The sequence below is a fragment of the Anser anser genome, assembly GCF_964211835.1.
Source record: "Anser anser genome assembly, chromosome: 3".
In the NCBI taxonomy this organism is placed as follows: domain Eukaryota; kingdom Metazoa; phylum Chordata; class Aves; order Anseriformes; family Anatidae; genus Anser; species Anser anser.
Genome location: NC_139722.1, coordinates 5,027,050 through 5,089,332, shown reverse-complemented (window position 1 = coordinate 5,089,332; position 62,283 = coordinate 5,027,050). Strand labels below are relative to the sequence as shown.

At 37.7% G+C, this 62,283-nt stretch overlaps 1 long non-coding RNA gene across 1 annotated transcript; it reads left to right on the top strand.

Moving 5' to 3' along the window:
• The first annotated feature begins 9,403 nt into the window (after positions 1-9,403).
• Positions 9,404-21,873, top strand: LOC310897036. Its single transcript, XR_014582007.1, has 4 exons — positions 9,404-9,571; positions 19,253-19,332; positions 19,469-19,514; positions 21,012-21,873. It is a non-coding gene; the product is annotated as an uncharacterized lncRNA (long non-coding RNA).
• Positions 21,874-62,283: the final 40,410 nt, after the last annotated feature.

Genomic DNA, 62,283 nt, shown 5'->3' with positions numbered 1-62,283 from the left:
ATAGAGATCTATATTAGCTTTTGCTAAGCTACTAAATCCCAGAGTTTTCTGTTTTGCTCTTCTTTTGCTGAGGCCCATTTCTTTGAGCCATTTCATATCTTCATTATTACACTAGACTTTATCTCAAATGTAGTACTGATTTGCTTATGTCTTCAACTCTTGTGCTTCTGTCACAAGAGCCCTTTAGGTGGCACAGAGGTAGAAAAAAATAACGTTCAGTTTATTTTAGTTAAATAATTGTCACCATTAAACTCCAGGCTCCATCTAATTTACAGGCAACAAACAAAAGCTATTTATCCGTACTCTGTTTTGAGCAGCCTTTCCCTCCAACTTTCTCTCTGTAACAGACCTTATATTTCTTCACAAAATGTTAGTTCATTAAAGGCCAAATATTCCACCCCAAACCTTTTGATTTGGGGTTAGCAAGAAGCAGAACATAGTCAGGTTCCCGTTCATCTGGGATCCACAGCAATGATTTTTTGAAATATCAGAATGTCCCACTACATTTAAAATCCTGTCTTTAGCCAAACACAGTACTGCTGATGAAATACATTTTGTTCTGTCTCCAGGCTGATAAAAAATCAGCATGTTTGTTGATATTTTTTTGGTTGTGGGCCAAAAGTAAGCATTTCAAATCTGTTTGAGAAATAGCTCAAACAGATTTTGGTAAACAACCAATGTCAAGGAGCTTCTTGAGGTTTGTTCTGGTACCCTAAAAAATTCCAGGAACAGAATATTACCTGAGTTAGAATATACATATTTTTAAATAATTACCTTAAATTAGAAATTATTTTATCTAAATTAAAGTGTAAATAATTTTCTTGGACAGGAGACCTTTATAAGATGGACAGCACCTCTATTTTGTCATTTTTTAATCATGATCATCCATCTACAGAGATCTGAAACTGTGCCTGGACATATTTTTATTTATTTATTTATTGTCATATTTTCCTTAGGACATAAAGTTCAGGGAGCTTGGTAAGTCCCTGCAGTGCCATTCAGGTGAGTGGTTTAAAGTTTGTGATTTATATTCGCCCAGTTCAGGAGATGGCATCTATGGCAGGTGCTATTAGTTAAATGTTTGCAGGTTTAGGTGCTACATAGCACTTCATGGGTTTCTTCCCATGCGGATTTACCAATTAAAATGGTAAGGTATTTGTGCTACAAGTTTTTGGTACATTGATGAATACAGCAGGGCTTGAGCTTGTGCCCTCTGGATGCTTTCAGAGCATGAATAAGTGATAGTTGGCTAACAATGAACAGGGCTTACCCTGGCCTTCTGTAAAGGAGGAATTTCACCTGGTCAGAAAAAACCCTGTTCATGCCAAAGGGTCACTGGAAGTGTCCATGACCTAAGGCTGTTATCATACTTCCAGCTCATGCTATATTATCTTTTCCACCCCCTATATAACAATTTCCCAGATGAGATTTCAGAGACCATTGTCTTTGCCAGATATTTAATTTTTTGAATGGTTCTTCTTTTACATCCATCTTAACTCAGCTCACAGGAGAGCAGAGAAAAGAGAGGGAGAAAGAAGTTTAAAAAAAAAAAAAGAAAAAAGACAAACAAACCCATCAAAATGATAATTGCTAAGTTATCATTTGCTTGCTCTTTTCCAGTCTAGCTGCTGCGGCAGCTCTTCTCTCGTCTTCCACACTGCCTTAGCTCCCAAATGATATCAATTATCCACAAATCTCACAGGGCCTGCACCATCTGAATAACAATTCATTAACCTTCACTTTCCTCCTGCTGATTAACTCGCCCCCACCACCTCCCCGGTGTAGGAGACAGCGTGTCGGAAATTCAGCCAAACTTTTTAATTATGCAAATAATACAATACCCGGAGATAATTATTTAGCCCAGGACTTGGGCTGCATAGTCTATGCTCTGCTCTGCTCTCATAGGCTTTTTGACTTCCTTACATCATTTTAGTTATGTCAAGGAGAATGAAGGATTTTCAGTTTCCGTCAGTGCAGGTGATCACTCAGAGAAGCTGTGTGCAGCTGGGCCATGCTTTGTGGATGAATAGGTTGCAGCAAGGCTGGTTGGGGAGCAAGAAGAGCCAGTTTAAGTTTTTAACATCTATCTTTCAGTCTGCTGGTTTCCAAATGGCCTCCAGATAAACCCTGTGTGGATCCAGAATTCTGCATCTTACATCTCAAGATGGCCAATCATCATGGGTTTTTATTTATTTATTTATTTATTTATTTTTTTCCCCTCTCATCGCTCGTATCTGGTATAGAATTGCTGAGCACTGCCTACTTTATCTCAAAACCAATTCTTATTCCAGCCAAAATTAATTTTTCATAAGTGAATAATTGTAAACCAAGTTTCAGCCTTAGATTTTTCCTTTTTGACAGAGAAAATTTAAGAAACAACCACATTTATGATAGAAGTCTTCATTTATTTATTCAGATACATGCATCTTTCACCCGGAGCTACCTCTGAAATGGCAGGATGGATTTGGTTCAAGCTCTAGCTTGCTTTTTGACAGACAATTGTTGGACTGTTTCCACTATGAAAAGTGTAAGATTTTGGTACATGAGATTTTGAACCCATGTCTGCAATCAATTCTCCTTATGGCTACAACCAGGTCACATAAATATATTTAGGTATCAGTGCAAGTGGACTTTGTAGCTCCGTTTGGTCTGTTGAGTTTCTTTATTTGTAAAACAGGGATGACAGTGCTTTATAGACATTTTTCAAATCTTTGAACTGAAACTTTCATAGAATTACAGATCACATTGACAATATTAATTCTCTGCTTCAAAACTCTGCTTTAGTCATCTGACGTCAGCCTGGAATGGATAATTGATTGTTCTTGATAATCTGTTTCCAATATAGAAGAATAATCAAATCTTTGTGAGGTTAAAATACGCAAAATTCATGAAAGATGATGTTTTTCTGAGAATATATTTATGTCCTAATTTTACAGTGTTTAAATTTCATTCTTAGATGCTGGTTGCTGTTATGAATTCAATATCTCAAGTATGTGCCCTCAAATAAATAAATCTTTCAAATTCAGAAAATTTGAAATTTTAAACACATTCAGACTGAATTGGGAGAAAGTAAAAGATAGAAAAGCAATGTTTTTATAATATTTTACATAAAAAAATTAAAATCACTTCAGGAAAAGAAATAACATGATGTCATTCATTCTATTATCTTGTAATTTGCAGTTTCTTGGATTTTTCAGAATAATATATTCAGTGATATTTTATCTCAGTTTGGGTAATATTAATAATATATTCGGATAGTTATAATAAGTGGGAAAGTGAAGATACAGACAAAAACCATTTCTGTTCTTAAATCATTTTTTAATGTTAAGTAGGAGCTGCTAAATCTGTAGACTGTGGAATCTGATTGATATTAATAATAATGAATATAAATTGTAGATTATCAGAATGTTTTCTCAGCTGCTTCCTAAGAGGAGATGAGTCCACTTTTCCTTGGCACCTCAGTTATCATCCAGGAACAACTCCTTTTCAGCTACTGTTAAGGTACTGTTCAGGTACTGATAAGTTACCTGAATTGTGGCACAAGAGAGCTTAGCACCTAAAATCCCAGCATTTCACAACTCTTGTCTGTCAGACCCAATCTACTAGAAAGCTGAAATGGGTCTGAACGACATAAAATATGTAAATGTTCTTATAAGTAAGGACTGGGGCCACAGATTCATTCTTCCTCTCAATTTCATACAGTCTGTTTAGACAGCCCCTGGCTCCAGCTACTAACTTCTGTGGGTCTTGTCCTCAGGTGCCTCCCTGTTCTCACACCTGGCATAGGGACCTAAACTAAGAGTGTCCACCCAGCAATAGGAATAAAATAATACCAAGACAAACATTGTATGGATCAAATGATGTAAATTTATTAACAACTTAATACATAAGAACCTGTTTCAAAGAGATGCTGAGCACCTGTCTGCAATGGGAGAGTCAGATGGCCATCTCTAGAAATCAAGTCACATTTAATTGCTTATGTACGGTGCTTCATAACTAATTTTAGGGACATAAGTTTTAATAGTTTGTCCCATTGAACTCGAAAAAAAATCACGCTGAAAAGCAGAGGCAGAACTGAAGATAAAACCAACCTTAACTCTCCAGCCTGTCTTCGGTGTCTTGGACTATATTACTTTTTCATATCAGTGTTACATATGAGTAACTCTTTGTCTGCCTAGGGATTGTTTCTTTCCTTTTCAGTGGACAAAAAATGACACTTAAAGATACATGGACATCAGGCTAAGAAGTTAAATAAAGAATAACGATTGTTATGGATGGAACAGTAAGTAAACAACTTCAGGCCTGTGCAAATATTAACAATGGAATGGATTACTTCTCCCAGGAGTTAGAGAACTGTATACCGAAAATTTTCTGTGAAATGAATAAGTGGGAGAAGGTGTAAATAAACATATAGCTTTGAAACATATCCAGGGTATCACTCTTTCTAAATCTGCAATCACTGTGAATAGCCAAGCTTTGGTTTTGTCACTGGCTGAGAGATCCTATTATTTATTGTATGTGTAATGTCATCAGGAGATGTGTTTGGCATAGGGATTCACAGGCAAAAACTATTCTTAATGGATCCTCAAGACCATTCCCTGCATCATTCTGAAGTTCTCCACGCTTATGAGTGCACATCTCTCCTTCAGGTTTACCTGCTTAAGCAGAGAAGTACACAGAAATCTTCCATGCTAGTACCTCATTGTTATCCCCAATGGTAATTAGTTTGGGTCTAGTTAGGTTCAACTGCATTCAGTCATATCAATTAAAATGATACATGATATTCCCATGTCATTCTTTTGGAAGATACACAGCGTTATGTGTTTTGCCTTTTTGCTTGAACAAACCATTGCTCATCCTAGGAATTTTCAGGTTTGGAGCTAGAATAAGGTTTCCAAGTAAGACTTGCTGACCCTTGTTCTCTACCCAGCTGAGCTGACCTTCAAAACTAAAGTTGGAGAAGGACTCAGTTAATATATGTCTACAAAGTTGTAACTTGATTTTTATATAAGTGCTAAGCTAACTCTGTTTAATTGATTTTCCACATTGTACACTGAGAAATAGGAGTTTTATGGCTCTTGAATAATTCAGAACTTTGATTCCTAAGGCAAAAAAAATGGGCAAGGAATAAAAGCATAATTGTCATTGTAGCAGAGGTCAAAAGGACAAGCTAGCCATAAGTTCACAATGTGCTTGTGCTTTTGGAATCATTGTGGACTGTGGAATATTACCTTGTTGAAATCTTATTACTTAAGGAAAAAAAAAGGAAAAAAAAAAGCACACAGGCAGTTAGCTGCAAAAGAAATGGAGGAAGTGTTAATTTTTAAGCAAGTTTGACAAAGATTGAGTTTCATATGACAAATACTGTCAGCAAGACAGGATTCTGTCAGTGGAAGAAGTTTAAACATTAACAATTTCTGTCAGGCTGTTGACACAACCACGGCAGACATTTCCCAAGATGCTGAGATGACTGCTGGCATTTGTCAACAATCCTGTCACAGTGACAGCAATAAGACCATGTCTGGAAGTGTGACAGTTTTGGCTTTGTGTTCCCCTGAGCATTGGCCCAGGTGTTCAGAGAAAGTGTGGGAAAAACCCGTATTTCTGCATTGTCATTCGAACGGGGAAAAACACAGGAGGAAAATGAGCTGTCACTCCAATTCCCGTGATGCCTTGCTGCTTAGCATAACTCTACTCCGCAGCCCAGGGTCCACTGGTCCATACTCTGACAGATAATTAAGAAAGCAGCAGCTTTTTCTAGACGGCTCTTCCTCATGATTTGCATTTTAGCCAGAGGCGACCAGTTATAAAAAAAACATGATGGAAAGATGGTAAGAAGCCAATTAGATGGATGGATGACTGACTGACAGCTCTCTGGTATTACTACTCCAGATTTCATTGTATGTAGCCTGGCAGTTTTCAACAGGAACCAACTTTGCAGGTTTGTAGAGCCGTTAAATGAAGGACTATATATAGAATGCAATGGTCTTGCACAAATCTTTTACATTTTCCTGAAATAAACATTTATTATTTCCATTTTAGTTTAACTGCAATGATCTTTCTTAATTAATCACAACTTATGTAGCTGCTTGCAGAAATTATGGAAGACTCTGTATTAAAATAACTCTGTCAATACAGAAATGATTAAAAAGTGAGTTGTAAGTTAAACTGTGACATGTTACAACATAGCAGAGGTGAAGCAAATTAGTAATTAATGTTTCTAAGAAACAAGCCTGATTTTTAACATAATTAAACGACACTAATTCCTTTGAAAGAATAAAGGATAGTCTAAAATTTCTTATTTCCTGGGAGAATCTGTTCTCAATGGATGTTTCTTTTCTTCTGGGGATCTTTTTTTTTTTTTTTTTTCCCTTTTTTTTCCTTGTTTTTCCCACAGAGAAAAGATTGTTTTGCACAGGACCTAACAGTTTTTAAATATGAAATAGCTTGTAAATTGCTACTTTCCAGCTCATCTGTTCAGCTCCAACAGCTGGTAGCCAATCAGAAATATTCTTCTGTGCTAGTGCCTTGTGGCTGTATCTCACTATAAAATTTAAACATTAGCAAGGCTTTTGTTTGACTTTTGTGTTGTTTGTGATTTTTTTTTTTTATGAATACCAAATTTAACAAAGCGCAGTAACAATTGCATTTCCGAAGCTGCAACTGCCATCCGATGAGTAATACTCTTTGCCAACATAAAAAGTCCCTCAGCTTTCTTTGGGTTTTGCAGGTTTATCCAATCCTGGCAATTATCTCTTGATGAATGGTTGGTTGTTTTAGCAAAGCTTCCCATAAACCAGTGCTTCAAGGAATATAACTTTGTGGATGTGAATCATCCAAACTGTTGGTAGCATGGATAAATGAAAATATTACACCTTATTTTTTCCTGCTGCAATATAACAAAACAAACCCTTTGAAATCCCCTTGTTCAAAGCTGGAAAGCATTTTCTTTCCCAGATTAAAAAAAAAAAAAAAGGACAGAAATCGAAAGCAAAGCCATAACATGATAAAGGCCAAGTTATTTTAATTCATGTTAAACAGCAGTCTGTGGGTTTCACACTGGAACAAAATGGACCATATTAATACAGTGCAGTAAGTGAATTTATTGTATGGTGAATTGTTCATCACTTAATAAAAAAAAAGCATATAATACAAAAAATTCTTCTTCCAGTCTTGGCCTTCTGTTTCATCTTAGGAATTCAAATTGAAATTCATACCCATTTTCCAGAGTCTGGAAACAATGTGTCATGGATCTAGGGAGAAGTTTGGATGTCTAACACCACAGACTGTATAGCTCCCTAAAGGTTAAGTGTCCACTAAAAGGTCCTTCATCTGCTTTTTATCACCTAGGTACAAATCTCTCTCCCACATAACCTACTATTACATCTACACACAACAGAAGACCGACCCTTAAGACTCTTCATTACTTGTCCATTGGATCTGAAATTTTGTACTGATTGTCTTTTTTTTTTTTTCCTGAAAACTCTGTCTGTGTAAGATGATTTTTTTTTACTCGTGATACCCAGCCACTGCTACATTAGTGATACTTCTTGTACCGTCAAGCTAGCATAAAAGTGCTGAAGACTGACTCAAAACCAAGCCATGGTACTGAGTAAATTTTCTCACCTAGACTCCTTGAAAGGAAATGTGCTGGGTGATAGGACTTAGAAAACTAGTATGATTCTGAAAAAGAAGACGTTTGTAGAGGATTTTTGTGCCCTGCAATAGGATGAGAGGCAACGGGCACAAACTGAAGCACAGGAGGTTCCAGCTCAATATGAGGGGGCACTTTACTGTGAGGGTTACAGAGAACTGGAGTAGTTTCCCCAGAGAGGTTGTGGAGTCTCCTCTGGAGATATTCAAAACCTGCCTGTATGCCATCCTGCACGATGTGCTCTAGGTGATCCTGCTCGGCAGGGGAGTTGGACTAGATGATCTTCAGAGGTCCCTTCCAACCTCAGCCATTCTGTGATTCTGTGAATTGTTATATAGGGCTTAGGATGAAGTACAGATGAAGAAAATCTCATGCTACTTTTTCTGATCTGAATTTCAAACCTTGGAAGAACTCTCTATGAGAGAATTCATAATGTAAGCTTAAATTTATGTTCATAACCTTTGACAAGAACTTGCCAAGTTTGCTCCACATAGGAGCACAGATACAAAAATGTTCTTCATGACCATCTCTTAAGTGAAATTACCATCTGTCACTGGGATGGCAAGAAGAACTTAGGTCAAAGTATTTCTAAATAAGCTGAAAAGTCTGTTAATCCTGTATCTTCCAGATGGTTTAAATATACTTTAATATACTTTTTTTTTTTCTTCCCATTAAACTTCCTCATAGATCTTTTGAAAGTTCCTCAGAGATCTTTTGTCTAATAGTCAATTCTGTCCAGCCCACAACATGAACATATTATAAGCCTGGCAGTGTTTTAAGCCTAGCTTCCTTCATTCCTTCAAGACAGGTGGCTAGATACGAATGGCTGTTTTATTATTATATAGTGAAGATAAACCTTCTTGGCTGTTTGATGTCCTATTCTCCCCATTCCAGTGATGCAAAAACTGAAGTAAATGTGGAATATACCGAAGGTAAGAGCTACTTTATTATTCATCATAGTTTATTATTTCTAGTGTAATAAAACACTAAGGTAAAATAACACAGACTTCAAATGTATCCAGAATCTTTTAGAAGAAAAATTTTTGCCCATTAGCTTGAAGCCAACACAAGCATAATTTAATGTTAGATAATATGATGGATATAATGAACATTAAAAATACACCAAGCTTTTCAGTCCAAACCACCACAAACATAACAGATGAAAACAACTCTTAAAGTGAAACTTAAAGCAAAGCAATCTCCGCATAGAAATATTGTAACAGGTCTTAAGGTTTGACTGAAGACCAAGAAAAAAAAATCCTTTCCTTTCCCTACTGGTCTGGAGAGCAGGTTCAAAAAGCAAGGGGCACAACAGCAAAAAAGTCTTATCACACAGGGGTTTAAAACAGAAAAAGAGAATCACAGGTATTCCCTAATTGGAAGACCAGAGAGAACAAGGCTGAGTATAGCTTTCCAAAATTCAGAAGAAGGAAGAATGAGGAAGATGAGGCGTTCACTGAAATGTCAAGATAAAATCAATACAGCATTTTCTGGGAAATCAAAGCAGAGAGTGGAAGATATTCAAGATAACAGAAAAGCAAATATTTTCCCTGGAACGGACGAAAACTCCAACAGTGGCACTGAAAACAGGTGTTGTTTTCATAATTAAAACTCAAGGGAAACCTGCCTAAAGGGAGATGTAATAATGAAACAGAAAAAAAATACCCATGGAGAGCAACATCTCATTAGGAGAGATAAATTTCATATGTGAACAATGTTGAGTTAAATGATAAATTGTTTTTCTTAATGCTACTCTGGTGTGAGACAGGTTCAGAGGTTCTGCTTATTTTGCTGCAAGCTGATGATTAATGGCTGCAAAGGTTTTCTCATAAATGTGAAAGACAGGACTGGAAAATGAAGATGCCAGTTGTCTCTCCAAAGGGGAACTCTGTAAAACCAGTGTCTGGACAGAAATAGGTAAGCCTTTGAGAGTTAAAAAGTCCTTATAATAACTGGCTGTGGAATGACCCAGTTTAGTTATTTTCTGTTTGGTTTCTAGTTAATACTGTTTTCCCCTCGTAACCAATGCACACTCAAACTTCAAGAATAAGACCCTCAGGCAATCCTGAAATCATCTACAGTGTATTTTCTCAGAGATAAAAAAACATCAACGACTTAAGTCCCTCTGACTCAGCTTGGTGTTCAGATACCATGGAGTCAAATGTGGTACAGACAATCTGACTGTTGCCGGAAACCCCCCAGGAAATCCGAAATGTCTGGGTGATTCCATGCTTGATTTTTCATAACCTTATCAATACCATTTCTCAAATGGGGATGTTTAAAGGCAGAGAGAAATTGCTTATGTCAAGGAGTGGCTTGTAGTGCAGAGCAAAACTAGTTTGCTCTGAATAAAACCCTTCTGTTATGAACAGAGTTTTCAAAAGAATAGTGTAGAACAGGGATTTCTGATAAGGGATTTCTGAGATGAACTTCGGCAGATCCAATGTTCTCCATTTTCTGTATGTTTATTAGTCACATCTGGGATTTAGGAACTGTTACAGTTGACTAACTACCTGCTTCATGACCAAATGTACTAAACAGACCATGAAGACTAATTTTGTTAACAAACTATTCCAGCAAGTTCCTGGGTAGAAAGCAAAGACATACCATGAAAAAAAAAAAAAAATTATTGGAAGTAAAAACTTTGTTGTAAATTGTCGAGTGACTTGGATTATTTAGTCAAATATCTCTGTTCAATGACAAGATGTTTGAAATGGACAATTGTAAAGCCATCCTTATAAAGACAAAAAGTACTGGCTCCATATGAAAAGTGGGTTTATCATCTGCCAGGAAAAAAAAAAAAGGAGAAAAAAAAGAATTGATGAGAATTAATAATGTTATGTGTATAACATAGGGGAGTAATGAATAGTAGTGTCTCCAAGCATATGCAGTCTCCAAGCATATCACTGAGAAGATCAATACTTTTTATTGAGTTCAGATCTCTAGACATTAAAAAAGATGTTGGAAAACTGAAAAACATGTGGAAGGCACTGAAAATCTTACACTGAAAAACTTAAGCGTTCCATCTCTTCTAATACATCTCTAAGACTAAACAGTGACAACTCTGACTTTACACTTCACAAGCACAGAATATCAGGAATAGTAAGACCCTTCTATCTTATAGAGAAAGGCTTGTGATCTTCTGCCTGGAATTAAAAATTAGAGAAATTAGTACTAGAAATATTATATATGTGTATGTGTATACATATATCACTCAGGATGATGAGTAGAAAAAAATAGTGTGTATATAAATATATATTGTTCAGGATGATCAGTAAAAAGCCAAACCAAATCAAACAACAACAACAAAAACGATACAATTATAGGTCATCTTTATGGAATTTTACCAAGATCCATTTTAGGCATCATAGTAATAGGGTAATGCTCTAAAAATTACATCTCTACTTGGTATGATTAAGCTATTATAAATATCCAGAAGAGATAAGGCCTTCTTGTGATCTCAAATCATCTCTGTACCAAAGATCTCTTTTAAAGGTGGCATATCACAACATAGTAGTTTTGTTGTGTGTGGAATTACAGAGGTAAGAATCCTATTACATATTCCTCTGCTCTGCCTGGTAGGATAAAAGTCACTTTATTTTAGGGAGAAATGTAGCAAATATGCAACAGGACTGAGCCATGCCCTTTGAATTCAAGGGGGACACATGTACACTCTTTTGCTATTAAAATTGCAGAGAATATATGTAGGTGGAATAGTAATCATCAAATTGGAGCATTGCCAGAAAAATGGTACAACATTGTTGTCTTTGATTGGTATCTCAGACTTTCGTATTTCTGGAAAAACAAATAAGAAAATAAGATGTCCCTAGATGCTTTCATATGCACCGGTCTCATTTCAGGAACTGCTTAGTGAATTTGTGTATTTAAGATTGCCTTGTCCCAGGGACTGCTTTGTGGATTTGTACATTTAGGACTGTCTCCTTAAACAGTTACAGCCAGAAAAGAAACCTAAACAATTTCAGACAGAAAGGAACCTAAATTCTGTTATTCCCAGCAGTGCAGTAGTTACTGCCCAACCAGAACTGAGAGCCCACGTTTCTTGTCTGGAGAACAACAGAAGTAAGGTATCTTTCACAGGATTTTTTGAGCCAAAGGATTTTAGTCAGTGAACCTGAAATGCCAACAAGACCAATGTGTCCTACTTATCCCAGGACTGAATTAATTAAAATATATATATATATAATAGTTAACTATCTGTATGAAACTGGAATTCACTGCTAGAAACTTTTTCAAGATTTCCATTATGTAAAACTGAGCCCTTGGGTGGCAGCTTTTGTACACAGAAGTCTAGCATTGACGAGAGGCAGAGGAAGATTTTCTCTTTCTAGCCTGTGGCTGGAAGATCTGTTAATCTCACTCTTTCTCCTTGCTAAGGGGAGTGCAGAACCCAGATTTCAGCTTTCCTGCAGGAGCTGTCCAACCTCTAGGTGACATTTAAAAATGAACCTATACCAACATTGCTCTTGTCTGCTTTTGAATGGAATAGGACTGCTGTACTTTTTGGACAAGTCAAAGCTGTCTATCAGGGCATCCCTGTGGGACCACTTTTCCACAATTCTAGATATGCCAGCCTTGTGGATCCTAAACAACTGACAGAAGTGGCATCAATAGCAAAAGTACCTGCAGGCAAAATGTTTTGGGAGTTTGCACACCTCTCTTTGACAGTATTAAGAACTTACATTCTGCCATAAAGGAAGTGCCTGTATTTAGTACCAGCTGTCCTTCTAAAGCACAGCAAGGTTCAAACATTGTCATACATTCAACTAGACTGTTGCATGCTAGAAGAGTACCCGGACTCACAGCTCTGTTTTGGCCCAGGCCAAACAGCAGCAACCAGGTAGCCTCTGGGGATTTGCACATTGGGATCATGCCTGATAGGAAATCCATGTGCAGTCATGGATGAAGAGAAAGCTGATCTGTGTAAATGTGAATTCCATTGTCTTGGATTAAAGAAGTATCACAGACTTGCTTTATTACTGACATAGTAATAAATTATTAAATTGAGAGTATATTAGTAAATGGATAGATTTCTTATATTGCTACTGTAGGCATGCCAAATGTCCCTATAGTCTGGAAGCCTGTCTCTGACTGTTGGCCAGTAGAAGAGCCATGAGAAAGAGAACAAGAAAATGGCTGGTACAGGCAGGTATCTCTCCAGCATTTGCAGCAGATCCCACCAGCTGACAGCCCGGGGCATTCTTGAGCCACTGGCAGCACTAATGTGTTTAAAATCCTTCCTGGCTTCTGGGGTCAGAGCAGTGCAGAGTCATTCAGCTTCTGGAAAATTGCCTGTCCATAAAATAGCATTTACATTGGCTGAATTAGCAGCCAAGTATTATTTGATAGCCAAGCAGCACTTAAGCCGTGAAGAAAGCGAAGAAAAGTGTGCTGTAGTCCAACAGAAATGATGAGGATATTGCTTAACTTGCAAGAGCAGCTAATATACACAATCAGCATCAGAAATCTTGTATAGTCTATGTACACACAATCAAATAATTTTTTTATTTTTTTATTTTATTTTTTGTCTGACAAAGCATAAAATATGTAATAATAATGAGAAGAGAAAGAACACAAACAATCCAAGTTGTTCCCCCCTCCCTCCCTCCCATTTTACAGGCATGGATCAGAGTCACAGAAATATTAAACAATTCACCCCAGTTTGAACAGTGTTTGTGTCCTGACCAGGATTTTCACTCTTGTGCTTTCATCTTAAGATTAGCCTTCATCAGATTTGTAAGATTCACCACTTTCCATATTAATCTTTGACACTTGGATATTTCTTAAGGAGTTCAGCTAGTAAAGCCCATCTCCTAATGTCTGAAGAGGCAGAGGGACCGAAGGTCTGGAGGAACATGGAGGAAGAATTTGAAAAATCAGGAGAGCTGCTTGGACTAGACCCCTGAATGTATTTAAAGCTTAGAAGCACAAGATATATTTGCAAATGCATATCAGCAACAAAATGTAATGATAACAAGCCCCTTGAATCAGTCATCATATACTCATTTAAACAGACCTGCCAGAACTCCTAATTAGGGTACCCCTAAGGACTCATGTTTTCTCTCTCATTATCCTGATAAAGTGGACACCAATGAGCCTCTTAATGAGGATTAAACTGTGGGCTTTAGTTGAATTTGCATGTCACATTTGTTATTGACAAGAATCTCCTGAAATATGCCACATGCACTTGCTAATTTCTAACTCAGTATTCAAAATACTGTATGAAAAATCTGGTAGTAGAATTTTTTTGTCCTACCTAGCAGCTCTCTAAGAGAAGAAATAAAAATTGTCTGTTCTCAGAAATAGAACATTTTCCCATCCACAGGCCAACAGTGTATATTGTATTGCTATGTATCTGGCTTAAAAGGCACAGCTGCTCCAGAGACCTGGAAATACTCTCTAGTTTTTAACAGAAGGAAAAACTGAAACGGAAGCAGATGTTTGTGACTGTACTGTGCGTGAGGTAAGGCCTTTGGAGACTTTTTTTTTTCAGACAGGGAGTGTTTACAGTCTCAGCTTCCTTAAAGGAATTTTGATTTCATGCCTGACCCAAGAAATATGTTTGGTGTAAATTCACATGACAGAGTTTCTTGCTGATGGTTTTAGTCAGAGTGGGGCTAAGTCATGTGACTGTTCTGAAATCTGTTTACTGCCTGTGCCTACCAGAGAGATGATCCATTGCCAGGTGGGAGTTTGCTCTGCTGTACCTCCTGCATCGGCGTGCAGTTGTAAGGTAGCACCACTAAAGTCTGCATCTATTCAAAGTGGACATTTAATTAGGAGCCTTCTGGGTCCTAGGAGACAGAAGGATTTCTTTTTAGAAATAGGCCAAAAAAAGAGATTGTTCAGCATTCCTAAAACCTGCAAGTCCTGAATTCATGTCTCAATCAATTTATCCAGAGTGTTCAACAGACCCTAATTAGTACATTCTGAATGAAATTCATGTCTGCCTTGTGGAGATCTGTGAACCACGAAGCTAATTTCTTTCTGAGGACTCCCTTGCTCTTCAGCATAGATGAGGATCAACGCTGACACTCTTAGCAGCTTCTCTACTGCGCTTGTGGATGTAGCTCAGCTCTCATTTCTCATATTCTTGCCTTAATCTATTCACTGACATCTGATGGAAGATTGGTGAGACAATTTAGCTTTCAGAAGAGATGCAAAATGTTTCCCCTCATATATAATGGAAAAGGCATACATATAAGTACATATCTGTGTTAATATGCACATTTGGAAACATTATTGCATAAATGTTTAAATTCAGAAAGACTCAATACTTGGTTGAATTTTGATGCCTAAGTTATCCAAATACTTTAATGCATGTAGTAGATTTTGTGTTTGCAGATTTTTTTTTTAATAAAAACTATGCAAATTTTAGACTTTGTGATATCAGGGGAAAAACTTGGAAATACTATAAACACACCTCAGGGGTCAGAAAATAAAAAGAAAACAAATCCAGTATTTACTGTTGATTTAAAAAAAAAAAAATTAAGACATTCTTAGAGTGTGTGTGTGCATCCATGTGGCCTGATACATATTCTTTATAATAGTCCTGAGATACAACTTGTTCTGCAAAGACTTCAGTTTCTAACTGTGCAAAAGAGCAGAGATTTATAGCTGGAGATTGCATAGCAAGATAAGGAAAAAATCTCCTGAAGTTCACACTGTTGTGTTCAAATCACATGGCTCCCCATCAGTAGCTTAAAAACTGCAACCTGCTTACAAAAATGTGTGTGGAAATACTGTTGAGAAAGCTCCCATGGAGGAAGAATTTATATATATATATATTTAAATGGTTATTAGTTCTATTTTGAGCTCACTTTGATCTATCAGGTATATTCATGCAGCCAGTGCACTATTAAAAGAGTATCTATAAATGTTCATAACACTACACAGAAATAAAAATAATAGCAAAACAGAAATATACAGGCAAATTTATTCCTTTCAATGACTTTTATGACAGAGCAGTCTAATTTCCTGAGCTTTGTCTTGTCTGTCTACTGCAAGTGAAATAGCATGCTTCAGGTCCCATATCTGCCTTCTAGTGGAAAACAACAATTAAATTTATTAGTAAGTAATTTCCATCATTTGCATGCCCTTGTTTACCAAATTTGAGCCATGAAACACATCTATGTATGCCCTTGTTATGGAAATAAGATAATTTTTCCTAGTTAGGTTCAGAGAGAATATATAACCCACATTGTAACCACAATAAAAACAGCAAGCCATCTGAAAGCAAATCACAGATGTTAGGCAAAGCCACAGGAAATACGTGGGGAGATTGGAGGCTATATTTCCCGCTTTTGGCACCATTGCCTATAAAATAATGTCAGTGCCTCTTAAAAAAACAAACAAACAAACAAAACTTCTTTTGCCCATCCAACAACAGCAGCTATGATTGTGCCAAGAATTTTGTTCTTTACCTGCTGTGATGCCAAATCAATTTTCACCTCCCAGCAGGGTTTTCTGTGCAAGAGGATTCTACCATACACAGGAAAGCAATCGGGGCCACAGGTAATGCTTAGCTTTAGCTATGTTCCAGACAGCTCTTTGAGGCATTTTCAAAGTTCATTGAGAACCATTAGATACAGAGAGATATCTGGGACTCAAGAAATCCCTGAGCTGTAAGTTTTTGCAGGCTGGGAGAGCATTCTGAAGAAATATTGGTTTATGCTTTTCCATAGACATTTATTTTTTCTCTCCTACTGAAGACAAAATATTGGTCTGATCTAGTATTATTCTTTTCTGGTCTTAAATATCAGAAAGTTTCACTCTGCATTTCAAAATGCAAGATTTTGTCTTCCCAGTCTTAACCTCCCAAATTAGATTTCAAAACAGGAAGGAAAAAAATCCCATACAATTTCTTTCTTCCTTATTGATTCCAGTTGACTTTTTTTTTTTAATTCACAATCAAATTGAAAAAATCTGTTGTTTGTAGTCAAAGCCAAGATTTACTTTACTTAGTTTAGTCAGTAAATCACTTGGACTTGAATTTAGGCAAGTTTGCATAATGACAGTCTGTTGTGTTTCTTAATTTGGGAATTAGGGATCTTGGAGGAACCCTACTGTTTACCAGTTTCGGGGGGGAAAAAAAAAGTCAATTTTAAATGTATTTCAATGAGTTCTGTTTCTTTTCTTCCCTGTGGACAAGTACACCTCATATTGTGTGGCATATTAGCTATACTGTACACCCTAATTGATGGAGAGCAACAGATTAGTTTTTGATAGATATAGCTGGGATGCAGATTTTCAGGTAGGAGCTGATTTTCTTGTTTGACTTCAGGAACTGGTCAGAATTTAACATTGGTTGAAAGTTCTCAAAACTAAATCATCTCTGGTTTGATATCTGCTGTAACCTGGAGACCATATTTCTGCATGAGACATTACAGATGACAGAAAATGTATTTGTTTGGGGACAGTGATAAATAAATTACTTTGAGCGAAGGATTTGACAGCTTGAAATTTGCTTCTACCTTTAGCATGATGTAAGCCGAGCTTGTTAATAATCAGGACATTTTTGCCAACTTGTGTCTACATGAAAATATTCCCTGTGAATTTATTAGAAGCATGGCATTTTGAAGTTTAAGAATTAGTGCCTTAAGCATTTTAATTTCACTAAGTTAGGATTTTCATCTTTTTCTTTCTTGGTTAGGCAAGATCTACATATACGTGGTATTCCAGCCCTTCCACGTTAACTTTAACTGCAGCACTTTAATTCAGGTGTGATCTTCCTCTCCACTGGGAATCTCCAGAATCACCATCCAGATGTTCTCACTTACCTAAGTGCCTGTGGATGTGCACAGGCACCTGATGAGATTCATGGTAGTGCTACGATGCTTGAATTCAACAAAATCCATGAGAGTTATGAAGAGAGGTGTTGTAAAAAAATTTCCTAATCTTACTTTAATCAATCTGCTAAGTGAGAGGTGTAGCAACCTTGACTGTCGCCTCTGCTTGAGGGCTTCTGTGCAAATAGGACCAAGCTGTCAATAGTTGATGTCATTTTGTCTGACAACTTTCCTCTAAATGGCTTTGCACCAACAGTTCTGAGGTGTCTGATGTTAATGGGTAATCAGCCTACTGACGACAAAGAATTTGTAGGCACAATGCTGTGGTCAGAAAAAAAAAAAAAAAGCTTTTGAGTCACGGGATGACACAGCGAAATGGAGCTTTAGGTGAGCTGAGTGGGATTTATGTAGCTACACTGCCATCATTTCTGCATTGTAGACATCTAAATTTGGGCTAGAGCTTTCCAACTCCATTCAAAACCATCTCAGAAAAATCATCACAAACAAGAGTGAATTCTCTTTCCTAAAAGAGGTAAGAAAATGTGTGGTCCTCAACAGCATATTTCTTCCTGTTTAAAGAGAGTTTGTCTCAGAAATAGGCTCCTTAAATTAGCAGTGATGAATCTCACCTGAATATCTTTGCCTGTATTACTTACCACTCATATCTAAAATTCAAAGATCAGTCAAGAGGAGGTTGGGTCCTGCTCTGTACTGCTTGATTGCAAGAATGAGTGCAATGTACCTGTAAACTCCTGTTTCGTTTTAAACAGAGGTTTTCAAGTGTTGACCTGAAAAGTTGAAAGCTTTGTTTACTTGTTCTTTGCACAAGTGGAGATTATGGAAGGCTTCATATGACAAGAGAACTGAAATCAGATAAGAATCATGCCTGCAACAATAAATTTTAGAGCACCATGTGTATATCCAAACAAGTCAAATTTTCTGGGGGTTAGTCTCTGTGCAGTTACATCTATTAAAGAAAGGGAAAAGACTTTGTAAAGCAATTAAAAGGAGCAAAGGCTGCTGTCTCCTTCTGCAGGTATCTAGTAAGTCGTGTAAAGCCAGGAGCTCCCAGTCGCCCACTTAGAGGTTTTACAAGGCACATGATGCTTGCTAAAGAGACCAAGCTACTACTGTATATTTTATTATGGGAGGAAAATCTGTCTCCGATGATTTTGGACACCTTGTTACATCCCATTCCAAAATCTGTCAAGCATAAAATGACAGCTAGGACACAAAGGAATACTTCTCCAGTTCAAGAACAAGATGGCCCACAAGGAAAATTTGCTGATTTGCTAAACCCTTTACTTTTCCAGATACAGCTGTAGGATACTCAGCATATTACTGTAAACTATCACAAATATCAGGACTTTTGCCTCTCTGGGTTATTGAGCCAGGCAGTTCATATCTGAATAGTTCCCCTGTAACTTGGTCACTGCCGATAGAGTAATCCTGAAGTGCTGTATTGACAGCTGCAGCTGCATTTGGATTCATCCAAATGCAAGTTGCCTAGAGGTTTCAGTGGAACATCTTTTACAGGAGACATCCACCCAAAGTGGTAACTGCTTGCATTTTGTATCTCTGTACTGACATATCTTAACTCAGAGAAGCAAGTAATGTGTACTTTTATGTGTATTTTTACTAAAATAAATGGTAGCAGTAAAGATAACCAGTCCTAGTGAGATATCCATGCTGGTGTTGTAATTATCAGAATAATGAGTTAAGTGAAAACACACATAATGGGAAGGCAATTTTATATATATATATATATATATATAAATTATTTTTTTTTTAGGTGGATTGATTTATCACCTAAAGGGAGACTTCAGGGAGACTCCTTCTTCCATTCACAAGCACCAAGACACGCATATCCAGGTAAGCTGTCAAAATTTATTTATGTATAACATAAGAGGACAAATGATTCTGTTTATCAGGCCCTCATCATGTCACCTGTATTTTTCCTGATTGGTATCCATAAATGGTTTTTTGATATGCAGTTTGTACTTTTTAGGAATGGTCAGTGGTGATAAATTTCTTCTTCGTCTTCACATGCCTTGGTGAGTCATTAACTAATTTGCTCATTTACTCATGGTCCTTCCATCTCCTTCTCTGTGTGTAATTTGTTCCTTCTTTTATCTGTCCTTTGTTTTCTTATTCTAAGCGTATTAAGAAACTACACACGAATGTGCCTTGACCTTGATGGTCTGCTGATTCTAGTGGCATCAACAACTAATTCTTTTTGCCTTCTTTGCCATTTCTTCTCTGTCTTTCAGGACATGTATTTTTCTTTCTTTGTATTCCAGGTCCTACAGTAAAGTGGTGTGTCCCTGTGGCACCATGTGGTGACATGCTAGGCCGGACGCCATGTAATTGCATTGTATGGTGTTCTCTGACAAAAATGTTTTGTCTTTTAGTGGTGTTAACCAGTTCTGGTGATGTAGCCCTACAGTCCCCAGGCTAGTACCAGAGAGACAATAATAGTAGAGAAGATGTGATGACAAAAACTTCAGTACCAGATACCTATGTACTCCCAGAGCCTTTGATAGAGTTATAGGATGCATGCTGAAGCCAGAAGTACTGTCTTAAGTCTAAGCCCCTAAAGACAGATAAACAGTACTATGATGTTGCTTGAAATTAGATCTCATATGAAAATGTATAGGTTACCTAAATGACTTCCAAAACCATGTTGGGTAGGAACAGTGCAAGAATACGATCTGCATCCAGATCAATTTAATCTCATCTGTACACCTATCTTGCCAGAAACATCCCTCCTGCAGCATATCTGGAAAAATACAGAACGAGCAGGTAATTCACATCACAAAACATAAATCAAGACAGTTATGGTGAGCAAAACTTTGATTCTTCTCCCCAAGACAGTGTAGAATACATGTTCTTAGACTGTTCTCTTCTGTGAATAAAATCCCACCTGTACTTTACATGCATCCTTTCTCTCTTTGTAATAATCCAGCCAGTGGGATTCAATTTAAAATGTCCAAAACAGCAAGTTCCTCAAAATGTAGTGTCAAACTACACCTTATTTATCATTGTGAAAGCAAGTGAACAAGCTTTGAATTATTTTGGAAGTGGCATATTCCCTCATGGTCACTAAAAGTTACTTGTACAGGAGAGATGATAACATGGCTAAAATACAGGGTTTATGAAGATCCTGGATTGTTACCTAATTTTGTCATAGAATTACACAGAGACTGGCCCCGAATTACCCACCATTAAGTAAGGCATCCATTCTGATTCCATATGGCTCTATAGATAGTGAGCCAAGAAAATAAACACACAGAGAGGATGTTCATTAATATGTTTGTTATTATGCTTATTATAATAAAAAAACTTATTAATAAAGACATTCTTTGGTAAAATAAAGGAAAATAAAAACTTATTAATAAAGACATTCTTTGGTAGGTGGGATGTATTATTGCCTGTGTGTGCTGCCAAACTCTTTGTGCAACAGAAACAGCCTAAGAAGATCAATTCATGCTTTATTCCTAGCTTAGAGCAGTCAGATTTTAATGTGAATCCCACTTGTCTTTTCCTTTTAGATGCGTGCAGTGATTGCAATGTCAGTGTTTCACCTTGTAGTAGTACTTTGACTGAAGTGGATCACCCAGAAAGAACAAAAAGCCACTGCATCTCTTGCAGCCTGTCCACTCCTCTAAGATACTAAAAAACAAAACAAAACAGAAAACTGTTTTACAAACTTGTTCTTGTTTCGATTGCTAAAACACCTAATTTCTCAGGCTCTGTCTGAACTGTACCACGGGAGCACTAGGTGGCAATGTTGTTACAACGAAAACCTACCAGCTCCGTAAGCCACGGCTACTTCGAGCCACCAGGGATCCCAGCCATGCTTTGAAGGCAATGCAGAATCTCAGAGAGCTGTCACCATTCTTCAGAGGTTTCATGACATTATTTTCGTTGCCCAGAACGGCTCCAAGCGAAAAGGTTTCGGATGGTTTATTTGAGTTTTCATTAAAAAGCAAGTGGAAATACTAGCCTTATGTTTAGTACAGATTTGGTCTTCCCCACAAAATTTCCAGTGGTTCTTGAATAAGACATGAAGGAATGAGTTGCTGACAGTTCTACCAGGATCGGGTTCCACCATTTGACACAGAGAGGTGAGGATTCAAGCCTGATCATACTAATACATGTGAGATCATAGAAAGACTTAACTTGTACTTTCCCCCTTCCTTATGTACTAATTCCAGTGAAATCAAAGACAAAATTGCATGGTATAAAGTTTAGGGTGTGGGCAGCTTTTTTCAAGATCAGTGTATCTGGATAGAAATGAGCCAATATAAGTGTGGAACAGCTAGCAGTTCAATCTGTGTTTAGTCAACTACAGAACAATCAGTATTATCAGGTCATGATTCTAAGGGGGCTCTGCGTGCTCTGAGTATTTATTTTAATCCACTTTAATACCCACCGTTTACAGTTATCATAAACTGTGAATGGTAACTATGGGTACCAATAGGATAAGCAAAACTTCTGGTCTGAGTTTACACTGCAGGAATCATAATGAAGATTCAGGTTTTAATTCCATTTAAAGAAAGTGCTGCATCCTGCTGACACTAGTTGTGATGAGAGCAAAAACAGCCAAAATCCAGAAAAATTTTCCACCCTTCCCCAGCCCGGTGAAGTGTACTGAACTGTCCCCCAGGGTCCCTTCCAGCTCTGCATTTCTTCTAGTCTATGAACAGTTGGATCCCCACAGTGGGTAATGATTTTTTCCAGGATGTGAACACCTTGGGCTGAACCAGAGTTACATGGAGGCCAGTGTAGCTTCCCAGTGATGCACTGTGATGGTCTAACACAGTGGTCATGAGGATCCAAAGAGGCATCAGTGGTAGAACTACCTAGTCTAAACTACCTAGTGGCCCAATCTGGAGTCTTCCCTGGCAATTGTGAGCAATATTATGTCAGACTTATTCTATCAGCTTTAGTTATCAGTTAAGCAGCTATTTTATTGGTCCACATCTGACATGGAGGTCATCTGCCAGGTCAGTTTCTAGAAGAGATTCTCACAGTGTGCGTTTCCTCAGAGTATTAATTATACTGCAAAAACCAGAGCAATATTGCAAAGGAGTGAGATGCAATTTTATCTGACTGGAAGAACAGGAGAAATCACGGGTCTTATTCACAGTGTGTTCTAAGGAGATATTAGAATTACTGTCTGGATTTGTTTTGGGTGTTGAGGAAGAAATTCATCTTTGTTATTTTGATCCTAAAATTACTTTGAAGTCTCATAGATTTTATATAGAAGTTTAAGTAAAAAATAATAAAATGAATAGATGTCCGTCCATGGACTTATCAGAGTTTGGATGAGTATGGGCATCCAAATACTTGAGGTTGTTTTATGGACTTACACTTCAAATAGTAAGTGCAGAATTTCTTGAAGTTTTTCGGTGGGGGGGCGGAAGGGATAGTAAGGCTTTTAATTTGTTTTCGTATAGACTATTTTAAAATAAAAATGCTCTTAAAATTTTTCTACAAGTATGGGCTTTTATTTTCTTATTTTGAAGTAGTTTATAGGTCCTGTTCCTGAACAGAATTCTGAATCTTTCCTTATATTAAAGAAAGAAAGAAAGAAAGAGAGGAAATAAAAAAGAGAAGAGAGAAAGAAAGGAAAACAAAATAAGAGGAAAAAGGAAAAAAAAAAAGAAGAAAAAAGAAGAGAGAGAAAGAAAAAGAAAAAAAAAGAGAAAGAAAAAAAAAAAGAAAAAACTGCTAATGAGTAGTTACCAGCTCTGAGGAATTGGTTGCTGTTTGTTTGTTTTGTGGTGTGTTTTTTTTTTCTTTTTTTCTTTTTGATATGTCATTACAGGGAGGGCAGGGAGAAAAGGTTTTATTAATACCATGAAAACAGACAATTCTGTTTCTCACCCAGAGCCATCCATTTAGATTGGAAGGGGAAAAAAAGAAAGGATGAAATGAGGGATTTTTTGCTGTTTGTTAGCCATGTGATCACACACAGACTTTGACAGCACAGTGAAGATGTGCTGATATCTGAGGAAAAATCAGAAGCAGCTAAAAGACAAAAAGTTTAAAGAAGTGAAAAGATGTGCATTTCTGGCCTTATTCATATCTCATTAGCTTCTGGCACAGTAAATTGCCTAGACCAGCAAAACCAGTTATTCTTTCTCCTTTTACATGCAAATCTGAGGGGGGAAAAAAGTATTGAAAAAATATCATCGTTACAATTGTGGTACCCAAAGAAGAATCTGGACTTAACATTTTCATGAACATGATATATGACAAGTAAGAGTATGTGTCCACCAAACCCTGACCCAAACAGGTTTCTCTCTTCATAATTCCTATGAAGACAGCTTTTTGGCAAGTTTTCAAAAGCACAATCTCAACTTCCAGAATCCCAGATGAAAAGCAAAGATGAATGGCCCCTCTCTTTACTGGTGGAAGATGCTCTGACTTAAGAAAGGCATTTAAAAACTCAGAGAGATTTCTTTAACTAGCCCATTTGTGAATCATGTTAGGAAACATGAAGTAGTTCTTACATTCTTAACTGAATTCCCTAAAAACTATTCTGGTGGAGAAATTTAAGGTCAAAAACTGTCACTTGAGCCCTGTCAGAAACCCTGGAGGTGGCTAGGCCAAGCAGATCATTAGGGCAGATGGAACAAACCTGAAAAATGCTAGCCTCTCTGGAGAGCCTCTAGCTGGAATGTGAATGAGTTTTTTTACTTTTTCTTTGACTTTTTTTTTTTGTAAAGAAAATTTTTCTCTCTCCTGCTTTTCAACTCCTTCCCATTAATAATTTTCTCCCTAAATATTCAATGGAAAGCTTTGTTAGACAGTGGTATTTACTGCAAGTTGTGATCAAAAATATTTTCACTTCTATAAATATTTTAAACTAAACCCCACCATTAGGAATAGCTTTATCACTATTTCAATCACCATTTCAACACAAATGCTTAAAAATACATACTGAAGTTGAAAAAAAAATCTATTTCAAAATCTATTTCTTCTCTCTTTAATGTTTTCTTTTTTGTTGGATTACCAGTTCATTAATGCTTTTAGACTCACTTGTTTCTGAACTGGAACAGTGACACTGGGGACCTTTAGATTCTACCCAGAACTGCCTGATAGGAAGAACACGTGCAGAACTGAACTTTGGTGCTCTGATATGTGACATGATGTCTAAATGAAATGTGTAAATGTGTAAATGTGAAATAAGAAGGAGAAAAGGAAGGGTGATCTAAATATGGCTTTTTACAGAAAAAATACATACGCACCCCCAGTCACAGATAAATGAAATTAGCCGGGGAGGGAGGGTGGGAGTGCAAAACCAGCAATGCAGATTCAGGTGCTTGCAATCTTCCATGGAAATTGGATGTTAGAAGATATTGAAGTGTCCTAAGCATATCTTCATCTGAGGTCGGGGAATGGATGCTTTCATGACTTCTCCACACATGCATTTTTTTTCTCATATGTCTGCTCTGAAAGCTGTTTCACCATGGCCTTGTACCTTATGTAGCCAATTACGTTAGTGCTAATTGAGGGCCAACACCCCCCAAATTGGAAATGCTTAATGCCTCTACAAACTGTAGGTACTCAGTGCAAAAATTTGGAGGCAAAGGAAACTACTTAATATATAGCATTGACTATCTGGTTCACTAATGTATAGTTTCAACGTGTATTTCCACTTATCTTTGTAACTTCACACATTTCCATGAAAGGAAACATTCTTGCTGCTTCTTGTATCCAAGACGATCTTTTCTCTTTGTTATAACTGTTAATGTAAAATTTGGCTGTAAGAAAGACATTAATTCTGGCACAATCACTTGCAAAATTTCATGCCACAGTGCAACATAAAACAGTAATTAGACAAAGAAAAAATGACTTTTTCTTTTAAATGGTGACATACAGTCTTTCAAATAAGCAGCTACTTAGTCCATGACTCTTCCCAGACTCATTAAAACAAAAACCTTAGCCTTCTTGCCCCTTTCAAAACTATAAATTCTGTTTAGGATTACATGCCAAGTTGATTTAAAGTAGTTGCTCAATCAAAAGAAACTGTTGACTCTGAATTTCAGTGCTTTGTAATGTTCTGAAGCAAAATATAATCTGCTTTCATGGACAAAAAGAGACTTTCCACCCTTCTGATTTAGACTGTCATTTTTTTTTTTATTATTATTATTTTTTTTATTGGTATTATGGCAAAATCATTCTTTGTTTCATTGATTGGCCTGTTTTTTATTTTATTTTATCCCTCCCATTTTTTAAAGGAATCATTGATTGCTTCAAATGTAACTCACTTGATGTCCTTTGGAGCTTCTGTCCAATCTGTGCACCACTCTAGGTCATCACCATATATAATTCAGTAATAATGTTTACCCAAACCCTAGCAAGGCATAGAGGCTGAGCCCCACATTCTTTAGGCACTGAGGATTCCCACTGAAGCTCTGAATGTCAGATTCAGCCCTCTATAGCAAACATATGTCAATACACAGATGGTCATAACAGCAGCATTTTCCCACATATTCACTTGATATTTGGAAGCTAACCCTCTTCCATTTGTACTCAGCCCTTTTTTTTGTTCACCCAAGTATTCCAGGCAATTTAACCCACAGGCAGAAAATTTTCCCCAAGGATGATGCACAGATATGATAGCAAAAGGATCCCAAAAAATAAGCTAGGAAAGAGATTAGTGAGCCAGATGGACAGATGGACTGATAGCTTGATATGCAGAAATAGTTTGCGTGGAGCAAATTCAGGAGGATGTTCAGAGAACACAGATTATAGCTTATAAATGGGAAGAGTTCGAAGTGGAAACCTGTTATTCCAAGACAGGCATGTGTAGGCTGGAAAATAAAAGGTATGTGTGATACTTAGCTTTTTTTTTTTTTTTCTCCCCAAATTCCCTCCTCCTCTCCATTTCTTCCCCTCCCCCCCAAAGAAAAAGCATAGATTTTAGCAGAAAGATAGAGATGCAGATAGCAGATAGATGAAATTAAGACAAACTGAATAAAAAGAACATCAGTTCCACAAACCTACATTAGCCTTTCAAATTCAGAAATGAGGAAGAAGGAATTAACATTTTGTCTTTAACAATTTTAGGCCACAAGTACAGGCGACTAACGCAGGAGGATGGTTTTCTCTGTCTCCCTATATTGGCCTTCCTTTGCTCCAAACTGAGTTTGGTAGAATCTGATCTCTCTCAGTCAGCCTCACGAGGGGCTTCCTTATTACCCTTCTCCCTTTCCACTTCTTCCTTCCTCCTATCCTGCAAGTCCATGTTGGCGTGTTCTATATTCACAGGTACTGAATTCCTGTCTTAGGTGCTTCCATCAGCTCATAAGTTCTGCAAATCTTCTTTCTGGAGCTGAACAAGCCATGACACGTCATTTTGAGTTATAAGGGTCCAGTTCACTTAGCTTTACAAAGAGAGGCATCTCCAGAGGGGAATTTCGTTTATCCCAGGAAGATGAAGAAACACCCTAGAGGTATCTGTCTTCACAAATTGTGGAAGACAGCTCAGATGACTACTGGGAGGAGGGACTTTTAGAGTTCTTTTTTAGATGACTGAAGTAAAAAAACACCAAATCAACCAGTAGCTGGAGGATAGCTTTGGCATTCCTGGGATCCTGCAGTTCACTGAAGAAGGTACATCTCCACCTTGAAAGAAAAGCACTTGTGCTACTGAAGTCTCACGGCAGTGTGGAGGAAAGCATAGGTCTAAAGATGTGAGCTAGAGTTTTAAATTAGGCTGACACTCCTGGGAATGGTACCAAGTGGGTCATTTGGTCTGAAGAACCAAATTTAGACAGGCATGATGCTGTTGTACAAAAACTAGAGCACTTCATCAACACCTGGCTGCATACAAGCCTTCGTCATTTACTGCTGCAATAATGTGGAGAGAATTTAAACCTAGGACCACGATTCATTCATTCAACGTCACTGAGTTCCAGTGCTCAGGCCAGTCCAATGGCCCTTCTTCATACTCTGGTATGTAAATATGTGTGTTTCACCACCCAAAATATTCTCCAGGTACAATGTAGTCAAACACTATCCTTTGCCCAAAGATCTCAACATCTCAGTAATATTCCTCCCCGGTTGTATTTGTGAAATTCATAGAGGAACAAGTGGACATTTTTGTTCGACTCAATGTTATGGCAATAAATCAGAACTACCACAAAATACTGCAGCAAGATATATAAAGGGGATAATTTAGCCATTGTTTTTTGATAGCTTATTCCAATACTTAATCCAGTAATAGAACATTACATTGTCAAAAATTGAAGACTTATTATAATTATTCTCTCCCCAATACTTCATTAAACCTCTATCATTAACTTACGAACAGTTTCACAGCTGAGACCTCCCCTTTCAATAACCTGCCAACTCTCCTAGCCTTTCATAGAGCTCCCTGCCAGCCTTTTGTGACCATCAGACTTCCTGGTTCTTTACTTCACATCTTCTCTGTTCCCTTCTGCTCTTCCACAGGCCTGATTTCTCTAAGACCCCACACATTTGCACCCTACTTTGCTCTCCCTTTACATCTCTTCTTTTATTCACATCTCCTCCTCAAACATGCTAATGTCTGAATTAATATAGGCTCATCAGTCTTTGCTGCTACTTCAGACTTGTCTCCTTCAGGCAGTAGCAATGATATCTGTGGTGTCAATCAGCATAACCCCAGTGCCTTCAGTACAGCTACCTCCATTTTACACCAGTTGAGGATCCAGCCTTTAGCTGCCAAAACTACTAATGATTTTGCAGAAATATGGGTGTCTCTCTCCCTCTCTTTCTCTCTCTCTCTCTCTTTTTTTTTTTTTTTCTGCCAGCATGAAAGATCTAATTACAAATTGCTGAAGGCTTGCTACAAAAAAAACCACCACCACCACCAACAAAAAAAACCCTTTTGACTCTACATTGTCTGGTACTAATTTACTGAAAGGAACTAGATCTGTATTTTCACCAAAATCAATATTTCTTCTCATGAATATTGAGAACAACTTTTCAGTGAAATAGTTCTGCGGAGAGATTTTAAACTTATTTTCATGACCTTGAATTTGTTCGGGCTGGTACTACCAGATATCAGTACTATGAATGATACCAATATTACCTTGGCATAGTGTTAACAGAACTATGTAGCCTAGCTTTCTACTCTCTGAGTATACCAATTATCTTACCTTGCAATAGCTTCAATCCAGTGGATGGGATGTGTGCCATATTTTTATTTGTTATGATTATATCAAGGATGACAACACAGCAAAGGCTAAAGGCTACACGAATATTGGCAGGCTGAACAGTGTGAGGCCATTTTGTCTGCCCATGGGGTTATTCAAAGCAGAGGTTATTTCTGCTCTTCCCTTGGAATCCACATTGAGGTGTGTACAGAGAAAGTCAGCTGGGTCATGGCAGATGGTGTCTACTTTGTGGTGTTTGGTGGACCCAAAACATCTGGCAACCAGAGAAGACAAAGGTTCAACTGGGTGTGGGGAATTGCTTGTTGAGGTGCAGATGTCCTGAGTAAGGGACTGAAGGAGAGCAGTATGAGATTTGTGTCCTAGCCCCCACTACAGTTTAACTTCAGAAAAGTCACTTTGTGGATCTAGACCTCAACAAATTGTCCAAGGTATGAAAGTTTTAGGCAGACCTAGGAATGGAGCCAGTGCTGTCTGATTCAAGGCATGTCCAATGGCTTTCCATCTGGTAGACCACTGTCACTCTGTCTTAAGCATTATGTTTACTACAGTCAGTAGCAGCAGCTAAGTGTTATTAAGGTAGGTACTTTCCCAAGGAAAATTCAGCTTTAACTATTCCCATAGTACCAGTTTCCCAAGCCCAGGGAAAAAATCATCTCTGTGGGAATGGGGATGAGCTGAGGTGAGGCTAGAATGTCAGCTCCTTAAATGAATATAAAGGCAAAAAAGAATTATTATCTTTCCTTTTATGAATTAACTCATAGGCTTTAATTTTCTACCCCTTCTGCAAGAATGAAGCCATTACATGCTCATGTACTGAAGAAGGTACAAGAGCCATACAACTGAGATTCTGCTAGAGGCATCCAAAATAGCAGTGGCTCCTTCATGGAAACACAGAATGGTGAAGGTAGGAAGGGACCTCTGGAGGTCTTGTACAACTTCCCACAGAAAGGGCCAGAGTATGTCGTCCAGGACTCCATCCACATGGATTTTTAATATCTCCAAGAACGGAGACTCCACAAACTCTCTGGGCAACCTCTTCCAGTCTTTGACCGTGCTCACAGGTGTGTGCATGTTCAGTAAGAATGTTTTAATTCATGCCTATTGCCTCTGTCTGCTAAGAGTCTTGGTCCCTTTTCAGCAGCTCTGGATCTGGAAGCAATACAGATGTACCATAGGGAGTGAAGGGCAGTGTGGATGATTTGAAAGTAATACTGTGCTAATGTGGTTATGGCTGAATAGAATAGCTTTTGCTGTTACCCAAAAGTAATGTTACCCATCCTTTGCTGTTACCCGAAAGTAATGTTTCCACCACTGTAATTCCTTTTTGTAGCTAAACTCTAATTAAACCAGTGGTCCAGAGGTTACAGACTCAGTAACCTGCACTGGAGCATCTTCCTCCCGTTGTGAGCATCCTCCATTATACTACTTGGCTCTGACTTCCGTGCCTTTACACTTTTTGTAACTGGGAACAAAATTAGAAACCTGATGACACTAGATGACACTAGAAATATTTCCACCCTATTCCTGTACATATGAAGTGGCCATTTTTCTATCTTCAAAAGGGCCAGTTTCCCTTTAACTTATATAGTCACCCCTTTAGATTGGAACAAAGCAAAGCTGTGGAACTGCAAATCCACTTTGCAGGAGTACAAATGGTAGAATGCACTATAGGGATTGGAAAAGTGCCCTCAAATAATGCAGGGGAAACAGTATGAGATTCTACTGCCTAAGTATATGGGCTGTGAGAAATACAGTATCCCTGAGCCCTGCTGGAGATATGACTCAAGGCAAGAAGGGATATTCTAAGGTATTTCTGATAGTCATAAGTACTCTTGTTTGCACAGCTTCATTGCACACTTGTTTCCTTAATCTGGAACTGACCTTAACTCAAATGTCATCAGAAACCAATATCAGCCACCAATATCATGATGAAAAAGTTCCATCTTCTGAAAAGAGGATTTTTGAGATTTATGCATTTCACCACCACTGTGGACCTCAGTACAGTTCTCTGAAGTTTGGCTAAAACACTACCAGTCACAAATATTAACAAATTTGGTCATATGTTTAGTTCTTATGGCAGGTTTCATTCGGCTATTCACTGGCATGCAGCGGCATTTGAGATGTCCTGAGACATGCATACGATTGGTTAACCTGACATAAGGCTTATAGGAGATCTTCATGCTTATCAAGCAGCAGAGTCCTCCCAAATGATACTAAGTTAAAGAAACAGAATACACCTTTCAGTGCCCACTGCTTTAAATAGCTGTGCAAACAGCAAAGATACAGAGAATCATGTCTTTACATTTATATAGTCTTAGAAAACTCACTGATATCTGTGGAACAAACACTTGGAGATGGTTCATCTCTTTCTATGCAGAGCTTGTCTATGGTTAATCAAACCCAGATTATCCATAGAGAAACTAATAGATTTCCGTAATCCTGCTGGCAGTAAGCCTACTTTTTCCAGCCCCTGAACATGTTCTGGTTTAGCAGATCATTGCTCATCCTCTTATGGTTTACAATGCAGGTCATGAACTTGGAGTATAATATTTCAGCACTTACGTTTTTAAAGTGCAACCCATGTAGCGTTTTAAGCAGAGTAAATACTCAATTAGAAGGCAGCACGATACTACCACTACAATGTTATGTGACAGGGAAAACAGCACAAGTAATTGCATTTGTTTAAGAAATCAAGTGGACAAGGGTATCCAGACCTTTCTCTTACCCTTATTACTTGTTTCAATTTTGTTGCTGGTATTTTTCCCCCTGTTTAATAGGCAAGGCAGCTGACAACTGAATTAGTACTCTTTCCTTAGTATGCCACTGGCTCATGACAATAGCCTTAGGGGTAAGATATAGATAACTGAGAAGTTTTCTCACTGTTGTGATATATTTTTTCATATGGTTAATAAGGCAATTGAAATGACATTCTGTCACAGTGGTACAATCCAGTGAATTTGTGATTTCCCTTGTGTTGCCACTAGGAGGAGATACACTGTGTTAATAACCCCCACTCTTTTTCTCAGAGAACACATATAAAGGATATGACAGTCTGCAAACTAAAGCATCCTTTAGTGTTGCTAAGGATTAGCTATTGTTTATTATCACCAATGGGAAAAAGCTCAGGGCTGAACTGTTCTTTCTCCACCGTGGATTTTGTTTCAAAAGCCTCAAAATAGAGCCCTTGTATTCCAATCAGCATGTTCAGCTAAAATAACATGAATAAGAGAATCATCAGCAATTAATATAAAGCAATGATAATAGCTAAATCTGTGTAAAAGGATACTTAGTAAATCTCTTATAAGCAATTACGTACTTCTCCTTACAATAAAGTCTATCAAAGCATGTTGGGCCCAGTTCTTTTCTGAAATAATTCTGTCAAGGTGCTTATGCCAAATCCTGCTATTACTGCGATAAAACAGCATACTTGTTCTCAAGGCCAGATCAGCTGAAGACTCTGCCTGGTCTATTCACATCAATATGCCCTGTCCTGAAAGGTGTGAAAAGCAATGGGAGGTACCAGTGCTGAACACCTTCCGAGAGCAGGGCTTGTGTCAGCAAAGATCTCAATCAATGCCATATGGTATTCAAATATGGTAATTGATTATTTCCCAAAAGCCTCTGTAGCAGCAACTACAGATTCATATCATAAATATTGCCTTAGTTCAAGTGTCTATCACAATGGTAGTGACTACATTACTAGAAGGTAATTGGAGTGGCAAAGACTTTCCTGTTCTCAATGGGCAGGCAATTGCCCCATGGCAAGACAGAAGTGGATGGTGTATTTATGCACAGGCACATAATGTTCAAATGGTACATGCCTCTAGACAGACTGTCTGTACTCAAAGGGCTCCAGCTTGCGTCTTGCAGGTTATTAATCTGATCAGTGTCTAAGCCTTGTGGTTTCAGCTGGAGCATTGCTTACTATAGGTCACTGGAAAGCACATTAAGCTAACAGCTAGCAAAGTGTTTATTGGAAAACTACCAGGACATGCATAAAGGTGTAGAATTTTCTTTTCATTGTTAAGACTGAATTTCAACATATACATAAATGTCTATTTCTTTTTCCCCTTTACTGATTTGAAGGTTATCATAGGTCTGGAGTCTCACCATATCTCCCCAACTTTGAGCACTACCGTATTCTCATACCTATCAAGTTCCATGCTTTAGAATTCTCTGTATTTATTTAGTCCAACATAATTTCATCTCAGCTTGCATCCCTTACACAGACTCACACTCATTTTAGCTACTTTCTTCTCCCACTGTGACCTTCCTTGCTTGTTACCGGCACTTGGCACATTTTTTAGCCAACCACCAGTGGTATCTGATTTATGGGATGGAAAGAAACCATAGTGTCAAGCAGTCAGAGAGTACAACGTAATAGAAACCTTCACCTTCAACAAATGACATATCACTGCCTCTTCCCAGATGGTGACCTGATGTCCCCATTTTACGGCCAGATCCTGCTTGGCAAGCTGAGGATTGTGAGTTAGTTACCTAATATGGATAAGGTCATGTAGATATTCTGGGCATAATTCATGGGTGTTTAAAGCTTCTTGAAAAGTCTACATCTGACTTGTTTCCAGGAGGAAATGGGTCACCTACGACCCTGTGTCATAGCAGGTCATTCAGAAGGATGACCTGGATATCCTGTGGGGTCTCATGCAACACTGGTCCCCACTGTATTGTGCCCTGCACACTCAGTCTGTTTACACCTTCTCTTGTGCTTATTTAAGTATTATAAACCACTGGGTTTCATGTAGGCTTGTAGCCTTGTTTCTGCCTCAGTTTAGAGGCAGAAACTGACCAACTCTATATTCCTGGAAGGAACAAAACTACATCCAAATTCAACCATGGTCTTTTAATAGTTTCATTGAAATAAAGTATTGGAAAAGAGGAAACATTAAATGATTGGCATAGACTTTTCTTTTTTAAGTTAAATGTTTGAACTTTCCATTTCAGAGGGATGTTTTATTTCAAAATCAACTTACAATTTTAAAGGGAATAATAAAGAAGCAATAAATTAGCTTGAGATACATTGCTATTTCAGCTCTTAATGATAGGAGCCATGGTCCTACAAGCAGCTCTGTACAATTTTAAGACTAAGGTCTCTCTTTACTTTTGTCACTCAGCTTAGGTGCTGATATCAACATGATTTTTGCAGGATTGGGGCCCATCTGAGCAATGTCTGATTTTATGTATTTGGAAGCAATGAGCATATGAATAATACATCTGTAGGCCTGAAGATTTAATAGTATGTAGGAAACATGACAGGGTGAATGCACAGTGCTGCAGAGCAAACAGCAAATTTCCAGTAACTGAAAAGGAATTTTGAGTTAAATAATGACACACAAGGGTCAGTGATTGTTGCTTTTTAAGCAGAACCAGATTCAATGAGCCCACATCAATGACAATTCAAAAAGATAGTGCTTTGTTCTTGTAACTAATGCTGTGGACCTCAGCATCAGACACGAATAAAAAAATATGCTGGCTGGAAGGAAAACCTTCCCAAACTGGACTTTGTTTTATGCTGCAAAAAGCAGCACATGTAATGAGATTTTCGATGTTGGTATTTTTCCTGCAGCACTCTGCACTATTTTTTTGGCCTCAGAGTACTGGAAAGAGTTTTTCCCTTTCCTCCTAGACACCAAAACTGGTTTCTAAACATCTTTTTAATTTGTCACTTTTAATATGTTTCAGTTCCACTTTTAGAAATGTAACTGTAACCAGAAGGAGTAGGGTGGTGGGAGGTGGTTTAGTTTTTCTGCATAGTGCGGAGGATTTTACCCTTCACTGAAGAGAATAAAACTTCCCTGCTACCGTCATGGTGTTTGCAATCCCCAGAACCTAGGAACACCTCCACAGAGAGATGGAACTGGATGGGCTCCTTTACATAGGGAGTATTCAATAACATATTTTTTTTTTCCACAGAAAATATTAAAGCCTGAGAGTTTAAATGCTTGTTCCAAGAATCCTCCCTATCTTTTGCCAGTTGTGATTCAATTTTGAAAGAGAATTTAGCATTTATGGAAGGTTTATCATGACAACTGTGAACACAGGGAACCAGTATAGATTAAGTGATTTTCCTAGACCTTGGCAGATAAGCTGTACCTATGGAACATGTATGCCTACACTGGAGGTTAAGTCAAAACTTGCTATCATCCACAATGACTGTCTACATGCACTAAGGACTTGAACAAAATAAGCTCAAGATCTTTCTTGACATGGTAACAAGCACCACACATTTGCTTCTAGATTTTTATGTCTTATTGTACTTTAACCCAGCAGAGAAGGCAGGAGGTATTCTAGCATTAAAAATCTGATTCCTCTCAGCCTCTTTCTATCTCCACAGGAAACTGTTGACAAGTCATTTAAAATATAGACAAGAACAAATGTATCCAAAGCATTTCAAAACACAAGGGCCTTATTAAGAAGAAAAAAAAAAGAAAAAAGGAAGAGAAGAGAAGAGAAGAGAAGAGAAGAGAAGAGAAGAGAAGAGAAGAGAAGAGAAGAGAAGAGAAGAGAAGAGAAGAGAAGAGAAGAGAAGAGAAGAGAAGAGAAGAGAAGAGAAGAGAAGAGAAGAGAAGAGAAGAGAAGAGAAGAGAAGAGAAGAGAAGAGAAGAGAAGAGAAGAGAAGAGAAGAGAAGAGAAGAGAAGAAGGGAAGGGAAGGGAAGGGAAGGGAAGGGAAGGGAAGGGAAGGGAAGGGAAGGGAAGGGAAGGGAAGGGAAGGGAAGGGAAGGGAAGGGAAGGGAAGGGAAGGGAAGGGAAGGGAAGGGAAGGGAAGGGAAGGGAAGGGAAGGGAAGGGAAGGGAAGGGAAGGGAAGGGAAGGGAAGGGAAGGGGAAAGGGAAAAAAGGAAAGAAAAGAAAAGAGAAAAAAGAAAAGAAAAAGAAGACAGTCTGCAACACTGCTACAGAACACAAATTCAAAATTCTGGCTGTGGAATATTAGCTACCATAGACTTAGACTCCAGGGATTAAATAAGTGGATATTTGGAGGCTGTCATGTCAGACAAACTACAAGCATAACCACTCTTGGATAAGACCAAGATGATCTTGGTCTTTCCTTTGCAGTGTAACCTTATTTCCTCCTGATTTCTCAAAAAGAAGCAACTAGTTACAAATTTTGAGAAGAAAACACACATCAAACTCAAAGGCAATGTTGCTGGAAAAAAAATACTGAGTCCTCCTTAACTTCAGGATGAGTTTGACATGTGGAAGTATGGCAAGTCTAAAGGTACCTTGAGCAATCACAAAGAAACCATCATCATGTGAAGCCCTGCAGCTGACTTTTCAATACAGTCCCTCTTTAAAAGGTATGAAGATTTAAAATGTCTGTTTTCCTTGTGATTCTTGAACCAGTCCTTAACCAGTCCAGGCTTAGTAGGAGACAAAATTAATCGAATAATCAGAAAATTTCCTGGGCAGTATTATATCAGATAAACCATCTACATGCCAGCTTCGTGAATAAGAATTCTCTGGAAAGCCAAAATGCTTCCATTTTGAAAACGTGTTTAGTAATAGCTGGGACAAAAATCGAGCTCAAGCTACACTGAGGATGCATTTAAACATAAAGAAAAATGATTTGCCGATCTTTTCCTCCCAGTCAGGACCAGCGGGGCCTCAGCCACACCTGAAATCCTAACCTTGCATTCATTAACTTTAGTCCTGCATCTGCACTGAGGCACTTACACAACGGGTAGATCCAGCAGAAAATGTGAACATCTCACCTTAAATTTTTACATATACACCCACCTCAGTTATATGGCTGTGTGGGGCCAAAACCGCTTGCTCTTTGGCTCTTGAGGCTAAGCAATATAAATATGGTTTGAGATACTGTGTAAATACCTTGTCTGCTTATGGGACACATGAGGGTGCTGAGGTTGAACAAGCTGATGAGAAGTCACAAAATGGAAAGGACACATGATATTATAGGCTATGTTATTGTTTATATCAATGATGTTGCCCTATCTCATTTTCCTACAGTGGCTCGGGAACCCAAATTCCCTAGGATACTGCAGCATTAGGCAACATATGAACCCAGAACCAAAAATGCAAGAAAGCTTGTGGTCCAAGAAGGTCTTAGATTCATGCAAGCATTATTTAGCCCAGCTATATCAAATGTCATGGTTTTGGCAAGAACTCATTTTGAAGAGTTTGCAGCTACTGACTTGTTCTGCATTGCACAATATTTTTTTTCCACATCATGATTTCAGTGGAAAGGCTCATGAAAAAAAAGCATTACTGAATAAGGGCAAATAGATCAAACCTGAATCCTTTGAAAGCTTCTAGGGCTTGTGCTATTGACAGTTTCTTCCCTGAATTTGCTTTGTTTTTGTGCCTTGTGAGTATCTGACTGCTGTTTTAGAAACTACTAGCATATTCTACAGAACACTAAATTTTACAGTACCCCTACAGTAACCTTAATACCTTTTATCTTGAATACTGTAGTGCCTGTACCTTTATTTATAATGTATTGTACAGTCTGTGATGCTCACTAGTGCTGTACTTTTACCATTAGCACTCCAGGAAATGAAAGAACTGTAGATTACATTATTAGAGGGGCAATTCAAGGCAGTTTTATTTGGCAGGGCAGCTTTCATTTAAATTGGAGCCTGAAGTTGTCTACAGGATTAGAGTGAGTAAACAATTACTAGCACAAAATGCTAGAAAAATCAGACGAAGAAATATAGGTCAGGAAAAATATATAATTTTGGTTTTCAGCTCATTTTTGAGTTGGATTGGAGGTGGAAGGATATGAAGAGGCTGTGACTAGTAACTGAAAGACAAAAGGGACCTCTGTGTCACCCGATGATGTTAAGAAGGGGGAGAACAAATATAGGAAAGGGTAGAAAAAAAATCTGAAAAGGAAAGGCTTGAAGGATGGACAAACATAAACTTATTCATAGTACCTAACTTAGGAGCATGACTGTTGCTTAATGAAGGATCTTAGAGAGCTTCAAGAGCTATCTGGATGTGGTCCTTGACAACCTGGTCTAGGTGGTCCTGCTTGAACAGGGAGGTTGGACCAAATGACCTTCAGAGGTCCTTTACAACCTTAACTATTTTGTGATTCTGTAATTTGGTTGTGTATCACCATTTCAAGTCACCTACTCCCTGCTTTGGGCTCAACAGGATGATGGGATCTCTGCTATAGGCAGCCAAGCTACATTTCATTTCCAAATAGTGCAAAAGCCTCTAAAAATGAAACTGTGCTCTTGTCTTGTAGTGGGGTTGAAGTGAAAAGACCAAAATGAGCCATACAAAATGCTTTAAGGACAAGAGAAAGAATCTATTGGGACCATTACAGACGTGAGAGGTAGGAAAGGAACAAATGTTAAATGCAAGTACTACAAGGAGGATGGAAGCAACTCCATTATATGCCATGACATCCATGACATGAACACAAGGTTTGCTGTATAGCTGTGTCTGAGTGTGAGGAGTATGGTGAGACCTGTGGGTCACCCAGCTGGGAAGTGCTGGTACAGGCAATTCAGCCAGAGATTTTCACTTAGGGCTCAGTACTCTGGAGCTGGTTGACTCCACCTAGAGAATTGCACCTGCCATTGCTAAGACAACTTCTGTCATCTAAGGAAAGTTCCCATATGCAGTATATATATGTATATATATAAATTTTATTTTTATGATCCATGCTGTTGTAAGGGAACATTTTTTATTACTTATGAAACAGAATATGAAGAATACAGAGGTCCTGATCCTACCGACAAAGCTCATGCTGCTGATCAATGACAAATTTATATTCACTGAAACAGTATCAAGCCCTAGAGATGAAAGCAAACTGGGAAAGTACTGAACTTTTTCACGTTAGCTGGCAGTGAACTATGCTACAGCAGTAGGGAAAAAAAAAAAAAAAAAAAAAAAGGAAAAGGGCTTGATTCTGCTTTCTATTACCAATGTATAGATGAAGAGTAATGCAACTGAGTTCAATGGAGTCTCTGTGAGTAAGTAGAAAATCAGATTCTGGAGCTCTATTGAACGCAACCCCACTTCTTGTAGGAGGCTGCATTTCCACTTCTTTCTCACAGGGGCTCTTTGTTTGTATTTTTCCCCTCTGTGTCTGTCTTTATTTTCCTTTCTTTTGAAGTCTTAAATCCTATAGGTGACCAATCTTTCATCCATAATCTGCAGCATTCAAATTAAAAGGAACGGTCTATAGATTCTAGGATTTTCTGCACACTATGGCTAAATCCTAGCAGAGTCCCCTATGAGCAAAGAAAGCCAAGAGCAAAGTGTGAAGTTAAATTGATCCAATCAATGTGCCACATGCAGTCATGTTGTGTTCATTGCTAGTCAACAAACAAGCTAAAGCCCTAGATATATTTTACCTTCTTAATAAATTGTCACTTCTTCAGGTGATGGTTACCCAAATATGTTTAGCAATCTCAGTAGTTCCTGTTCTTATTAATTATTGTGTAGCTTTGAAATTTTCAAATAATAGGATTCCATAAATCTCCCTTCAGCTGCATTCTTCTAAAATCCACTTTCCTAGGCTTCTGTTATATGAGGAAGAAATATGATCATTTTTCATAGAGAACCTGTATACTGCTTTAAAGAAAATAGAGAGAATGGAAATATGTGCGCTTTCCTCCAGTAACATTAAACAAAAAGGTTAAGCTCCTACTGACAGGAAAGATGTATTTGCAAGTGATTAGTTATATTTCTATCATAGTGCTTGTCTGTGTTCTTCTTTTGATGTTTAAACAAAGCTCTTGAACACACTGGGTTGTAGTCTCTGATGTTGATTTATAGGTAGGACTGAATTGCAAACACTGAACTAGTAGGCAGGCAGTAATAAAAAGGAGAGACTTTCTTCCTGCTGGTTAATATGTGACTAAGCTATCCTGTTTTAGGCCTCAATCTGTCAAGAACAGGTGTATAATAGGGGAGTCCTTGAGGCGCAAAGTCTGGAGCTATACACAAAGGGTTTTGTTCAGCTGCACTCAGGACAAATGTTGAAACACCAATTTACAAAATTGTTTTGACACAGAATTATTTTATGGTTATTATGACACAGACACAAAATTACTTAGGTTACTCCGGGCCCAAGAGGATTGGTAGGAACTCCAGATGGACCTAACTAAACTACTATATGTAATTGGGCAACACAGTGGCAGATGAAATTCAACACAGACAAGCGGAAGATAAAATGCATTGGGAGAAGAGTTTAAGTGCTGAAAATCCCATTGAATTGAGGGAGGTCAGATCCTTCAAGTGCTGATAGGAAGTGAAAAAATGTTGCCCTCTCAGTAGAAGTCTATCTCAGTGAAGATGGCAAATATGTAGAGAATGAGGATCAACATAAGGCCGCCTTTTATATCCCATTTCTAGTTACAAACAATCCTCTTAAATTTCAGAAGAAGGCCGGTCATCAGCAGCCAAATTATGTCCAGGAAGAAAACTATCTCTCAACAAATATCAGGCTAAAGTTCAGAAACATGAAATATAATTGTATATAATTGTATAATTGACCATGTGTGTCCAGAGCATGCTCGAGACATAACTCTATAGGTTCCTTTCAGGAGCTCAAACAGAGAAACTTGGATTATTCTTCCCAATGCTGCAGACACATGAAAAATAAGTCCAACAGCTGAATCAAAGCATGTAGATAAGGAGATGTCCAAGTATACTTAAATAAATAAATAAAAAAAAATCCAAAAGCCAAGCTCATTTTCCCTGGTTAGTGCTACTAAGCCATATCCTCTCGTGCTAGGAAATTGCATCTTATTTCAAAGTTGCATTTATGTAAACCTCAGCTTCCAGCCATTGGATCTTGTTATGCCCTTGTTAACAGGGATGACAAGCTCCCTGCTATCAAACATTTCTAAATACCTTACTCAGTGATCAACTCACCTCTCCACTTTCCCTTTGATAATCTAAGTTGAGCTCCTTAAGCCTGACATTGCTGAGCTTGTTTTCCAACCCATGGATCAGTTTTGTGGCGTTCCTTTGAACTCTCTATAGTGTATTACATATCCACATCCTCCTGAAATATAGCTATGCCCTCAAGAAATTCAGTGTATGGTCACAATATTCTACTGTCCATCTTCTAATTGGTTATACCTCTTTTATAGACACAAAATTATATTGGCTCTCTTTGTGTTATTTGAGTGTTTATGTTGTATAATAATAATACAAAATAGTTGTGCTTCAAATCCATGGCATAACTGACTATGTACCTGTTTGGTGTCCCTGCTAGGGATTGTAACTTATACCTAAAGGAAACCAACCTCTTAGAACAGCAAAGCTTTGTCTGATGCAGTTTTCTCCATAGAAAAAATCATCTTGGGGTGATAGCAACAGGATTTGATGCTATTCTGTAGAACACTTGGAGTATGCAATACGGAAATTCTTACTTTCTGATATTTCTGTTCCTCTAGAATTACAATGCATTACATTACAGCCCAGAAAAGTTGTTTGATAACATTACTATCTACTGAAACTTTTGTTAACTTTTTTTTTTTTTTTTTATCTTTCAAGGTGAAAGCTGTTACAAACTTTATTTGTTTAGAAAGGCTGAATTTCAAAACAACTCCATATGCTTAAAATAGATACAATCACAATTGCATAGAAGTCTTAAGTTTCTCAAGTTCTCTTTCTAAACTGCATTGCTGTCTTTTAATCAAGACCCCCCAGTGGCTCAGAGGTAGATGGGACAAATCACAGCATGTAACCTGGAACTGGGAAACTACAGAGCATCCATTGCATCACCCTTTTGCTGCAAAAAATCCTCCTGTCCTCAAGGGCAAAAGAATGACCACTCTGCAAGTATCCATCTGGACAAGCAGAACTCCTAGGCTTCAGAAGCCTAGTCTCCCCAGTAGTATGCAAAATAGTGGAGTTTGCCGAGATGTTTAATAAGCCACAGCTTTATCCTGTATGTATGTATATATGCTTGTATATGTACATATAAATTTTTAACCATTTTTTTTCCTGTACATATCAGGCTTGTGATACTGATCCTGAGCTAGATATTCATCCAAAATTAAATAAATATAGTTCTACTGATTTCAGCTGAGCTAAAGAAGGTTACAAAAGATGATTTCTTTACTGATATTCGGGTAACTAGGACCAGTGTGTCTGTGGGTTGCGACTGTATCTCTACAGCTGACATTAAGCTTTCATTTTATCGGAGTAAAATGGAGCAGGGTTGGATTCCTCTCTCACAAAATGCTTCAAGTAGATAAGAAAAGCTCAGAGAATGTCTTATGTTCATTTTTGATGCTTATTTGCTCGATTAGTGATGAAGAGAAACTAGATGAACTTGGAAGGGTTGATTTTGATTCTGTTTACACAAATATGTATCAGGAATTGCTCCAGTGATGTCAATAGGGATGAAGAAGTATAGAAACAAGACAAATCAAGTCATGAAACCACTGCAAATGCAGGAACTGAAGTGAGAATCAACAATGTCTTCATCTATGTGTAAAATCTGTCTTTCTTTACCAGTCTGAATTTTACCTGTACAAATCAATAAAATGGGAAACATAATTGTTGGAGCCTTATCAGAGAAAAGGTTATACTGACAAACAACTGAAGAAATATAAAATTGTCAGGCTCTCACTCAGAAGACTATTTCACCTGGTTTTATTTTTGGTTTAAAATTCCCCTGGAGTCTATGTTGATTTAGTATAATTTCCCCAAATCAATCCATAGGTTTCCCAAATCATTCCACAGGGAATAGGGTAGAGGAGAGAATAGATCAGAGAGCATGCAGAACAGGAAATACATATATTAGAAAGCATTTAGCATCCCTGATTGTGTAGATTTTTTGAGAGATCCTTAAGCAGTTTACAGGACATTCTGTGAGCCAGGGGTTTCAGACACATTAGACTTTATAGTATTTCCTCTGATAATTTTTTTTTATTTTTTTTTCTTCTGTTGTCAAAGTCAGGGAGAGTTTTCTTAGAGGAATTTGTGAACTTAATATATGTGAAAGGATAAGTAAATATACACATCTTTGCTGTGGAAGGAGAATATATGTGAGTAATTCAGAAGGTTCTGCCTGTTCACATGGGAATTAGCTGGATTAGAAATCTTCTAAATGTTCTTCATCCTATGTGACTGACATGAAACTCTTATGTTAAAGCCACTGCAGAGTTTTACAAAACATCCAAAAGACTTTAAGGTTGACCCTATGAGCAAAGTGGCCACTTTGTTTGCAGTGATTCCTGAGAAATTCACAAGTCTCATGAGATGGTATCATCACTTCTGCTTCATAGATAACCATATTTCAAAATGTCATCAGGGCCCTAAACTGGAATCAAAATGTATCGAACAATTAAGGAAGTTAGAAGGAAATTTAAAATATGTAAACATAAGCTAGGTAAGTCCAACCAAAAATGAAGTAGAATTTCTTATGTATTTTTTTTCAGCTCTAAAAATTGTTAAATCATATTTGTGCATTGCTCAATTTATGTTTAGTAAGAGGATTCCCATTTTTATATATAATGGCCAGAAAACTCAACATACAAACACACATCTGCATGTACTCCTTGAAGTCCCTACGTCTTGTGGCTGCAATCCCCTCACACGTTTATTAAACTAGATGGGAAGGGGACTTGGGACTTCTAAAAAGCAGAGAAGAAATAGAGCTGTACAGGGGAAAAAATAATAATAATGAGAAACCAGGATGCCTTACTGAACAGCCAGACTTGTTTTACGTGGAGTTTTCCCCTCCAGCAACCAAATGGAACCCAAACAAGTCTATTTCTCTGAAAACTTGTTCTACTCACCATTCCCCAACCAAAATATATTGTAATAATATCATAAAACAGCCAAGGATGAAAAGCTTATTCTGATGGGCTGCTCAACATCCTAAAAGAGAGGATATTAATATACCTGGGAATCTCACAGTTGAAGCATTTTAATGCAAACTCACAGTTTGCAGGGAATTGAAATACTTCACCTAAATAATTTATATATCTATCTGTGTGTATAAAAAATGGGAAAAATGAAATTTCATAATAGCAATAAGTCTGGGGATGTTGTTATCAGGAGATAATCACATCCCGTGGGGGTTCTGTCAGCTGTGTCTCCTTTCCCTTCTCTTCCCCAGTCCTTGTCTTGCCCCTGAGGTATGATTTTTCTCATGATAATTCTTACCGTGCCTTCGTGGTTAGTAATAATAATTAAAATAAAATACTTTATTCACAACTTCCCTGGGTGCTCAGCATATGATCTAACTCCCTCTTTCCACCTTTTTCTCTACCTCCACTATTTGATTAAATACCTTGGAAAGAAATAAACAAACAACAAATAATTCAATGAGTAGGGTTCTGTTTTCTGACAGAAAATGCAAAAGGCTGTTGTGGCTGTATTGATCGGGCTGAGAGAGCAGCATTGCAAACAAGCATAACTCTCCTGAGAAATATGCACTGAAGATCCATACGTTCATTGACATTTTATAGGATGTCTAGACTTGCTAATCCACTGTGAAAAATGCAAGCTTTGTAGTATAAGAGGATGGAGAGGGGGCTGTGTTCGCAGGAGCAATCCTCTCATGTACCAAATTACTGGCAGTTTAATAAGGAGGAAACACAAGTCCAAATTAAGACTTGATTTCAATGACTTGGGCACCCTTTGTATTTCCCAGAATGCAAAGCTGCAATTAGCCTCAAGCCAGAAAAAGGTTTGAAAGGTTGGTTGAGACGCTGGCTGGATTTTGCCTGTGTATGGGGAGGAGAAGAGAGTTGTAACTGAAATTTTATAAAGTGAGAAAGTCTCTGTACTGAGTGCTCCTTTCCAAAGTCAGACACTTTCCTGCTCCGTCTATTCCCCTTTCACAGCAACTTCTTCCCCCCTACAGACTGGTAGAGGATAAAGCAGTAAATACAAGTTCTCAGTGCCCAGCCATCCCTTTCTACCAGCCTCCACTGAGACTCCTGGAGGCAAAGATAAAAACGAAGAGAGGATCGGAGGAAACCACATCTAGGAATGACAGTGGAAAACTTGCAACCCCAGAGACGGGGAGAGGAAGGCAATTTTAGGTCACCTTTCTGTCATATATTTGCATCGCACAGAGAGCAGGTACAGCTGCAGCATAACTTAGAGAGCTCTGAGCCAGGCTCTATTGCCCAAGAATCTCGGGGACCAAAGCTGAACTTCAGCTGTCTTATCACCCTTTCCCCCTGCTTCCCCCTCCCTTAGCAGCAGTTTCTAGTGATATTTATGAGAGAACCTGAAGTAAATGGTTATTTTATATATTTAGTTTCTTTCGTGAAAGTTGATGGCAAGGGCAGGGTACTGCTGTAGTCAAAACCTGAGGTCTGTGACATCTGTAAATCAATGGATTAATCAGGTTATAATTAATATCAGTTGGTGCTGAACTCAAATGTAAGTACTAAAATAATGCAACTTCTAGTGTAATAAAGGCATAATTAGGCATTTTGTGCTAAACAATGTAACAATGTAGCTCACATACCCATAAGTACAGTTAGAATAACTGCTGTTAAAATCACCATGCCTTAATTCTGAAATCTGTGTTAAATTTGAATTTTTTCTTCTGGACAGATGCTCTTAAAATCTTCTAGGAGGGACTTTCAGTGCAAAAGAGGTACAGTATAGGATACACATAATAAATTTTAGTTAACACTTTGATCATTCACAACATATGTAGGGTCTCTTAGAGAAAATATTGTCTGCACAAAGAAATAGCAATATTACACATTTGGTCTCCAAATAAGAGCTTAATATCCCAGCAACAGGAATGCCTTCAAGAAAACTACAGACTGTCAGGCAGGGTAAAATTTCAATAGCTTATGAAGTACTTCCCTCAGATACATGGAACAGGAAATTTAGCAGAGTTGTAATTTCAACAGCAGGAATAATCTTCTCCTTTGGATAGTGAAGACAGAAACTATATGAAGATGGTTCTACTAGGATAGGGTAAAGTTGAGAATCTGCAGAGGAACAAACAAGGGCTTGTTATTCAAACCCTACTGAAGTAAGAGAAGAGACAATCCTAAACTTCAAAGGAAGAGGCACAGAGTCTCTGTTATATGATCTGTAGTTCAAAAAGAGACCTCTCTTTCAGTCTATCAGTAGATTGTTCTACCCTATTCAGCTTTATGGTATAGAGTTAGACTTCATATTCTGGGATGCTACAAAAATCCCATCACTACTTATTAAGAATTGAGGTTTTAATATTTTATGGATACTGTGGTCAGCTCAAAGGATGAATGTCCATGCCATAGCTCCCATATAGTAATATAATAATCTTACAGAATAGAAAGAACTATACTTGGTAAAATTTTCAAGTGTCCTTTCTCTATGATTTTCTGTTGAATTCTTCAGATCTCAATAAAGAAGTGGAAAACCTTACTGACTAACTCTGATCAAAATTTTTTTAACAATAAAGTTTAGTAAGAGGGGAGAACATTTTGCCTGAATTTGTGTGTATATTGCTTAGCTTAAATGTTTATTTCCACTGTGGCAATTGTTTTGCTTGCACTGATAATAATGCCATTTTCTTCCCTGTATTAATTTTACAGAATATTTGGGGTAAAAGTCTTACAGATTTACTGGTGACCTATTATAATAGAAAGCTCACATCACCATTGAATATATTTTCTCCACTTGTATTACTGTACATCTTAACAGAGGCACAACCAAGTCTGATATTAATATTCAAGGAACAAAATTAAAACCATCAAAAATCGTTTTTCCACCGACCATTTATAACTAGAAATCAGAAGCAAGCTTAATATGTAAATTCCTCAGCCCTCTTGAGAACCTAAGATTTTCCAAAATAGCTGGTTACCTCAAAACAGTAGTCCCCAAAATTGAGGTTTTAGTACCTTTTTTGAAATCTCATTTATATTGTTTCAAATAGGGAACTAAATATATATATATATAAATAATGACAACAAGCAATCCAGCTAATAATAATCTAATTTGAAAAGTCAAATCTGAATACTTTACAAAATCAATATAAAATGCTCTAGATGGAATGCTCTTATGGAACCACCTGTTAGCTATATCTCAGTTCCACCTGCCTAAAGGAGATAGTAAAATAAGACACTTTTTTTTTTATAATAATATTTTTGTGAAGCCAAATAAAGTATTCCAGAAAGTTCATCTCTGTGAGAAATTTGCAAACATTTTTGCTCTTCATGTCCCTTCAGTGACAGAGAAGTCATTCGCCTCACAGTGTGTATATAAATAAGAAAGAATAACCAAAAAAAAATAAATTTTACAGTTCCTACAGAAAAGGACATTAGTCAAAGGGAGTAAAGTACTCTGGATCATGACTCGTATTCATTACAGCATCCTCAAAGGGAACCTGATTTCAAAACCACTTATTTTTAAATTAATAAGTAAGGGATCAATATTTTTTACCCAGTTTTGAATTCTTATGTTATGTGAATATCTTCAGAAACTTGATTTCATTTTGTTATGTCAAAATTTCTGGCCACCACTAATGTTGTCAACAACAAGTAACAATAAAAAACAAAAGACCATTTCAGAATTAACACCTGAACATTGAAAAAAAGGAACAAAACATTAGGAAAGTAATTTGGGGTTACCTGCTGAGGTCATCAAATAAACCTCAGTTTCCTAATCAAATCTACCAAAGCTGTTCTTTCTAAACTCACTTATAATGGAAGACATGAATTTTGGTGTCTTAATTTTAAGATTATTATTTTTCTTACTTAATGATCATTGTTTTTACTGTCATAGCATGGTAAGGTTCAGTCAAGGATCTCTGCCTCACTACAATATGAAGTTTTTTTAATGAGGACTGAAGACAAAAACTCTGCCTGGCATAATGTGGCTGACACTGAGTCATTTGCCTCAAATACTAAGTGTTTGCAGAATTAGTGTCCTCATTTCTGACAGAAGAAAAAAAAATCTCAGGTTTCTCAGTAAAATATCAAAAGCCTGTGACTTGCATATATATTTAGCCTAGGAAACCAAGTTAAAAACCTTGTAATATAGCTCTGAGTTGCAGTGACCTCTGTTGATCCCTTAGCTGAAAAAAAGGATCAAGTCGCGGCAGTTCTGTTGTAGATGTACAAAGAAAACACTGAACTTGGCACAGGATTTCTTTCTTTTTTTTTTTTTTTTTTCCATCTGACCTCTGCAGTTAATTTGACTCAGCCTTTGTTTTGCTTCTAGACCCAGGCTCTAGATCATCAGTACTGAGTATATTCTAATTCTCTACTGGGCTCCCATGTGGAGCAAGTCAAATAATTCACTCTTAGAGTCATTTAGGTTGCAAGGGATCTCAAGAGACTATCTGGATCAGCACCCTCCTCAAAATAAGACTAATTCTGATGTTATATCAGATTGCTAAGGACCATGCCTCAAATCTCTGGTGCAAGCCTTTGAGTTGTAACACTCAAAATATAGGAACAATATAGGTATGCACTTTGCAGACTGGACTTGGAGAACTAGGAATTCAGTTTGACTGGAATTATTCACCCTCTACTTGCCCTCAAAAATTCTGAAAAAAAAATATAACTCAAAATAAGTGTTTTTTTATTAGACTCCCTCCCATTCATCCCCCCTCTCCTCCCTTTTTCAGGCATATTGGTCACAGGTCAGGATCCTGATGTGCAGTGTACTATATAAAGTGCAAAAGAAAAGCTTACCCCATTTACACCACAGAACTTAAAATGTCATTTCAGACTTCCAAGGTTCACCACTTCCTCCCCAGCTAAAAGAATTAATTCTAGCAGCATAGCTACTGCTACGACCACTGTACCCACAGAGTAAGGCAAGTACTCATTAAAGCCATGGTTTCATTTTATAGAATCACCCAATTTAGAGATGAAAAAGCCTTGCCAGTTCAGCTAGTCCGTCCTCTTGTCAATACAGAATTGATCCTTACAGGATTCTCCAACTCTTTGCCTACTCTAATTTTAAATAATTCAAGTATTGAGGCTTCCACTACTTCTCTTGGGAGAAAATTCCAGTCAAACAGACCTTGGGGTCTAGAAAAGATTCTTCTCTTGATCTTTAGCTAAAATATTCTTTTACCCAGTTTTGTAATTTTATTCTCCTTAAGACTTAAAGGACAAAATCCGGGAAAGATAGCATTAAACTGCTTTAAAAATGGTCCTTTTTATAAAAACATATCTGTAACACCAGTAGCAGTCAGAAACTGCCTTTCACAGAAAGGTAAATTCCATTCAATATTCAGGAAAATATTCACACTAACTGTCTTTACTGGCAAATAAATGAATAATATACAAAGGTGTTGATACAATTTACTGTTCACGGATTTTTAGCATCATCTGAGAAGCTCATGCACAGTTGAGACACCGATGAGGGTGGCAGCTGTGATGCAAGACACCAGTGAGTTTTGCACCTTTCTGCAATGGTGGCTGGAGGTCAGTTTGAATAATTTAGTCTATCTAAAATGGCATTAGAGGTGATGATATTTACGGAACATAACTGAGACCCTACAGCTTTGACTTTGCTTTGAAAGTGCAAATTTAGTTTCCTATTGTCTTAATTATATTGATGCTTCAGCACCCTTATGAGCCGCTTACAAGAGAGTTTAGTATGAATATATAATAGTAGGAAGAGTATTCTCTACAATGTTTTCTGCCTAAATGAAAAAAGTCAACAGAGGAAAATGACATTTTTTTTTTCCCCCAACAATTATTTCCTAATGGTAATAAAGCTATTTTCTTAAGAGGAAATTAATGAAGACACACTGCCATTCAGGCACCTAATTCCCGTTGATTTTGATATGACTTAGTTTCCTAAAGTGTCCTAAAGAAACATTCCTAGCCCAAAGTCTTACAGAGATGACACAGTTAAACCAAGATTTCATCTCCCTCTCTCTCTTTTTTTAATGTGTATTGAATAGTTACCCATAAACACATCCTCACAGTTTTTAGTCAATAATGACAGGAGTTTATATTATTTCTCATTTCATACAAGAGAGTCACGAGCTGTTTCCCCAGAATCCTGATGAACATAAGCCTCAGGTGTCTTAATGCTCTTGTGTATGTCAGAAACACTGTAGAAGTCACTCGTTCGAGAAGAGTGCAGTGGCTAAGGCTCACCTAACACTGCACAAATTAAGCATGCAACATGGAATAGTAGTCGAAGTTTGCTGTCATATATAGGCCATTTCTCTTGTAGCTGAACTATCTTCTGTGGACTGTAACTCAGGAAGGCTGTGCTTCTGGGTGAAAAAATAATATATAGTACAAGGCTGTTGGCTAAATTATTAACTTGTAAACCTTAGAGAGAAGCTAACTTATATAAAAAGTCCAAATGGATAAAGATATACTGGATCATTATGACAATGAAAATAGTGTAAGAATACAAGAATGAGAAATACATTACAAGGTGTAACATATGCTTTATTTTTGCTTGATTGCTTAAACGAGGTAGCAGTGGGAGACCACTATCCTATGACAATGTTCTGCTCCATTGATGTTATACACCAAAACAGAATTACCCCCAACTAATACATAGACTAAAGTGCTGTACGGCATCTATATAGATATTGCTCAGTGGAGGATATGAATTCTCGCACTTAGGGTGTTTATAACCAGGAAAACACTCCAACAATATCCTGCTTGAATTTATGAATGCAATTACATATATATATATATATATATATTTTCTCATTCTAATGTACTGTGTGCCCAAATCAATGTGAAAGCCACAAAGTTTTTCTTTTTTCCTCTTTGTCTCCATCATAGTTGCACTTTAAGATCCCATTTTGAATAGGGATGCATTTATGCATTTGTGTATGTCTTCAAAATCCACCCTGTAGCTTACTGAGGAAAGCGCTAGCTGGAATCTGATTTGCACATAGGTTTTTGAACAACAGTGAGGGGAAGTGGAAGCAAAGGCCCCGCTGGCAGGTAGTCTGAGGATAGTTCAAAGCACCTAGAATTTAAGGCAGAGACTCCGCTAGTAAACTAAATCTGCCAAATCCTGCTCTCTGGCCATGTTTGTTAAAGTCTTTTATCCTTCAAAATAGGGTGGTCTCATCCTGTTGCCACTCAGAAACGGTCCTGAGACCAACCATACCTGAGGATTTGGGGGGCAAGTGCAGGCTAGTCCATGCCAAAAGATGCCAGGGATAACTGTAGATATTTGATCATACAGACAATTAATGTCAGTGTCTGGTTCCCTTCCCTGACCCTGTTCAATTTACTAGGAAAGAAGCAACATGCAGGTATTAGCCCCAAGGCTGATGCAATATGATGAGGGTGTGGAGTGAACAGTTGCTTGCTGTGGTACACAGAATATACACTTCACACCAGGAAACTCATTGTGGCGAGGGAGTTTTCACAGGTTTCTTTGGAAAAATCCTCCCTTGGAATATATGGAAAGCAGAAACTAATGATGACAACAAGATGGAACTGGATAAAATAATGATTATTTCCCATAATGTGGCTGCTTTCTCCCCATAACAGAACTGGTATGATAAGCACTAGCTTAGAGGAATATTTTAAAGACAGAAAGGAAAAAAATGTAAACTAGAAAATACTTTGAATATGCAGTTGGAGTTGTAAGTGTTTGCAGAGTAAAAATATAATATCTTATAAAATTAGTGAGAAATCACAAAGACATTTTTTTCCCTTGTGACATTCTGGGTCTCATACAGGTCTGTGTTCCTCACATTCTTTCTCCTGGATGCTTTCTCTGCCCAATAATTTTTTTTTTTTTTTCCCATGAGGTATGGTTTATTTCATGGCCAAATAGAAATGGAAGGAAATAATAGGAATTTTTTTTTGACTGAATTAACTTTGATTTTTAAGACAAGAAGATTTTTGGAAATGAGAACTGAGCTTAGGCTTTGATCATGCAAAAAGAGAATGTACAAGCTTCAAAATTTGTTTATATAATTTTATATATGTGTATTTATATAATTTTATATATGTGAATTCACTGTTGTGTTTATTTTGTTGTTGTTGTTTTCTTTCACATGATAGGAAATATAGAAATGTGTGAAAGTTTTACTTTTACCTCCAATGGAAATAGGGCAGAGCAAAATGCATTTGAGATTCTTTATGCAGCCTCATTTTATTTGTGTTTTTAATAGCTGTTGCACAGTAACAGATGTCACTGGAATATGGAAAGTTCAGAAGAGATTTGTCTTGTTTTTCCCCCATGTGATTTGGGGAGGAGAGAGCACATTTCAGGAGGTCCCTTTAAAACAGTTGGCAGGTTAGACTTTACATAGAGAACTTACTCATTACACACAATACCAATGTGAAGGGATCTATTATATGAAGTATCTTAAGGTGTCAAGTTTAATGTATAAACAAATTTCACTAGGAAGTTCTGCTCCTCCTTGTGTCTCTGATGGGTCGGTACGAAGTTGGACATTTTCTCTGTCACATCTCCACCATGTTCAGAGCTCTGATGGCAGCTCTGTGATGGAGTACACACTTGAGAGACATCTAATAGGGCACACTTCAAATGACTCATCACAGGAGTTAATGTAAGCAACTAAGGAAAATCGGAATACTTTCTTTTTATTGATTATTCTTTTTTAAAAGAAACAAATATTGCAGTATGGTATTTTTATTTTCTACCAGAATGGATTATCCAAATCCATATTTTCTTTTAAAGTGTTCTAAGAAGGAAAAACAAGAGGAAAGTAAGGCGTTTGTATGCATGTTGATGTGAACATATGAACATAGACACGGAGGGGAATTTTCAGTTGTATTAAAAGAACTGGATGTACCTGAATATGCAAATGCAGCCTTGTCTGCTTTGGTGTTTACAACTGATTCAAATGTATACAAACACATAACAGACAGGTCATTACATATTTTTGCATATATATGTATTTATGCATGCACACACAGACACACAACTGCGTGTTTGACAGATCTAAGGAAAAATAATGCTTTAGATAGTTGACATATCCAGTGTTGCTCTCTCTGTAGACGGCAGATTTCCTTATGCAGTGTCTGGTCTTTTCTCAGCGGTAAACACACTGCTATGCTGATAAAAGTGGGAAAGCAATAATTTTTGCTTGTCCTTTTCACGTTATTTCCACAGTTAGGGTAACTTATTTAGGCAGAGTTATGAAACAATTAACCACATCTTCCACAGTCTTGGCAGATCAGATAAATTAAAGCTGAGTTTAACCTGAAGGTCATTCAGTGGGTATCCAAGACAGGTTTAGTTCTCTGAAAAAGCCCAAAGACTGTTGCTAAGATCTTTGCTGATGCTTTCACTTGTGATGTAAATCCAGAATCCTGGGTGTTCTAACTCAGATGCAGAATTTCCATTTTGTTTGTTACAATCTTGCCAATGATGTCTTCCTCTTTAAAATTAGTTGCTGATCCCAAAATGGATTTTGCTCTCTATCCAGTGGCTTTCTGGGGTAAACATCATGTGCCTTCGAGAGACCCAGGCCTGGAGCTCATGTTCTGATTCATTTCAGCAAAGATTCTTAACCATAAAATTACAGAAAAATTTGTAGAACCTCTAAAACTGGCTACTGTCTCTCATTGCTACTGCAGATAATGCATGAGATGTTGATTTCATCACTTTTATTTGATTAAGCCAGATAAAGAAAAAAATAGAAATGACTTGTCTTACTTCCTCGGTGAGGCATCCAATCTTGAGCCCTAAGGTGGCATTTTCCTTGGGTTAGCCGTATGCCTGACTTTTCCATGGGATCTTCTGGGTACCTGAAGGAGTTAAACTGTTTGTGTGGACCATAGTGAAACTTCAGGTGAGAGGCAGAAAACTTTGCCTCTGAACGCATTGGAGTGGACTCAAGTTAACGACCTAATGAGTTTAAACTAAAACAGGTCAATTGGATGGAGATGGAAATTGGAAGATTTGACAGTCATGGAGAACAGGTAGGTGTATTGAGTGAGTTTTAGAGAGACTGAATTGTATATACCATCCACAACCAGCAAAACAGCTTAAAAGAGTGGGTGAAGGTATGGTGTTCATAGTGTAACTAAACGTTATTGTCACATCATCAGAATAATTACATTTCACTGCAGAATACTGGAGAATGGAGGGTCTGTCTGAGGTTTTACAGAGAAGTTTTAATCCATTTTACTCAGAAATATCAAAAACCACTTCTCATATGATGAGATCCACTAGAAATCAAAGCATTAAAAGAAATACCATCATGAAAATTTTTCCCACTAATTGTTTACCTCTGTTTCTCTTTCAAAGAGGCTCTGCTTCCAAAACATCAAAGTACACATACATATATGTGCATATGTATTTATGCAATATACACGTGTGTATAAAAGAAAAATTAAACTTTTGTACTTTTCCTTTTTACAGGTCAATAGGCAGACTCCAAAGGAATGTCCTGATATTTCTGGTCACAGTCCCAAGTTATGCTCTTAGGGAAGTGTTAACTGTGGTGTTCTGGCTTAATTCAAAGTTATATTCAGCTTACCTAAAAAGGTACTTTCAGGTAGAAAGGTTATCCTTCATTTCCTCTCTGGAGATCCATGACACATGCTAAAGATGGAGTGGCTGCAGTGCTCTACCTCAGAAGTGGCTGCATTTAAGAGGAGAGGGAACAATCCCATTTGTTCATCTTCTGCCAGTAGATGCACGCTCATGGGGGAATGAAACTTTACAAATGCAGGTTGGAAAATGCTTTGGGACTTTCCAGAGTAGAAGGAACAGCTTAAAGTAAAAAGTGAAGAAGGCAAGGGAACAGGGAAAATGAGAAATGAATAAAGAGTGAATAAAGATAGAAAAGAACAGAGGGGAAGAAAAAAAGAAAAAGAAATGGGAATTTTTCTAGCCAGGCACCCATCAGACATTAAATGTACAATGCAGAGTTATAGAAATATGTAGCCAAAGCAGATTATATTCTCTTAAGAAACCTAAATGGTCTTTCGAACATACAAAGGACATAATCTATCTGTATAGGGGGCTGCCGTGCTTTATTAGAGAGTCAGATCAGCTACATCATGAGGTGATTCAGGCAGAATTGTTCCTCCCTGTACATTGAACTGTCAGTATCCACTAGATCTCTGTAATATAAGCTCATGTATAAAGAGAATCTCTAGAAATGCTCCAGAAGTCCTTGCACCCAGAACTTATGAGCAAAGAAGGAATGCCAACAAGATAGAGAGATGTGGCTGGACTGAGAAGAGGTGTGTGTGTCAGGGGGGAGCCTGCATCTCCAGGCTGCAAATGGGCTAAACTAATTTTAAATGCACCTTGATCTTTTTGCCTATTAAATATATGAGTGCTGAGGGATGTAGATCATCTCCCTGGTTCAGTGTCCCTGTATAGCCTCTGACACTATGGTGTCTGTGGTGATGGAAAACCTCCATCAAAGCAGAATTAAATCCAGCTACAGCTTATTCAAGCAAAACCTGTGTGTGGTGCACTTATTCCTTACAAACATCTAGCAATGATTAATTTCACAAGAGCGGAGATCTGGCAGGGGGAGTTTCATCAGCTTCCCTTGTTCTTTGATGATTGCCCCTGCCTGGCCACTGTCTTTCTCCAGTGCCCTGTCCTGATTTCCCTCTCCTCGCTCATCACCACCAGGCAAAAGGTGCCAACGTCCTAAATGCTACATCAGTGGTGCACCAGTGCCCTGTCTCCTCATTGTCATTCTGCCCATGTCCCCCTGTTCCCTATCCTCTCCAAAGGTCAGCCTGAGGTCTGCACCGGAGCGTTAATGGGCAAGCAGCGCTCACCAGCACTCTTGCCACTCCATAGGCACTTGTCCCTGCACATCAAGGCACACACGCACTCTCCCTGCTCCCTCACCCTCCCTCCCTCTCTCTCTGCCTTGCAAATGACTCTAAGGAACAGAAGCTGGTGGATGGTTTAGATCAGGGGGGAGGAAAGGGAAGAAAAAAAAAAAAAACACTCAATTTTTTTTTATTATTTTTGTATTTTTTTTTTTTTGAACTGGGCTCCCAGAGAGCACTCAGGGCTGCCACGCAGTGCACAACGCCTACCTGCTCAACTGCAGGGAAACAAGCTTCTGAAGGCTTTAATGGGATTTTGCCCGAGGCTGTTTTATTAAGATGTCGGCTTTTTCTGCTGCCTCTGCAGCTGACACCATTCACTGTCAGCTGCCCCCCTTCCCCCGTCCCCCTCCTCCTGTCCCCCCCAACAATGCACCAAATTACTCGCTTCATTTAGTGCTCATGGCTCGGCACAGGCAAATAAGAGGAAAGAGTCCGACTTGACCAGATGAGTCTCGGCGAGGGGAGGTGAAAAGACACTGCTGCTAAATGGGGGGGTTTCAAGCAGAAAAGGGAAAAGATCAATACCGCTGGGGCTTACTCCCACTCTATTAGAAAGAATCATATTTCATATTAACATAGCCAATTTGGAAGCCACATTTACATTCTTAATTTGCATCCTGGCTTTAAAAGCTCATTTGTAATGCATTGTATAATTATTGATGCTTTATATGTGAATATACTGCACAGTGACAGGTTGAGAAGGGGAAGAAATGCTGTCTGGTTTCAATAAACAAACTAGTTACAAGTTTTAATGAATGTTAGCCAGTAATAAATGACTTTATTTTTTCCATCTAAAAAAAAAAAAAAGAGCAGAGCTGGACGAGCTAATTAGAGGTTGTGTATTTCAGTAGCAAGAGTAAATGAGATACGGCACAGCAGTGGAAAATGTACTGTGTAATGCCCCTTTCTCCCTTGTTGTGCATGAGTGGTAGTGGCAGACCGAAGGATGGTTTTGTATCTAGAACAGGGCAGACTGAAGAAATCCTGTCTGGAAGGCAAAGCACGCTTTGCAAGTATCAAAAAACATTATCTCTGATATTTTGTATTAAGTTATCCAGGTTTTCATGTAGTCTTAAGGTGAGCAAAGAGCTAAGAGGAGAGGGGTGGACAAAAAAGTAAGGAGTCTGTGAGGCTCAGTGTACTCATGCTCAGTTATATATAATATAATATATAATATATAATACAGTCATTACTCTCACCTTGATAAAGTAAAAAAGCAAACACTTCCCAATGTCCTGAATCTCTCTCAGATGCTGTCAGAAAAAGATGACGGAAAAGAGGCAGTGCTGGTAGTTTTCATGGGCAGCATTCTGAAGTGAAGACGCTGTTCACTCTGGATCTCTCTGCAACCCCAACTGCTTTCCTCTCTCTTGTAGACCATAAGGAAAACCACAGATCAAAATTATGGTTATCTAACCACTTTCAGACAAAAGGGACATATTCCCTCAACTGTATTTCAGAAATTTCCTAGAAAGCAGAAGTATGGAACAGTTCTTCCAGCTCTATAATGATTGCCCCAGACTACTGGCATGCCTTTGATTTGCTCCTTTGCTTTTACATCACCAATGTATACCCAAAAGAAGCATGTTTGGGTAGCTAGATTGTACTGAAGATGAAAAATGACATAGAAAAACATTCTGAGAATATGACAAATTTACACCCCTAAATTAGGTGTAATCCCTAATTTGGGATTGGGTATAGTTATAGATGTTTCAAGGGTTTTCAAGACTGTCTCTCCTATAAAGGAGATGCATGATGTCTCTTTTGGTTTTAACTTCTGTCAAAACTTCATTTTATCTCCCTGTAAACACCATACATATACACATGTTAGTATATTATAAAGAACAATTAAGAATTCATTAGAGCTGGTTCAATTATACAATGTGAGCTATGCATTCACACTATTTCAAATCATTTTCTTTTCAGAAGACATCAATGAAAACTTTTTTTTTTTTTTGTTTTAATCAAGTATAGTAGGTATTAAAACAACAACCAAAAAGCTTATTCCCTACAAACTCACATATACTTAAGGGTTACTCATGCAACATCCCAATCTTTTTAGATGGCAGAACATCCCTGTAACACTGTGAACTGGATGTAAGAATGAGTTATTTCCTCTTAGTTCAGCAAACTCAAATTTAAGCATGTAGTTTACATTAATCACCAAAGTCTCATTAATATGATTAATGACATATTAATCATATTAATCATTAATATGATTAATGACAAGCGATAGATTCTGTAGACAACTTATTTTTTTCAGTTTCTCTGAAGATATGAGTTGTCTTCTGGACCTACTCATCATACTGTATTGACAGGTGGAGCTTAAATGAGTAATGTAGGCTAGATGTCTAAACTGTAGATGACCATCATCTCCTCCCTGCTTTCCCTTTGCAGGCCTTCAGAGGTACCCACCTCATTTTGTTGACTACAAAGAGAATTTGAACACTTTAAGAAGATGGGTTATGAATCTGTAATCAACTAGGCCTACCTGCTTGCATCTAGAAAACATAGGTTTTACTGCTCTGGGGTTAAAATAATAATAATAGTCTTTCTATAAGGATGAGAGTCTCTGAACAATTTCCTTGGGGCTTTGCTGTGCCTTATTAAAAACAAGATTGCAACATACATTGTGCAAAATGACTTCTCTGTATAGGAGTAATGTGGCCATCACAATTATTCTGATATAAGCTGTTTATGCTGAGAAATATACTCCAGAAGAATATGTGTATAAGTAGAAGAGTATGCATATATACACATATACACACACACACAAGTAAATACATTATCCACATATACAAATATAGTTCTCTGACATCTTTTAGTGTTATAAAAGAACAGATTTGCTTTCAGGTATTTCAAGTTAATGATATGAAGCACCTCAGCTCCACTATAACTGTTAAGCTGAATTTTGTTTTGCATTTTGATTATAAATTAGAGAAATGGTACATTAACTCTGTTTTGAGGATAAGATTAAAAAAGGCCGTGTTTATTAAGCTGTTACTGTGGTGATATTTGCAGCATACATTACGTTTATAATTGACTTATTAAAACTTATACACTGCAAATTATAGTGATAGTACCCACAGGCTAAAACATCATCAAAATATATAATGGCAATTTAAGAAGGTTTGTATCCACAAATGGGAATTTTTATCTGGTGTTCTCTTGTTGTAATGTTTTACTCACAGCTTTTGCAATATTCTAACATGTAGCTGAAATGCTGCAAAATGATAGTGAAAGAGGTGCTGGGGTGAAAGAGGGCAGAAAGAGGCTCAGAAAAATGCATTAGGTGATAACACACACACAAAAAGCCATCATACAGCAACATGAGCTAGTATTTGAGGTAACCTTTACTTCAAACTTAAAGGAAAAGTAGGGGAATCAACTGGGTTGTCTTTTACTCTAGGGTATAGATTATATGCTAATCCCTGACACCTCATCTTCATAACGATGATTTCCTGTCCCTCTCCCTACATTAGTAAAACTGTGGAGATTCATGCAGTAAAGACTGCAAAGGAGTCAGAAATAAAGACCATAAAATAGCTGACCACCTAATGAGGTCTAATGAGCTCTTAATGACTTCCATAAAAATTATTCATCTCCTAACATGTAGGCTTCCACAAAAGAACAAACAGGGAGCGTGGTGATAAAACCTAATTTGTCAAACCTTTGGATTGGTTTCTTTGAACATAGCTAGAGGTAACTCAATGATATGGCCTTTTTCCTGCTTGGTGACACTGCACAAAGGTAGTCAATAAATAAAAGAGACAGGCTGGAGAGCTACCAGGCAAAAGGCATGAGGGAAACCACTGTGCAAAGCTGTGAATGACAGCCTCAAATTTGGGTATTGCATAACCCAATTCTATGACCTCAGGACTTCAGCTACTATGTCTTTCATGATTCTGCAGTCACTGTCCACCTCAAGCTTGTCCACAGGAGCTTGTCCACGTGAGTAAACTGCTAAAGATTTGTTGATGTGGAGATACCTTCTCTTATGTTCTGGCACACAGCATGGGACATTTAAGTTTAGATTTTGTTTGTGGAAATCATTTATGGAGATGTAACATGAGATACAGAATGGTTAATGTTGAGGTAAATCTTAAATAACAGTAAGAAGAAGATTTATTTTCCTAATAATGGAATTTAGTGCCCTAGGGCACAAAAAGCACTAACCCACGATTGGTAGAAGCAGTACAAGGATCTAAGTGAAACCTAGATCCTTCTGTCGAGGTAGCCAAGAGCCAGACAAGACACCTTAAGATATTTAACATGGCATTTGATAACACTGTTAAGGCAAATAAATCCTCCCTATTGACTTCCTACATCAGGTCTCCATTGGCTATAAAGGGAGCTGAGGCACTTTGCTGAAATACACTTGCATCGCTACACTATAAATATCAAAAATTAGCTGCCTTGATAATAAGCTGAAGACTACTTTATTTGGGTAAGCAATTAGTAGTAAAAGGTGAGTAAATTAGTGGTAAAAATGAATCGTATGCTACTGACCATGTCTAGAATCACAAAACTCTGACCTGAGTCAGAAAATTAACTGAAATTCCCACTCTGTGACACTGCTACAAATTTGCTCATCTCTCTCCTAATGGTTTAAGCACTGAGATTCAAGATACAAAATACCTTAGGCAACAAGGTACAAATGCATGCATCCAAGACAGGTACAGTTAGACTGAGGCTTGCAAAGCCATCTAAAATTGCTTGTCATGAAACTGCACATTTTTGTGTCTCACTTCCCTTAAACATTTGGAAAACTTCTACCACACTTCTCTATTTTTTTTTCTTCCCTCTTCCTCAAATCATAAAATAATCAGAAAGAAATATTGGAAAAGTTTCAGTAAGTTTCTTCCACTGTAGTGTTTTGTAAAAGGCCTATCACTGAAATGTATCTTGCTCTGAAATTTGACAGAGATATGACAAGGCTTAGGTATTCCAGGCCTCTCAGAGCCAAGAACGTATTCTGAAGTTATGTGACATTCACTTCACTGAGATGTTTACTGAATGTCACAAAATGTGGAAACTCACGTAACAAAATGCTGAGATAGATATGGATCAAATATATAAGTATGTACATTTTAGCTGTGTTGAATGATAGTTAACATTTCACTCCATATCTGCCTTCTGAGTGAATAGAAAGCAGAATGACAGCAAAAATTTTAACTATAAGGCAAGTCAGTAAAGTAAGCTGGAATAAACATATCAAATATATAGATAAGAAAAGTCCATTGGATCAGAGATACAGATTCTTCCCCTATTCCTTATTTTCTGAGCATTAAAAGACAATTGAGGCACTTTTTTCCGAGCAATATTTTGTATCACTTTTTCCTGCAAATATAGTGTTTTTATTCTGAGACTCACAATTATCTATATGAAAATGTAGTTTCGAGACCAAGAGACTAACCTTTGGTTAACTTTAATAAGAGATATGGTGGGATGTGGCCCTTCTGTGCACCAGTTTGCTGCATTTCACAACATGCTTACTGTCAATAGAAATTATATCTGTTGTATTGTATTCAGAAAATAGACTCTCACAAAGAACCAAAAAGCCTATTCTGTTACAGAAACATCCAGGTTCTACGCAGACCTATTCACAGAGTTCTGTGTCCCATAGCATGCAAAGATCACACAATCATTTCACATAAAGCTCAAAAATGTATTTCTGCTTTTCATGGATTCTACTTTCCCCTGTAAAGCTAGTGTGACCTCAGTCAGATATGCTGTCATAACCAGGGCATTGGTAACAAATGGGCAAGACCAATATGTTAAAAGGTGACACACTTTCTTCTGAGAGAAAAGATCATTAAATTAAGATGACACTTTCTTCCTATGAATTCGATTTTACCTGTTTTTTTTCAGTATGGTAGGATCTTAGTACTTTCACTGTTCACAAAGGGACATAGTATTATATATATATATATTATTTTTTTCATTCAGTTCTTGAAAAGGGGAATCAATTGCCCTGCGGGGTCATTTGTGTGGATAGGTTTGCTCTTTTTTGAGGCATTTTCTGGTCTGTGTTTATGATGATGAGGGCAAGCCTGCCAGATTGGAAGCACCTGGAGGCACATATGTGCGTACCTGTCATTGATGGAATAGGTTAGGAGTCCAGTGTAGAAACACGTCCAACTTGTCCAATGTAGAAAAATGCTTTTTCCTTCACAAGCAAGCATTATCTCCATAATGAATTCAGTTCTTTGAGAGGGTCAGAGTAGCTGCCTGTAACCATCATTACCAAGGTTTGAAGTGGACTTTGAGGAATGCTGGAACACCCAGTACATGGAAATGAGATCTTCACTATTCTTTGGACAGCTAGTAGGTCAGAAGAGGACAGTGTTGATTGATCACAGGTGTGGTCTGAAGAGTAGGAGTCATCCTGCAGTATTTTGGACAGGTTAAGGTTTCCTAGTAGCTGGTAGATTCATGTACCACTGCAATACATGTTATGTTTCAGTCAAGAAGCGCTAAAGGTGCCTAAACTGGAAGTTCTGTCCATCTCAGAAGTGCAGCTAGAAGAAATATTAAGCATTATTTGGAATCATTATATATAAAGTTTTAAAATCAGTCTTGGCACAATCCTGTGCTGCAGACACTGGTTGTATTTTTCAGCTACAAATTTTATTGTTCTGAGTTCATGAATTTAATAATACCAGGGTAATGAACATCCTGAGATTTCATATTTCCAGAAAAATGAACTGATCCATTTGCTTCTTTATTGCCTGTAGGGACAGTTCTTTGACCTTTGGCAAATGAGAGATAGAGACACCTGGCATGGAGTCCTGTCCTGGTGTGAAATGTTTTTATCCCATTGACAGACTGTATTAAGAGAGGCTCTACTCTGAGATTTGTAAAAAAAAAAAAAAAAAGAGTTGATTCCATGGTAAATTTGACTTACCATGGTAGTAGGCTCAAAGAAAACTCTACTACTCT